This window comes from Rhopalosiphum padi, chromosome 3, assembly GCF_020882245.1.
Source record: "Rhopalosiphum padi isolate XX-2018 chromosome 3, ASM2088224v1, whole genome shotgun sequence".
Classification (NCBI taxonomy): Eukaryota; Metazoa; Arthropoda; class Insecta; order Hemiptera; family Aphididae; genus Rhopalosiphum; species Rhopalosiphum padi.
Window position 1 is genome coordinate 71,740,285 of NC_083599.1, and position 72,089 is coordinate 71,812,373.

General features: G+C 28.9%; 2 protein-coding genes and 11 pseudogenes across 2 annotated transcripts; all 13 read right to left on the minus strand.

Moving 5' to 3' along the window:
- Positions 1 to 4,069: 4,069 nt before the first annotated feature.
- LOC132927969 (uncharacterized) lies at positions 4,070 to 5,189 on the minus strand. The gene is made up of 3 exons (XM_060992526.1): positions 4,830 to 5,189; positions 4,590 to 4,758; positions 4,070 to 4,358 (listed from the first exon to the last, which is right to left on the minus strand). Exons 1-3 carry the CDS (start codon positions 4,919 to 4,921, stop codon positions 4,212 to 4,214), a joined length of 408 nt encoding a protein of 135 aa, XP_060848509.1. The 5' UTR covers positions 4,922 to 5,189; the 3' UTR covers positions 4,070 to 4,211.
- LOC132925589 (uncharacterized) lies at positions 5,105 to 6,433 on the minus strand. The gene is given in 5 exon segments (XM_060989975.1): positions 5,105 to 5,351; positions 5,599 to 5,717; positions 5,949 to 6,117; positions 6,190 to 6,235; positions 6,238 to 6,433. Coding segments are annotated over 5 exon segments (777 nt in total).
- Positions 6,434 to 6,464: 31 nt separating this feature from the next.
- LOC132925590 (uncharacterized) lies at positions 6,465 to 8,072 on the minus strand (annotated as a pseudogene).
- Positions 8,073 to 8,981: 909 nt separating this feature from the next.
- Positions 8,982 to 10,512, minus strand: LOC132927965 (uncharacterized; annotated as a pseudogene).
- Positions 10,513 to 10,540: 28 nt separating this feature from the next.
- Positions 10,541 to 12,456, minus strand: LOC132927967 (uncharacterized; annotated as a pseudogene).
- LOC132925591 (uncharacterized) lies at positions 11,905 to 13,285 on the minus strand (annotated as a pseudogene).
- A 2-nt stretch (positions 13,286 to 13,287) lies between these two features.
- Positions 13,288 to 14,600, minus strand: LOC132927968 (uncharacterized; annotated as a pseudogene).
- A 31-nt stretch (positions 14,601 to 14,631) lies between these two features.
- Positions 14,632 to 15,960, minus strand: LOC132927966 (uncharacterized; annotated as a pseudogene).
- A 31-nt stretch (positions 15,961 to 15,991) lies between these two features.
- Positions 15,992 to 17,319, minus strand: LOC132927964 (uncharacterized; annotated as a pseudogene).
- A 32-nt stretch (positions 17,320 to 17,351) lies between these two features.
- On the minus strand, positions 17,352 to 18,673 carry LOC132925592 (uncharacterized; annotated as a pseudogene).
- A 32-nt stretch (positions 18,674 to 18,705) lies between these two features.
- LOC132925593 (uncharacterized) lies at positions 18,706 to 20,026 on the minus strand (annotated as a pseudogene).
- Positions 20,027 to 20,049: 23 nt separating this feature from the next.
- LOC132925594 (luciferin 4-monooxygenase-like) lies at positions 20,050 to 21,737 on the minus strand (annotated as a pseudogene).
- A 1,668-nt stretch (positions 21,738 to 23,405) lies between these two features.
- Positions 23,406 to 25,681, minus strand: LOC132925595 (luciferin 4-monooxygenase-like; annotated as a pseudogene).
- Between the last annotated feature and the right edge of the window lie 46,408 nt (positions 25,682 to 72,089).

Consider the following 72,089-nt stretch of genomic DNA (forward strand, 5'->3'; position numbering starts at 1 on the left):
AGGCGCAAATTGGTTCAATTTGGCGGGGGGGGGACTTAAGCCTTGACTATTTATAAATTCGTGGGTACTAATGTTAAACCACGATTATTATTAGTATTTACAAAATGTAACACTAAAGTTTTAATGGTATTTATATGTACCAATATAAGTATATTATATCTATATTATTCCCTAAATATTTAAATAAAAATATCCAACATGTTAAACATTAATACATATATGTTTTATTGTTTTATTTAATATATATGATATCAAAATGTATATAAATACAATTTTTAGTCTAATACAGGGTTATAAAAATGATTTTCCCAGTATTTTTTTGAAGTTTCCAGCTTATCAACTTTGGAAGTTAATGTTATATTATCAGATTGTTCTTCACTTTCTTTACCAGTAATGCTCATAACATAAAATTCTTTTCAGTGGCTAGGTTCAGTTATTTTTCATTTGTTTGCTATAAATTAAAAATATAATTTTGTACCTATAGTAAACTATATACATTTTAAATGTACAATATAACAACGAAATAATAAATGGGTTAAGTAGTATATACCTGCAATAGTTGGAATTTCAGTGGAAATATTGTGTTCCGTAGCAAAGTTTAAAAATAAATTCCAAATTTTAGAAAATTCTGAAGAACTTCTCATTTTATCAAATGATTTGATCACGCCATTTATTGTACTTGTAGCGTTTCCTAATGTTATATTATTTCTTTGCAACTGTTTACTCAGAATATGTATTATTTGCAATATTTCGTTGAAACATATCAAATAAAAGCCAAATAATGGTTTCTTTAGCATACTTAAAAGACCTAAAGGACATAAAAATACATATATTTTATAGTTACTAGTTACTAGCCCCGCTGCGGCGAGTGAAAACTTTTTAGCCCCACTACTCAGGTTTGTTATCGCCCCGCTATCCATATTAACAATAAATATAAACGATATTTATTAATCTAATAATTCAACAATGTATATTGATATGATATTTATAATTTATAAACATTAAAATTAAAAAGTACAATGTTAAAAAACTAATAAAAATTAATTTTAAACACGAACCACGGACAAAGACGTAGGTACTACGTATACAGTAATATTTTTGAATATTTTAATTGTTGTTATTTTTTAATTTTAATTTTTATATAAATGCATGTAAAAAAAATGTACACTTATCAAATTTCAAAATTATTGATTTTTCAATAGTTTGCGGGACACTAATAAATTTGGGGGGGTTAATTATGACTCTGGGGGGGGGCTAAGGGAGCTTAGCCCCCCTGCGATTTGCGCCTATGAATGCAATATATTATATTATTATATATCACATGGGTATTATACATGTTTACTATTATTATACATTAAGTTTGAAAAACTTACTCTTGAACGTTTCGATTGTTCCGGACCGTCTTTTATATTTTCTTTTATTAAAAAAGATTTTGGAAAATGTGTTTGACATATTCGATCACCCACAAATAATGGAATCGGAACTATATAAAAATTATTAATAAGACCATTTGACATCATTTTAAAAACGAAATTTATAAAATATAGAAATTTACTTACTAGCTTAATAAATAAAGCAAAACAAATGTATTATCAAACCCTTTTTAAAAACTATAAATACAATCCCAAAAAAATATGGCAACTTACCAATGAGATTGCAGCTAAACCAATAAATAAAAATATAGCTATGCACGAAATTCAACATAATGATAATTTTATACTAAAAGATAGTATAGATATTGCTGACGAATTTAATAGATATTTTATAAATGTAGGAAACGGTATTGATAAAAATATACTAAAAACTAATTTTAAGAAAGAAAATTGGAATAAGCTAAATTCTAAATGTCATATAAAAGATTCTATTTTTCTAACACCAATTACTCGGGACGAAATAATAAAATATATATAAAAGATTAAAGACCATTCTACATTCGTTGAATATAGAATTACTAACTTTATACTTACAAATATTGCTAATAGTTTATCCCTTCCACTAATGATATTATTTAATTTATCTATGTCTTCTGGTATATATCCAACTTATTTAAAAAAATGTATGGTTACTCCTATATTTAAAAAAGGAGATAAACTATTGTGTAGTAACTATAGACCAATCTCCATATCCTTAACCTTGTCGAAAATCTTTGAAAAATGTATTAAAAATAGAATTTTATCATTTCTAGACAAAAACTCATTCTTCTCTAATAAACAATTTGGGTTGCTAAAGGGAAAATCTACAAGTGATGCTCACTTTTTTCTTAAAAAATATGTACATGAACATCTAGATTAAAATCATAAGGTAATAGGTATATTCCTTGATATTAAGAATTGGTAAGTATGATAATTAGTTAAATTAAAATGACTAAAAAATCTTACATATTAGTCAACGAATTGAGTAGAAGTGAACGATTCCGTAGGTTTCGCTCATATCTATATTGGAAACAATTCCAACATTAGTAGTAGTAGTAGTAACAGTAATAGTAACATAATCCATTGTAATTTGACCAATACTAGTCAGGTCACTAGTAGTTCCATTCCAATAACTCCAAATTCAATAAAATGTATAACTAAATTTGTAGGTACCTAAAAAAGTACCTATGCTATACCTATAGGCTATAATACCGGGCTAAGTGCTTTATTCTTTAATGTAATATAATATAGAACATGAATATTTTCATTTAATTTAATAAGTTAATTTATTAAGTATTAATAAAATCTATAACTATATATGTTAATTGTCATTATAGCCTTATAATTCCTTAAAATTACTTATAAATCATAATATATAACTAAATGTAGTATATTTAGGTATATTGCTTCATAATGTAAAGTGTATGTAGGTATTATTTAATCTTCTTATCTTATGTGACTATAATATATTCTACATAATATGCCTGAATTATATAGGTAAAAGGTACATATAAAATTTTACTATTATTTTTATATTCGTTTTTAAAAAAATAAACTGAATACTGAATTATCAGCTAGATACTTAATTTTACTTAAATATGGTTGAAATTTATAAACACAGTCTATAAGGCCACATAGTACTGAAATTTTTAATAATATATCTAGTTTATTGTACTCCAATATTTGATTATGATTATGTTCCTGTCTTCCGTTAATAGTCCGAAGTTTTATCTAAATATTTCTAATAATTATTAAATGTTATAGAGCTGTGATTAATTAACAAATGTCTGCATAAACATACAAGTTATGACCTAAATATAATGTTGATCCGTAAAATAATTTAAAAGCTTTTATTATTATGTCCTTAAACATAATAATATGATATTTACATCCTATATCCAATAATCACAAGTATATAATGTAATTTATGTATTATAATAGATTATTATATTACGCATAATAAAAGCTCTAATAAATCTTTAGTTGACCGCTGTCCGTCGCGGCGATGCCGGTATCCTAAGCCCGCCCACTATGAAAAGAAAACATAGTATTCCCTAATCCCTGAAATATTATCAATTATGTAAATATCTCCTTTTTTTAACTTGGTTAAATGATGCTTACATTTTTAATATTTGAGAACTACTTAGTAATAATTACTCCACTAACATAATTTTTACTTTTATTAAACATGGAAATATACAAGTATGGAATACTTATACTATATTATACAGTTATATCCACTTATTACCAGCAGTTCGTATAATCGTATAGGACTAACTACTTTCTTTTAATTATTGTGTATATACGTAAACCGTTAACCATCTGTGGATCGCAAAACAAATTCCATATTATACTGTTATGTTTTTTTTATTAATAATAATGAATTTTATACAAAAATTGTTACGCCGCAACAACTATACACGAATAGGTAGTGAAGCCGTCACGAACCATGGTAGAAATCTTCAATATCGCTTGATGCGTAATATTATTTAAAACAAATCCCGTTGGACACCGATTTAATACGAATATCGCCTTCAGTATTGGGGCCTAAACATTCGACAGTTTCCATCCAAGCTAACGATCTAAAAACGATGTTTAAAATATAACTATTAATTAATAAACACGACAAACAATTTTTTTATACGACCAACTTTGATTTTTATACCAGCTGTTGGTCAACCAACAGATCCGTCTCTGACGGTACCTATGCCCGAATCCATCGACCAAACCGCTATAATACCGTGCTTAGATGCACCGTACACTTGTTTGATCACGTATGCTTCCCCGCAGTTAAATTGTTTACAACTGTCTTTTGTAAATCTGCCACATCGGTGACCCACCAACTACGAATGTCGTTAAACTCTGGATATTATAATTGTGGTCATTTGCCATTTGACAGGACATCATTTCATTGATTGCAGCTACACCGGTCATTAAAAATGTTGCCTATATAACACATAAACATAGTTAAATCAAATAGGTATGATATGATATTCTATAACGCACTATTATATTATGCGTAAATATATATATATATATAATATGTATGGTATGTATTTGATTTAGCGTTATCCATAACCTAATTTTACATATAAAATATATTGTAACTTAATAAATATAAGCAGTTATATAATATTTTCAGTATAGTAAGAAAAAATAATAGTGTTTATTGCTTACTTGACATTTGTCTATTGAATCAAGTATTTGTTCAGTGGTTGGTTTTGTCGAGAATAATAGTCTTGGTTTGCCAGAATGAATACCGATCATCATTAATTCAATTCCCGTGTACCAAAATATAGGAGAAGCGGTCCTAAATTTGTTTTCAATAGGTTCTTCCGTTAATGACCTTAAAATTACAAATATTTTTTTTTTAAACTCGTGCATTGATCGACTGACTTGTTTTATTTCAATACTCACTGCTTGAACGAGATTAAAGCTGATTTCCTAGCGTCTTCAGACAAATTCCTTTCGGAGTTCCTGCTGTACCACTCGAATATATAATTGCACATGGGCCAATTGGATGTTTTGATTTAATCGGACGGACAAACAAATTTTGATCCGCCGCAACATCGGTACTCGAATAGGTAGTAAAGCCGTAACGAACCATGGTAGAAATCTTCAATATCGTTTGATGTGTAATATTATTTAAAACATTTGTCATGGTTTTCGATCGAAATGCCAAATCGAATGGCTCATCGTACACTCTGGACCTTGTAAATCATCAACAATTTAATCCGACCGACAATGAACAAACAGCAATCGTCTGTATAGTATACAACATCATCGCTGCTTAACCAACCGTCCTCAACGTACGAACAAATCGTTTTTTTTTTCATGTCGTTGTTGACATATCCCATCCCGTTGGACACCGATTTAATACGAATATCGCTTTTAGTATCGGGGCCTAAACATTCGCCAGTTTCCATCCGAGCTAACGATCTAAAAACGACGTTTAAAATATAATTTATTAATTAATAAACACGACAAACAATTTTTTTATACGACCAATTATGATTTTTATACCAGCTGTTGGTCAACCGACAGATCCGTCTCTGACGGTACCTATGCCCGAATCCATCGACCAAACCGCTATAATACCGTGCTCAGATGTACCGTACACTTGTTTGATCACGTATGCTTCCCCGCAGTAAAATTGTTTACAACATTCTTTTGTAAATCTGCTCACATCGGAGACCCACCAAGTACGAATGTCGTTAAACTCTGGATATTATACTTGTGGTCATTTGCCATTTGACAGGACATCATTTCATTGATTGCAGCTACACCAGTCATTAAAAATGTTGCCTATATAACACATAAACATAGTTAAATCAAATAGGTATGATATGATATTCTATAACGCACTATTATATTATGCGTAAATATATATATATATATAATATGTATGGTATGTATTTGATTTAGCGTTATCCATAACCTAATTTTACATATAAAATATATTGTAACTTAATAAATATAAGCAGTTATATAATATTTTCAGTATAGTAAGAAAAAATAATAGTGTTTACTGCTTACTTGACATTTGTCTATTGAATCAAGTATTTGTTCAGTGGTTGGTTTTGTCGAGAATAATAGTCTTGGTTTGCCAGAATGAATACCGATCATCATTAATTCAATTCCCGTGTACCAAAATATAGGAGAAGCGGTCCTAAATTTGTTTTCAATAGGTTCTTCCGTTAATGACCTTAAAATTACAAATATTTTTTTTTTTAAACTCGTGCATTGATCGACTGACTTGTTTTATTTCAATACTCACTGCTTGAACGAGATTAAAGCTGATTTCCTAGCGTCTTCAGACAAATTCCTTTCGGAGTTCCTGCTGTACCACTCGAATATATAATTGCACATGGGCCAATTGGATGTTTTGATTTAATCGGACGGACAAACAAATTTTGATCCGCCGCAACATCGGTACTCGAATAGGTAGTAAAGCCGTAACGAACCATGGTAGAAATCTTCAATATCGTTTGATAAGTAATATTATTTAAAACATTTGTCATGGTTTTCGATCGAAATGCCAAATCGAATGGCTCATCGTACACTCTGGACCTTGTAAATCATCAACAATTTAATCCGACCGACAATGAACAAACAGCAATCGTCTGTATAGTATACAACATCATCGCTGCTTAACCAACCGTCCTCAACGTACGAACAAATCGTTTTTTTTTTCATGTCGTTGTTGACATATCCCATCCCGTTGGACACCGATTTAATACGAATATCGCTTTTAGTATCGGGGCCTAAACATTCGCCAGTTTCCATCCGAGCTAACGATCTAAAAACGACGTTTAAAATATAATTTATTAATTAATAAACACGACAAACAATTTTTTTATACGACCAATTTTGATTTTTATACCAGCTGTTGGTCAACCGACAGATCCGTCTCTGACGGTACCTATGCCCGAATCCATCGACCAAACCGCTATAATACCGTGCTCAGATGTACCGTACACTTGTTTGATCACGTATGCTTCCCCGCAGTAAAATTGTTTACAACATTCTTTTGTAAATCTGCTCACATCGGAGACCCACCAAGTACGAATGTCGTTAAACTCTGGATATTATACTTGTGGTCATTTGCCATTTGACAGGACATCATTTCATTGATTGCAGCTACACCAGTCATTAAAAATGTTGCCTATATAATACATAAACATAGTTAAATCAAATAGGTATGATATGATATTCTATAACGCACTATTATATTATGCGTAAATATATATATATATATATAATATGTATGGTATGTATTTGATTTAGCGTTATCCATAACCTAATTTTACATATAAAATATATTGTAACTTAATAAATATAAGCAGTTATATAATATTTTCAGTATAGTAAGAAAAAATAATAGTGTTTACTGCTTACTTGACATTTGTCTATTGAATCAAGTATTTATTTTTGTTCAGTGGTTGGTTTTGTCGAGAATAATAGTCTTGGTTTGCCAGAATGAATACCGATCATCATTAATTCAATTCTCGTGTACCAAAATATAGGAGAAGCGGTCCTAAATTTGTTTTCAATAGGTTCTTCCGTTAATGACCTTAAAATTACAAATATTTTTTTTTTAAACTCGTGCATTGATCGACTGACTTGTTTTATTTCAATACTCACTGCTTGAACGAGATTAAAGCTGATTTCCTAGCGTCTTCAGACAAATTCCTTTCGGAGTTCCTGCTGTACCACTCGAATATATAATTGCACATGGGCCAATTGGATGTTTTGATTTAATCGGACGGACAAACAAATTTTGATCCGCCGCAACATCGGTACTCGAATAGGTAGTAAAGCCGTAACGAACCATGGTAGAAATCTTCAATATCGTTTGATAAGTAATATTATTTAAAACATTTGTCATGGTTTTCGATCGAAATGCCAAATCGAATGGCTCATCGTACACTCTGGACCTTGTAAATCATCAACAATTTAATCCGACCGACAATGAACAAACAGCAATCGTCTGTATAGTATACAACATCATCGCTCCTTAACCAACCGTCCTCAACGTACGAACAAATCGTTTTTTTTTTCATGTCGTTGTTGACATATCCCATCCCGTTGGACACCGATTTAATACGAATATCGCTTTTAGTATCGGGGCCTAAACATTCGCCAGTTTCCATCCGAGCTAACGATCTAAAAACGACGTTTAAAATATAATTTATTAATTAATAAACACGACAAACAATTTTTTTATACGACCAACTTTGATTTTTATACCAGCTGTTGGTCAACCGACAGATCCGTCTCTGACGGTACCTATGCCCGAATCCATCGACCAAACCGCTATAATACCGTGCTCAGATGTACCGTACACTTGTTTGATCACGTATGCTTCCCCGCAGTAAAATTGTTTACAACATTCTTTTGTAAATCTGCTCACATCGGAGACCCACCAACTACGAATGTCGTTAAACTCTGGATATTATACTTGTGGTCATTTGCCATTTGACAGGACATCATTTCATTGATTGCAGCTACACCAGTCATTAAAAATGTTGCCTATATAACACATAAGCATAGTTAAATCAAATAGGTATGATATGATATTCTATAACGCACTATTATATTATGCGTAAATATATATATATATATAATATGTATGGTATGTATTTGATTTAGCGTTATCCATAACCTAATTTTACATATAAAATATATTGTAACCTTATAAATATAAGCAGTTATATAATATATTCAGTATAGTAAGAAAAAATAATAGTGTTTACTGCTTACTTGACATTTGTCTATTGAATCAAGTATTTGTTCAGTGGTTGGTTTTGTCGAGAATAATAGTCTTGGTTTGCCAGAATGAATACCGAGCATCATTAATACAATTCCCGTGTACCAAAATATAGGAGAAGCGGTCCTAAATTTGTTTTCAATAGGTTCTTCCGTTAATGACCTTAAAATTACAAATATTTTTTTTTTAAACTCGTGCATTGATCGACTGACTTATTTAATTTCAATACTCATCGCTTGAACGAGATTAAAGCTGATTTCCTAGCGTCTTCAGACAAATTCCTTTCGGAGTTCCTGCTGTACCAGTCGAATATATAATTGCACATGGGCCAATTGGATGTTTAGATTTAATCGGACGGACAAACAAATTTTGTTCCGCCGCAACATCGGTACTCGAATAGGTAGTAAAGCCGTAACGAACCATGGTAGAAATCTTCAATATCGTTTGATGTGTAATATTATTTAAAACATTTGTCATGGTTTTCGATCGAAATGCCAAATCGAATGGCTCATCGTACACTCTGGACCTTGTAAATCATCAACAATTTAATCCGACCGACAATGAACAAACAGCAATCGTCTGTATAGTATACAACATCATCGCTCCTTAACCAACCGTCCTCAACGTACGAACAAATCGTTTTTTTTTCATGTCGTTGTTGACATATCCCATCCCGTTGGACACCGATTTAATACGAATATCGCCTTCAGTATTGGGGCCTAAACATTCGACAGTTTCCATCCAAGCTAACGATCTAAAAACGACGTTTAAAATATAATTTATTAATTAATAAACACGACAAACAATTTTTTTATACGACCAACTTTGATTTTTATACCAGCTGTTGGTCAACCGACAGATCCGTCTCTGACGGTACCTATGCCCGAATCCATCGACCAAACCGCTATAATACCGTGCTCAGATGTACCGTACACTTGTTTGATCACGTATGCTTCCCCGCAGTAAAATTGTTTACAACTGTCTTTTGTAAATCTGCTCACATCGGAGACCCACCAAGTACGAATGTCGTTAAACTCTGGATATTATACTTGTGGTCATTTTCCATTTGACAGGACATCATTTCATTGATTGAAGCTACACCAGTCATTAAAAATGTTGCCTATATAACACATCAACATAGTTAAATCAAATAGGTATGATATGATATTCTATAAAGCACTATTATATTATGCGTAAATATATATATATAATATGTATGGTATGATTTGATTTAGCGTTATCCATAACCTAATTTTACATATAAAATATATTGTAACTTAATAAATATAAGCAGTTATATAATATATTCAGTATAGTAAGAAAAAATAATAGTGTTTACTGCTTACTTGACATTTGTCTATTGAATCAAGTATTTGTTCAGTGGTTGGTTTTGTCGAGAATAATAGTCTTGGTTTGCCAGAATGAATACCGAGCATCATTAATACAATTCCCGTGTACCAAAATATAGGAGAAGCGGTCCTAAATTTGTTTTCAATAGGTTCTTCCGTTATTGACCTTAAAATTACAAATATTTTTTTTTTAAACTCGTGCATTGATCGACTGACTTATTTAATTTCAATACTCATCGCTTGAACGAGATTAAAGCTGATTTCCTAGCGTCTTCAGACAAATTCCTTTCGGAGTTCCTGCTGTACCAGTCGAATATATAATTGCACATGGGCCAATTGGATGTTTAGATTTAATCGGACGGACAAACAAATTTTGTTCCGCCGCAACATCGGTACTCGAATAGGTAGTAAAGCCGTAACGAACCATGGTAGAAATCTTCAATATCGTTTGATGTGTAATATTATTTAAAACATTTGTCATGGTTTTTCGATCGAAATGCCAAATCGAATAGCTCATCGTACACTCTGGTCCTTGTAAATCATCAACAATTTAATCCGACCGACAATGAACAAACAGCAATCGTCTGTATAGTATACAACATCATCGCTCCTTAACCAACCGTCCTCAACGTACGAACAAATCGTTTTTTTTTCATGTCGTTGTTGACATATCCCATCCCGTTGGACACCGATTTAATACGAATATCGCTTTTAGTATCGGGGCCTAAACATTCGCCAGTTTCCATCCGAGCTAACGATCTAAAAACGACGTTTAAAATATAATTTATTAATTAATAAACACGACAAACAATTTTTTTATACGACCAATTTTGATTTTTATACCAGCTGTTGGTCATCCGACAGATCCGTCTCTGACGGTACCTATGCCCGAATCCATCGACCAAACCGCTATAATACCGTGCTCAGATGTACCGTACACTTGTTTGATCACGTATGCTTCCCCGCAGTAAAATTGTTTACAACTGTCTTTTGTAAATCTGCTCACATCGGAGACCCACCAAGTACGAATGTCGTTAAACTCTGGATATTATACTTGTGGTCATTTTCCATTTGACAGGACATCATTTCATTGATTGAAGCTACACCAGTCATTAAAAATGTTGCCTATATAACACATCAACATAGTTAAATCAAATAGGTATGATATGATATTCTATAACGCACTATTATATTATGCGTAAATATATATATATATATATAATATGTATGGTATGTATTTGATTTAGCGTTATCCATAACCTAATTTTACATATAAAATATATTGTAACTTAATAAATATAAGCAGTTATATAATATTTTCAGTATAGTAAGAAAAAATAATAGTGTTTACTGCTTACTTGACATTTGTCTATTGAATCAAGTATTTGTTCAGTGGTTGGTTTTGTCGAGAATAATAGTCTTGGTTTGCCAGAATGAATACCGATCATCATTAATTCAATTCTCGTGTACCAAAATATAGGAGAAGCGGTCCTAAATTTGTTTTCAATAGGTTCTTCCGTTAATGACCTTAAAATTACAAATATTTTTTTTTTAAACTCGTGCATTGATCGACTGACTTGTTTTATTTCAATACTCACTGCTTGAACGAGATTAAAGCTGATTTCCTAGCGTCTTCAGACAAATTCCTTTCGGAGTTCCTGCTGTACCACTCGAATATATAATTGCACATGGGCCAATTGGATGTTTTGATTTAATCGGACGGACAAACAAATTTTGATCCGCCGCAACATCGGTACTCGAATAGGTAGTAAAGCCGTAACGAACCATGGTAGAAATCTTCAATATCGTTTGATGTGTAATATTATTTAAAACATTTGTCATGGTTTTCGATCGAAATGCCAAATCGAATGGCTCATCGTACACTCTGGACCTTGTAAATCATCAACAATTTAATCCGACCGACAATGAACAAACAGCAATCGTCTGTATAGTATACAACATCATCGCTCCTTAACCAACCGTCCTCAACGTACGAACAAATCGTTTTTTTTTTCATGTCGTTGTTGACATATCCCATCCCGTTGGACACCGATTTAATACGAATATCGCTTTTAGTATCGGGGCCTAAACATTCGCCAGTTTCCATCCGAGCTAACGATCTAAAAACGACGTTTAAAATATAATTTATTAATTAATAAACACGACAAACAATTTTTTTATACGACCAACTTTGATTTTTATACCAGCTGTTGGTCAACCGACAGATCCGTCTCTGACGGTACCTATGCCCGAATCCATCGACCAAACCGCTATAATACCGTGCTCAGATGTACCGTACACTTGTTTGATCACGTATGCTTCCCCGCAGTAAAATTGTTTACAACATTCTTTTGTAAATCTGCTCACATCGGAGACCCACCAAGTACGAATGTCGTTAAACTCTGGATATTATACTTGTGGTCATTTGCCATTTGACAGGACATCATTTCATTGATTGCAGCTACACCAGTCATTAAAAATGTTGCCTATATAACACATAAACATAGTTAAATCAAATAGGTATGATATGATATTCTATAACGCACTATTATATTATGCGTAAATATATATATATATATAATATGTATGGTATGTATTTGATTTAGCGTTATCCATAACCTAATTTTACATATAAAATATATTGTAACTTAATAAATATAAGCAGTTATATAATATTTTCAGTATAGTAAGAAAAAATAATAGTGTTTACTGCTTACTTGACATTTGTCTATTGAATCAAGTATTTGTTCAGTGGTTGGTTTTGTCGAGAATAATAGTCTTGGTTTGCCAGAATGAATACCGATCATCATTAATTCAATTCCCGTGTACCAAAATATAGGAGAAGCGGTCCTAAATTTGTTTTCAATAGGTTCTTCCGTTAATGACCTTAAAATTACAAATATTTTTTTTTTAAACTCGTGCATTGATCGACTGACTTGTTTTATTTCAATACTCACTGCTTGAACGAGATTAAAGCTGATTTCCTAGCGTCTTCAGACAAATTCCTTTCGGAGTTCCTGCTGTACCACTCGAATATATAATTGCACATGGGCCAATTGGATGTTTTGATTTAATCGGACGGACAAACAAATTTTGATCCGCCGCAACATCGGTACTCGAATAGGTAGTAAAGCCGTAACGAACCATGGTAGAAATCTTCAATATCGTTTGATAAGTAATATTATTTAAAACATTTGTCATGGTTTTCGATCGAAATGCCAAATCGAATGGCTCATCGTACACTCTGGACCTTGTAAATCATCAACAATTTAATCCGACCGACAATGAACAAACAGCAATCGTCTGTATAGTATACAACATCATCGCTCCTTAACCAACCGTCCTCAACGTACGAACAAATCGTTTTTTTTTTTCATGTCGTTGTTGACATATCCCATCCCGTTGGACACCGATTTAATACGAATATCGCTTTTAGTATCGGGGCCTAAACATTCGCCAGTTTCCATCCGAGCTAACGATCTAAAAACGACGTTTAAAATATAATTTATTAATTAATAAACACGACAAACAATTTTTTTATACGACCAATTTTGATTTTTATACCAGCTGTTGGTCAACCGACAGATCCGTCTCTGACGGTACCTATGCCCGAATCCATCGACCAAACCGCTATAATACCGTGCTCAGATGTACCGTACACTTGTTTGATCACGTATGCTTCCCCGCAGTAAAATTGTTTACAACATTCTTTTGTAAATCTGCTCACATCGGAGACCCACCAAGTACGAATGTCGTTAAACTCTGGATATTATACTTGTGGTCATTTGCCATTTGACAGGACATCATTTCATTGATTGCAGCTACACCAGTCATTAAAAATGTTGCCTATATAATACATAAACATAGTTAAATCAAATAGGTATGATATGATATTCTATAACGCACTATTATATTATGCGTAAATATATATATATATATATAATATGTATGGTATGTATTTGATTTAGCGTTATCCATAACCTAATTTTACATATAAAATATATTGTAACTTAATAAATATAAGCAGTTATATAATATTTTCAGTATAGTAAGAAAAAATAATAGTGTTTACTGCTTACTTGACATTTGTCTATTGAATCAAGTATTTATTTTTGTTCAGTGGTTGGTTTTGTCGAGAATAATAGTCTTGGTTTGCCAGAATGAATACCGATCATCATTAATTCAATTCTCGTGTACCAAAATATAGGAGAAGCGGTCCTAAATTTGTTTTCAATAGGTTCTTCCGTTAATGACCTTAAAATTACAAATATTTTTTTTTTAAACTCGTGCATTGATCGACTGACTTGTTTTATTTCAATACTCACTGCTTGAACGAGATTAAAGCTGATTTCCTAGCGTCTTCAGACAAATTCCTTTCGGAGTTCCTGCTGTACCACTCGAATATATAATTGCACATGGGCCAATTGGATGTTTTGATTTAATCGGACGGACAAACAAATTTTGATCCGCCGCAACATCGGTACTCGAATAGGTAGTAAAGCCGTAACGAACCATGGTAGAAATCTTCAATATCGTTTGATGTGTAATATTATTTAAAACATTTGTCATGGTTTTCGATCGAAATGCCAAATCGAATGGCTCATCGTACACTCTGGACCTTGTAAATCATCAACAATTTAATCCGACCGACAATGAACAAACAGCAATCGTCTGTATAGTATACAACATCATCGCTCCTTAACCAACCGTCCTCAACGTACGAACAAATCGTTTTTTTTTTCATGTCGTTGTTGACATATCCCATCCCGTTGGACACCGATTTAATACGAATATCGCTTTTAGTATCGGGGCCTAAACATTCGCCAGTTTCCATCCAAGCTAACGATCTAAAAACGATGTTTAAAATATAACTATTAATTAATAAACACGACAAACAATTTTTTTATACGACCAACTTTGATTTTTATACCAGCTGTTGGTCAACCGACAGATCCGTCTCTGACGGTACCTATGCCCGAATCCATCGACCAAACCGCTATAATACCGTGCTCAGATGTACCGTACACTTGTTTGATCACGTATGCTTCCCCGCAGTAAAATTGTTTACAACATTCTTTTGTAAATCTGCTCACATCGGAGACCCACCAACTACGAATGTCGTTAAACTCTGGATATTATACTTGTGGTCATTTGCCATTTGACAGGACATCATTTCATTGATTGCAGCTACACCAGTCATTAAAAATGTTGCCTATATAACACATAAGCATAGTTAAATCAAATAGGTATGATATGATATTCTATAACGCACTATTATATTATGCGTAAATATATATATATATATATAATATGTATGGTATGTATTTGATTTAGCGTTATCCATAACCTAATTTTACATATAAAATATATTGTAACTTAATATATATAAGCAGTTATATAATATTTTCAGTATAGTAAGAAAAAATAATAGTGTTTACTGCTTACTTGACATTTGTCTATTGAATCAAGTATTTGTTCAGTGGTTGGTTTTGTCGAGAATAATAGTCTTGGTTTGCCAGAATGAATACCGATCATCATTAATTCAATTCTCGTGTACCAAAATATAGGAGAAGCGGTCCTAAATTTGTTTTCAATAGGTTCTTCCGTTAATGACCTTAAAATTACAAATATTTTTTTTTTAAACTCGTGCATTGATCGACTGACTTGTTTTATTTCAATACTCACTGCTTGAACGAGATTAAAGCTGATTTCCTAGCGTCTTCAGACAAATTCCTTTCGGAGTTCCTGCTGTACCACTCGAATATATAATTGCACATGGGCCAATTGGATGTTTTGATTTAATCGGACGGACAAACAAATTTTGATCCGCCGCAACATCGGTACTCGAATAGGTAGTAAAGCCGTAACGAACCATGGTAGAAATCTTCAATATCGTTTGATGTGTAATATTATTTAAAACATTTGTCATGGTTTTCGATCGAAATGCCAAATCGAATGGCTCATCGTACACTCTGGACCTTGTAAATCATCAACAATTTAATCCGACCGACAATGAACAAACAGCAATCGTCTGTATAGTATACAACATCATCGCTCCTTAACCAACCGTCCTCAACGTACGAACAAATCGTTTTTTTTTTCATGTCGTTGTTGACATATCCCATCCCGTTGGACACCGATTTAATACGAATATCGCTTTTAGTATCGGGGCCTAAACATTCGCCAGTTTCCATCCGAGCTAACGATCTAAAAACGACGTTTAAAATATAATTTATTAATTAATAAACACGACAAACAATTTTTTTATACGACCAACTTTGATTTTTATACCAGCTGTTGGTCAACCGACAGATCCGTCTCTGACGGTACCTATGCCCGAATCCATCGACCAAACCGCTATAATACCGTGCTCAGATGTACCGTACACTTGTTTGATCACGTATGCTTCCCCGCAGTAAAATTGTTTACAACATTCTTTTGTAAATCTGCTCACATCGGAGACCCACCAACTACGAATGTCGTTAAACTCTGGATATTATACTTGTGGTCATTTGCCATTTGACAGGACATCATTTCATTGATTGCAGCTACACCAGTCATTAAAAATGTTGCCTATATAACACATAAGCATAGTTAAATCAAATAGGTATGATATGATATTCTATAACGCACTATTATATTATGCGTAAATATATATATATATATAATATGTATGGTATGTATTTGATTTAGCGTTATCCATAACCTAATTTTACATATAAAATATATTGTAACCTTATAAATATAAGCAGTTATATAATATATTCAGTATAGTAAGAAAAAATAATAGTGTTTACTGCTTACTTGACATTTGTCTATTGAATCAAGTATTTGTTCAGTGGTTGGTTTTGTCGAGAATAATAGTCTTGGTTTGCCAGAATGAATACCGAGCATCATTAATACAATTCCCGTGTACCAAAATATAGGAGAAGCGGTCCTAAATTTGTTTTCAATAGGTTCTTCCGTTATTGACCTTAAAATTACAAATATTTTTTTTTTAAACTCGTGCATTGATCGACTGACTTATTTAATTTCAATACTCATCGCTTGAACGAGATTAAAGCTGATTTCCTAGCGTCTTCAGACAAATTCCTTTCGGAGTTCCTGCTGTACCAGTCGAATATATAATTGCACATGGGCCAATTGGATGTTTAGATTTAATCGGACGGACAAACAAATTTTGTTCCGCCGCAACATCGGTACTCGAATAGGTAGTAAAGCCGTAACGAACCATGGTAGAAATCTTCAATATCGTTTGATGTGTAATATTATTTAAAACATTTGTCATGGTTTTTCGATCGAAATTCCAAATCGAATAGCTCATCGTACACTCTGGTCCTTGTAAATCATCAACAATTTAATCCGACTGACAATGAACAAACAGCAATCGTCTGTATAGTATACAACATCATCGCTCCTTAACCAACCGTCCTCAACGTACGAACAAATCGTTTTTTTTTCATGTCGTTGTTGACATATCCCATCCCGTTGGACACCGATTTAATACGAATATCGCCTTCAGTATTGGGGCCTAAACATTCGACAGTTTCCATCCAAGCTAACGATCTAAAAACGACGTTTAAAATATAATTTATTAATTAATAAACACGACAAACAATTTTTTTATACGACCAACTTTGATTTTTATACCAGCTGTTGGTCAACCGACAGATCCGTCTCTGACGGTACCTATGCCCGAATCCATCGACCAAACCGCTATAATACCGTGCTCAGATGTACCGTACACTTGTTTGATCACGTATGCTTCCCCGCAGTAAAATTGTTTACAACTGTCTTTTGTAAATCTGCTCACATCGGAGACCCACCAAGTACGAATGTCGTTAAACTCTGGATATTATACTTGTGGTCATTTTCCATTTGACAGGACATCATTTCATTGATTGAAGCTACACCAGTCATTAAAAATGTTGCCTATATAACACATCAACATAGTTAAATCAAATAGGTATGATATGATATTCTATAAAGCACTATTATATTATGCGTAAATATATATATATAATATGTATGGTATGATTTGATTTAGCGTTATCCATAACCTAATTTTACATATAAAATATATTGTAACTTAATAAATATAAGCAGTTATATAATATTTTCAGTATAGTAAGAAAAAATAATAGTGTTTACTGCTTACTTGACATTTGTCTATTGAATCAAGTATTTGTTCAGTGGTTGGTTTTGTCGAGAATAATAGTCCTGGTTTGCCAGAATGAATACCGAGCATCATTAATACAATTCCCGTGTACCAAAATATAGGAGAAGCGGTCCTAAATTTGTTTTCAATAGGTTCTTCCGTTAATGACCTTAAAATTACAAATATTTTTTTTTTAAACTCGTGCATTGATCGACTGACTTATTTAATTTCAATACTCATCGCTTGAACGAGATTAAAGCTGATTTCCTAGCGTCTTCAGACAAATTCCTTTCGGAGTTCCTGCTGTACCAGTCAAATATATAATTGCACATGGGCCAATTGGATGTTTAGATTTAATCGGACGGACAAACAAATTTTGTTCCGCCGCAACATCGGTACTCGAATAGGTAGTAAAGCCGTAACGAACAATGGTAGAAATCTTCAATATCGTTTGATGTGTAATATTATTTAAAACATTTGTCATGGTTTTTCGATCGAAATGCCAAATCGAATAGCTCATCGTACACTCTGGTCCTTGTAAATCATCAACAATTTAATCCGACCGACAATGAACAAACAGCAATCGTCTGTATAGTATACAACATCATCGCTCCTTAACCAACCGTCCTCAACGTACGAACAAATCGTTTTTTTTTCATGTCGTTGTTGACATATCCCATCCCGTTGGACACCGATTTAATACGAATATCGCTTTTAGTATCGGGGCCTAAACATTCGCCAGTTTCCATCCAAGCTAACGATCTAAAAACGATGTTTAAAATATAACTATTAATTAATAAACACGACAAACAATTTTTTTATACGACCAACTTTGATTTTTATACCAGCTGTTGGTCAACCGACAGATCCGTCTCTGACTGTACCTATGCCCGAATCCATCGACCAAACCGCTATAATACCGTGCTCAGATGTACCGTACACTTGTTTGATCACGTATGCTTCCCCGCAGTAAAATTGTTTACAACTGTCTTTTGTAAATCTGCTCACATCGGAGACCCACCAAGTACAAATGTCGTTAAACTCTGGATATTATACTTGTGGTCATTTTCCATTTGACAGGACATCATTTCATTGATTGAAGCTACACCAGTCATTAAAAATGTTGCCTATATAACACATCAACATAGTTAAATCAAATAGGTATGATATGATATTCTATAACGCACTATTATATTATGCGTAAATATATATATATAATATGTATGGTATGATTTGATTTAGCGTTATCCATAACCTAATTTTACATATAAAATATATTGTAACTTAATAAATATAAGCAGTTATATAATATTTTCAGTATAGTAAGAAAAAATAATAGTGTTTACTGCTTACTTGACATTTGTCTATTGAATCAAGTATTTGTTCAGTGGTTGGTTTTGTCGAGAATAATAGTCTTGGTTTGCCAGAATGAATACCGAGCATCATTAATACAATTCCCGTGTACCAAAATATAGGAGAAGCGGTCCTAAATTTGTTTTCAATAGGTTCTTCCGTTAATGACCTTAAAATTACAAATATTTTTTTTTTAAACTCGTGCATTGATCGACTGACTTATTTAATTTCAATACTCATCGCTTGAACGAGATTAAAGCTGATTTCCTAGCGTCTTCAGACAAATTCCTTTCGGAGTTCCTGCTGTACCAGTCGAATATATAATTGCACATGGGCCAATTGGATGTTTAGATTTAATCGGACGGACAAACAAATTTTGTTCCGCCGCAACATCGATACTCGAATAAGTAGTAAAGCCGTAACGAACCATGGTAGAAATCTTCAATATCGTTTGATGTGTAATATTATTTAAAACATTTGTCATGGTTTTTCGATCGAAATGCCAAATCGAATAGCTCATCGTACACTCTGGTCCTTGTAAATCATCAACAATTTAATCCGACCGACAATGAACAAACAGCAATCGTCTGTATAGTATACAACATCATCGCTCCTTAACCAACCGTCCTCAACGTACGAACAAATCGTTTTTTTTTCATGTCGTTGTTGACATATCCCATCCCGTTGGACACCGATTTAATACGAATATCGCCTTCAGTATTGGGGCCTAAACATTCGACAGTTTCCATCCAAGCTAACGATCTAAAAACGACGTTTAAAATATAATTTATTAATTAATAAACACGACAAACAATTTTTTTATACGACCAACTTTGATTTTTATACCAGCTGTTGGTCAACCGACAGATCCGTCTCTGACGGTACCTAAGCCCGAATCCATCGACCAAACCGCTATAATACCGTGCTCAGATGCACCGTACACTTGTTTGATCACGTATGTTTCCCCGCAGTAAAATTGTTTACAACTGTCTTTTGTAAATCTGCTCACATCGGAGACCCACCAAGTACGAATGTCGTTAAACTCTTGATATTATACTTGTGGTCATTTGCCATTTGACAGGACATCATTTCATTGATTGCAGCTACACCAGTCATTAAAAATGTTGCCTATATAACACATCAACATAGTTAAATCAAATAGGTATGATATGATATTCTATAACGCACTATTATATTATGCGTAAATATATATATATATAATATGTATGGTATGATTTGATTTAGCGTTATCCATAACCTAATTTTACATATAAAATATATTGTAACTTAATAAATATAAGCAGTTATATAATATTTTCAGTATAGTAAGAAAAAATAATAGTGTTTACTGCTTACTTGACATTTGTCTATTGAATCAAGTATTTGTTCAGTGGTTGGTTTTGTCGAGAATAATAGTCCTGGTTTGCCAGAATGAATACCGAGCATCATTAATACAATTCCCGTGTACCAAAATATAGGAGAAGCGGTCCTAAATTTGTTTTCAATAGGTTCTTCCGTTAATGACCTTAAAATTACAAATATTTTTTTTTTAAACTCGTGCATTGATCGACTGACTTATTTAATTTCAATACTCATCGCTTGAACGAGATTAAAGCTGATTTCCTAGCGTCTTCAGACAAATTCCTTTCGGAGTTCCTGCTGTACCAGTCGAATATATAATTGCACATGGGCCAATTGGATGTTTAGATTTAATCGGACGGACAAACAAATTTTGTTCCGCCGCAACATCGATACTCGAATAAGTAGTAAAGCCGTCACGAACCATGGTAGAAATCTTCAATATCGCTTGATGTGTAATATTATTTAAAACATCTGCTATTGTACTAATGTTATACTAAGCGTATTACAAAGTAATGCGGTTGGTTTGGACTGGTCGATGAGCGCTATCAAGACACCTATAAAACATCGTTAATGACAAATAAAACGAAACAAATCAAACTACACAATATCGTAGGAAATCAAATCATTACTATTACATTTTCTTAAACTGTGATCCAACGCAGCTATAGTTGCTCCGATCAAAATCCCAGCTAACATAACTGCTTGCGCTTCGTACGAGCCATAGTCTGTAATCATCACGACGTCTCCGTGTCCAAAATCATGTTTTTTAAATGCAATAGCCCATTGCTTAAACTTCTTTTTTTCTACTTCGGATAACTGTACACTTTACACATATTATTATCCACGACCGTAGAATCTTACCATTGACATACGATACGAGTACGTCGGGTTCGACATATTGACCAGATATGACTTTGACAACTACTATCAACAAATCTCCGTGAACACTGTATTTGTCTGTTACTCCGGCATCGGGTGCAGTAGAATGACTTAACAAAACCGTTTCCAATGTCGATCGGAGCGATCTATGTACGTTTATGGAATATATATTATTATGTAAGTATAATATGTAATAGCGCGATTTTAAGAATATCACACGGTTTTCGATCGAAATGCCAAATCGAATAGCTCATCGTACACTCTGGTCCTTGTAAATCATCAACAATTTAATCCGACCGACAATGAACAAACAGCAATCGTCTGTATAGTATACAACATCATCGCTCCTTAACCAACCGTCCTCAACGTACGAACAAATCGTTTTTTTTTCATGTCGTTGTTGACATATCCCATCCCGTTGGACACCGATTTAATACGAATATCGCTTTTAGTATCGGGGCCTAAACATTCGCCAGTTTCCATCCAAGCTAACGATCTAAAAACGATGTTTAAAATATAACTATTAATTAATAAACACGACAAACAATTTTTTTATCTGACTAACTTTGATTTCTATACCAGCTGTTGGTCAACCGACAGATCTGTCTCTGACGGTACCTAAGCCCGAATCCATCGACCAAACCGCTATAATACCGTGCTCAGATGCACCGTACACTTGTTTGATCACGTATGTTTCCCCGCAGTAAAATTGTTTACAACTGTCTTTTGTAAATCTGCTCACATCGGAGACCCACCAAGTACGAATGTCGTTAAACTCTTGATATTATACTTGTGGTCATTTGCCATTTGACAGGACATCATTTCATTGATTGCAGCTACACCAGTCATTAAAAATGTTGCCTATATAACACATCAACATAGTTAAATCAAATAGGTATGATATCATATTCTATAACGCACTATTATATTATGCGTAAATATATATATATAATATGTATGGTATGATTGGATTTAGCGTTATCCATAACCTAATTTTACATATAAAATATATTGTAACTTAAATAATATAAGCAGTTATATAATATTTTCAGTATAGTAAGAAAAAATAATAGTGTTTACTGCTTACTTGACATTTGTCTATTGAATCAAGTATTTGTTCAGTGGTTGGTTTTGTCGAGAATAATAGTCTTGGTTTGCCAGAATGAATACCGAGCATCATTAATACAATTCCCGTGTACCAAAATATAGGAGAAGCGGTCCTAAATTTGTTTTCAATAGGTTCTTCCGTTAATGACCTTAAAATTACAAATATTTTTTTTTTAAACTCGTGCATTGATCGACTGACTTATTTAATTTCAATACTCACTGCTTGAACGAGAGTAAAGCTGATTTCATAGCGTCGTCAGACAAATTCCTTTCGGAGTTCCTGCAGTACCACTCGAATATATAATTGCACATGGGCCAATTGGATGTTTTGATTTAATCGGACGGACAAACAAATTTTGTTCCGCCGCAACATCGATACTCGAATAAGTAGTAAAGCCGTCACGAACCATGGTAGAAATCTTCAATATCGCTTGATGTGTAATATTATTTAAAACATCTGCTATTGTACTAATGTTATACTAAGCGTATTACAAAGTAATGCGGTTGGTTTGGACTGGTCGATGAGCGCTATCAAGACACCTATAAAACATCGTTAATGACAAATAAAACGAAACAAATCAAACTACACAATATCGTAGGAAATCAAATCATTACTATTACTTTTTCTTAAACTGTGATCCAACGCAGCTATAGTTGCTCCGATCAAAATCCCAGCTAACATAACTGCTTGCGCTTCGTACGAGCCATAGTCTGTAATCATCACGACGTCTCCGTGTCCAAAATCATGTTTTTTAAATGCAATAGCCCATTGCTTAAACTTCTTTTTTTCTACTTCGGATAACTGTACACTTTACACATATTATTATCCACGACCGTAGAATCTTACCATTGACATACGATACGAGTACGTCGGGTTCGACATATTGACCAGATATGACTTTGACAACTACTATCAACAAATCTCCGTGAACACTGTATTTGTCTGTTACTCCGGCATCGGGTGCAGTAGAATGACTTAACAAAACCGTTTCCAATGTCGATCGGAGCGATCTATGTACGTTTATGGAATATATATTATTATGTAAGTATAATATGTAATAGCGCGATTTTAAGAATATCACACGGTTTTCGATCGAAATGCCAAATCGAATAGCTCATCGTACACTCTGGTCCTTGTAAATCATCAACAATTTAATCCGACCGACAATGAACAAACAGCAATCGTCTGTATAGTATACAACATCATCGCTCCTTAACCAACCGTCCTCAACGTACGAACAAATCGTTTTTTTTTCATGTCGTTGTTGACATATCCCATCCCGTTGGACACCGATTTAATACGAATATCGCTTTTAGTATCGGGGCCTAAACATTCGCCAGTTTCCATCCAAGCTAACGATCTAAAAACGATGTTTAAAATATAACTATTAATTAATAAACACGACAAACAATTTTTTTATCTGACTAACTTTGATTTCTATACCAGCTGTTGGTCAACCGACAGATCTGTCTCTGACGGTACCTAAGCCCGAATCCATCGACCAAACCGCTATAATACCGTGCTCAGATGCACCGTACACTTGTTTGATCACGTATGTTTCCCCGCAGTAAAATTGTTTACAACTGTCTTTTGTAAATCTGCTCACATCGGAGACCCACCAAGTACGAATGTCGTTAAACTCTTGATATTATACTTGTGGTCATTTGCCATTTGACAGGACATCATTTCATTGATTGCAGCTACACCAGTCATTAAAAATGTTGCCTATATAACACATCAACATAGTTAAATCAAATAGGTATGATATCATATTCTATAACGCACTATTATATTATGCGTAAATATATATATATAATATGTATGGTATGATTGGATTTAGCGTTATCCATAACCTAATTTTACATATAAAATATATTGTAACTTAAATAATATAAGCAGTTATATAATATTTTCAGTATAGTAAGAAAAAATAATAGTGTTTACTGCTTACTTGACATTTGTCTATTGAATCAAGTATTTGTTCAGTGGTTGGTTTTGTCGAGAATAATAGTCTTGGTTTGCCAGAATGAATACCGAGCATCATTAATACAATTCCCGTGTACCAAAATATAGGAGAAGCGGTCCTAAATTTGTTTTCAATAGGTTCTTCCGTTAATGACCTTAAAATTACAAATATTTTTTTTTTAAACTCGTGCATTGATCGACTGACTTATTTAATTTCAATACTCACTGCTTGAACGAGAGTAAAGCTGATTTCATAGCGTCGTCAGACAAATTCCTTTCGGAGTTCCTGCAGTACCACTCGAATATATAATTGCACATGGGCCAATTGGATGTTTTGATTTAATCGGACGGACAAACAAATTTTGTTCCGCCGCAACATCGATACTCGAATAAGTAGTAAAGCCGTCACGAACCATGGTAGAAATCTTCAATATCGCTTGATGTGTAATATTATTTAAAACATCTGCTATTGTACTAATGTTATACTAAGCGTATTACAAAGTAATGCGGTTGGTTTGGACTGGTCGATGAGCGCTATCAAGACACCTATAAAACATCGTTAATGACAAATAAAACGAAACAAATCAAACTACACAATATCGTAGGAAATCAAATCATTACTATTACTTTTTCTTAAACTGTGATCCAACGCAGCTATAGTTGCTCCGATCAAAATCCCAGCTAACATAACTGCTTGCGCTTCGTACGAGCCATAGTCTGTAATCATCACGACGTCTCCGTGTCCAAAATCATGTTTTTTAAATGCAATAGCCCATTGCTTAAACTTCTTTTTTTCTACTTCGGATAACTGTACACTTTACACATATTATTATCCACGACCGTAGAATCTTACCATTGACATACGATACGAGTACGTCGGGTTCGACATATTGACCAGATATGACTTTGACAACTACTATCAACAAATCTCCGTGAACACTGTATTTGTCTGTTACTCCGGCATCGGGTGCAGTAGAATGACTTAACAAAACCGTTTCCAATGTCGATCGGAGCGATCTATGTACGTTTATGGAATATATATTATTATGTAAGTATAATATGTAATAGCGCGATTTTAAGAATATCACACGGTTTTCGATCGAAATGCCAAATCGAATAGCTCATCGTACACTCTGGTCCTTGTAAATCATCAACAATTTAATCCGACCGACAATGAACAAACAGCAATCGTCTGTATAGTATACAACATCATCGCTCCTTAACCAACCGTCCTCAACGTACGAACAAATCGTTTTTTTTTCATGTCGTTGTTGACATATCCCATCCCGTTGGACACCGATTTAATACGAATATCGCTTTTAGTATCGGGGCCTAAACATTCGCCAGTTTCCATCCAAGCTAACGATCTAAAAACGATGTTTAAAATATAACTATTAATTAATAAACACGACAAACAATTTTTTTATCTGACTAACTTTGATTTTTATACCAGCTGTTGGTCAACCGACAGATCTGTCTCTGACGGTACCTAAGCCCGAATCCATCGACCAAACCGCTATAATACCGTGCTCAGATGCACCGTACACTTGTTTGATCACGTATGTTTCCCCGCAGTAAAATTGTTTACAACTGTCTTTTGTAAATCTGCTCACATCGGAGACCCACCAAGTACGAATGTCGTTAAACTCTTGATATTATACTTGTGGTCATTTGCCATTTGACAGGACATCATTTCATTGATTGCAGCTACACCAGTCATTAAAAATGTTGCCTATATAACACATCAACATAGTTAAATCAAATAGGTATGATATCATATTCTATAACGCACTATTATATTATGCGTAAATATATATATATAATATGTATGGTATGATTGGATTTAGCGTTATCCATAACCTAATTTTACATATAAAATATATTGTAACTTAAATAATATAAGCAGTTATATAATATTTTCAGTATAGTAAGAAAAAATAATAGTGTTTACTGCTTACTTGACATTTGTCTATTGAATCAAGTATTTGTTCAGTGGTTGGTTTTGTCGAGAATAATAGTCTTGGTTTGCCAGAATGAATACCGAGCATCATTAATACAATTCCCGTGTACCAAAATATAGGAGAAGCGGTCCTAAATTTGTTTTCAATAGGTTCTTCCGTTAATGACCTTAAAATTACAAATATTTTTTTTTTAAACTCGTGCATTGATCGACTGACTTATTTAATTTCAATACTCACTGCTTGAACGAGAGTAAAGCTGATTTCATAGCGTCGTCAGACAAATTCCTTTCGGAGTTCCTGCAGTACCACTCGAATATATAATTGCACATGGGCCAATTGGATGTTTTGATTTAATCGGACGGACAAACAAATTTTGTTCCGCCGCAACATCGATACTCGAATAAGTAGTAAAGCCGTCACGAACCATGGTAGAAATCTTCAATATCGCTTGATGTGTAATATTATTTAAAACATCTGCTATTGTACTAATGTTATACTAAGCGTATTACAAAGTAATGCGGTTGGTTTGGACTGGTCGATGAGCGCTATCAAGACACCTATAAAACATCGTTAATGACAAATAAAACGAAACAAATCAAACTACACAATATCGTAGGAAATCAAATCATTACTATTACTTTTTCTTAAACTGTGATCCAACGCAGCTATAGTTGCTCCGATCAAAATCCCAGCTAACATAACTGCTTGCGCTTCGTACGAGCCATAGTCTGTAATCATCACGACGTCTCCGTGTCCAAAATCATGTTTTTTAAATGCAATAGCCCATTGCTTAAACTTCTTTTTTTCTACTTCGGATAACTGTACACTTTACACATATTATTATCCACGACCGTAGAATCTTACCATTGACATACGATACGAGTACGTCGGGTTCGACATATTGACCAGATATGACTTTGACAACTACTATCAACAAATCTCCGTGAACACTGTATTTGTCTGTTACTCCGGCATCGGGTGCAGTAGAATGACTTAACAAAACCGTTTCCAATGTCGATCGGAGCGATCTATGTACGTTTATGGAATATATATTATTATGTAAGTATAATATGTAATAGCGCGATTTTAAGAATATCACACGGTTTTCGATCGAAATGCCAAATCGAATAGCTCATCGTACACTCTGGTCCTTGTAAATCATCAACAATTTAATCCGACCGACAATGAACAAACAGCAATCGTCTGTATAGTATACAACATCATCGCTCCTTAACCAACCGTCCTCAACGTACGAACAAATCGTTTTTTTTTCATGTCGTTGTTGACATATCCCATCCCGTTGGACACCGATTTAATACGAATATCGCTTTTAGTATCGGGGCCTAAACATTCGCCAGTTTCCATCCAAGCTAACGATCTAAAAACGATGTTTAAAATATAACTATTAATTAATAAACACGACAAACAATTTTTTTATCTGACTAACTTTGATTTCTATACCAGCTGTTGGTCAACCGACAGATCTGTCTCTGACGGTACCTAAGCCCGAATCCATCGACCAAACCGCTATAATACCGTGCTCAGATGCACCGTACACTTGTTTGATCACGTATGTTTCCCCGCAGTAAAATTGTTTACAACTGTCTTTTGTAAATCTGCTCACATCGGAGACCCACCAAGTACGAATGTCGTTAAACTCTTGATATTATACTTGTGGTCATTTGCCATTTGACAGGACATCATTTCATTGATTGCAGCTACACCAGTCATTAAAAATGTTGCCTATATAACACATCAACATAGTTAAATCAAATAGGTATGATATCATATTCTATAACGCACTATTATATTATGCGTAAATATATATATATCATATGTATGGTATGATTTGATTTAGCGTTATCCATAACCTAATTTTACATATAAAATATATTGTAACTTAAATAATATAAGCAGTTATATAATATTTTCAGTATAGTAAGAAAAAATAATAGTGTTTACTGCTTGCTTGAAGCTATAGTTGTTCCGATCAAAATCCCAGCTAACATAACTGCTTGCGCTTCGTACGAGCCATAGTCTGTTATCATCATGGCTTCTCCGTGTCCAAAATCATGATTTTTAAATGCGGTAGCCATTGTTTGAACGTCTTTTTCCAGTTTTGGATAACTATAATTTTTACCGGTAGAACAGTCGATCTGTATACATGGATTTAATAAATATTAATACATAAAAATACTAAAATACATAATAGGTATATATGTTATTATAAATGTATGTAATGAAGTTGTTTTGTGATGCGTAAGCATCGTAAAATATCATATCACTAACACCAAAAAGACCTCTGTTGTTATTCTATTGAGCTATAAACATTTCTTCTAATGTTTTATTATTCATAATCACTTTTGGTCTAGTTATGTGTATTTTGAACGTTATTTTTGCAAACGTCCAAAAGCTTACGAGTAACTGTACGAACATTTGAAACGACCTCCTATATATAGATAAACTGGTCGCGTGTTTACATAGTTTTTGACCTGTGGACCTGTAGTTTTATTATATTTAATGCTGTTGCAAATATTATAATATGTCTATTTGTTAAGTATTATACATTATACATTTGAAATGATATTTCTTGATAACTAAGTGGTATATTCCCGTCTAAAAACTTTTCGAAGGCCAGTGTTTCTATTAATTATTTTCCGTTCTTTAAATCTAGAAGTACAAATAATTGATAAGCATATATTATATATATATATTCATTATTTACATAAGTCACTAATACACAATTGTTATTTTTGTACAGTTCAGCAGTTGACACAACTGTACAAATAAAGTACAATATTTTTCAATTAATTAATCATACTTTGTCTAACAATATGAGTTGATTCTGTACTACTAACCATTCATTATTACAAAAAGTATTCATGTTTTTGAAAACATTTTTTTACATAGTTTCAAGTTGTTAACAAAAGAACGTTTTTATTAAAATTTTATATTTTTTAATATTTTTTATCCTTAATTTTTTAACAACTTGAAACAATGTAAAAAAGTGGTTTCAAAAACATAAATACTTTTTGAAATAATGAGTTGTTCATGATAAAAAAAATCACCCTGTTTAATAATATAACATTATATAAAAACTAGCCTTATTCGTTTTTGATTTTTTTTTTTAAACTACCTATTTATCTTTACTATATTTCAATTTAATATTTACATCGTGTTTACATTTTTAATGTTCATTGTGTATACAAATCGGAATGTGTCTAGTAGGGGGCAGTAGGCTACCTATCTATACATTATTTGAAATACCTTACCATCGAACTAATCGTTAGATTTTAAGTATTGATATAGTCACATGAGACGTGAATGTAAATTGTATATGAATAGTGTACACTTTACAGTCTAGACCAATGCACAGTTACAAAATCCAACGTTAAATATTTAGAAACTTGCAAACTGAAAAATATTATAATATATCAATATAAATATATAAATATATATATATCTATATGCCTCTATCACCAATATTATCATATATATTATATATATATATATATATATATATACATAATATACATAGTAATGATTAATAGTTAATACTGAAGTAAGCAGATCTCTGTTAATTATTCCTATTGTTTTAATTATATATTTATATATATTTATATATTTATTACCTAGTACAAGTCTATAACACTCTGAACTCGGTAGTCCATAAATCGCAATCACGCAATATACCTATACTAGCCGAATTAGACATTATTTTATTACATGTACCTATAGGTACTATGTTGTATATATATTGTTTATATATTAAATGGTTATTTTTTATACATAAAATAAATGTCAGCGAAGACTTTGAGTTCGTGGCATGAATATAATCTTTGAAGTACTTATTAACTATTAAACGTTTGTTCGAATTTAATCTTTTTTACAACATTTTCTAAATCCTAATGAAGTATAATATAGGTATGTTTACAGTCTTAATAAAACTATTTTTTATAGTATAGGGTACCTACCTAATTAGGTTACTTTTATCATTTAAATTTATTATAGATATAGGTAATTATATAAATAATTAATTTCTGATAATCTGGATAGATTATTGCAATAAATTTAGATTCGAATTATTTAATGGAGAACGAGAGCCAAATAAATGTTCTGCTAAAATTAAATGGGTTACACTTAACATTAAAATTTTATTTTCCGGTCATTTAGATAGGTAAAAAGTAAAATACTTATACGAAAATGTGCAAAGTCAAAATATAATAACTATACAAATATTATTATCATAAATTATACAGTATTTTATATATATAATACACAGAGTAATGAATACCTAGTAGTTATGTTTAAATATTATACATCTATACTAACTGCATAAAATGTTATATTATGTGTTAAAAATCATGACAAAATAGATAGTTATAATGACAATTTAATTTCTACGCACAACCTCGGGCGTTCCCTGACAACAGTGTAGTTCGCTATCTCTCATTGGTCCTCAATAATATCATTATTTTTCATATTAATAAACAAAATCACGTTATCCTAATAAATCGACATTTTGTATTTTTGTCATGTGCTTTATAAAAGTTATATACCTATTGTAATGAGTTAAAAATAAGAAGTTAAGTTATTGTATGGGAAAGTACTCTAAATATTAATTATTTATTATGTATTTCTAACTCATCACTTCATATAATAAGTTACGGGGGATAGGTACGAGGGTTTTTCCTTCCAAATAAATAAATGTATTGGAATGTTTGTTATGTAAAGTTTTTACTTACCTTTCGAAGAACCCACTGGCAGAAAACTGTATCTTGTATGACTTGAAGTACTGTTGAAGTTGACTGACCAAAATAATGAGAGGTATATTGGAATGTTGTAAATGAATAAATCGGTGAAGATAATTACGGAAAATTGAATTTATTTTTACTTATAAAAAATGAACACAAATAACATTTACAAATTGTTAAAAACATAACATTGTTTGAGCTACTGGATGACTGAGCGCCGTGTTGGTTGTCGTGTGGGCTTTTATAAATGTTGATAGCCGCCTTGTACTCGACTTTACGACTTCGGACCTTACTTATTTCCGTGATACCATGAATGAATTGTTATAATATGTACTAGATAATTAATGTTTATACAGCTGCAAAGATTATGATTATTTACTGTCCAAAATCTAAGAGTGAGTTAATTAATAGTAATTTATTTAATGTTTATACAGTTGTATAAATAATATTCTATTTATTTTCTTTAATCTAAAATTATTTAATAACTAAAGATATTTTATTTTCCGATTTTATTTGTGCAGCTGTATTGACATTTGATTATAATTTTAAGTAATGATATATCATTATGTATATATCATTACACTATATAATGTAAATGATAATATTATATAATATTTCATTAAATCAATAAATTACATACCTTTGATACAATTGCGCTTTAAGCTTCTTTTTAGTCGGTATAGGTACATCTATAGGAGATGGATAAACCCGATAAACAATAAATACTGTATATGATCTCGAATCTCGTGCACAACAAACATGAAGCATTGAGCAAACTAATAAACGAATGCTTATAATTTTTATAAAATAAAATAATAGGTTATTGACAATATTTTAATTTACAAACTATAACAATATTACTACGAAATGGACAATCGTCAAAATCTAGTTTTTCGGGAAATATTGACTTTTTAATAATTTACAAGTAACGACGTTTGACTAAATGTTACTAAAAATATAATTTATCAAGAGATATTATTTATATATAAGTATAAAATATAAATTTATAAATGTTACATTATAACGATAATGAATATATTATTATTATTATTTTTTATTAGTTTAAATATTTTGTAAGTACCTACTTAACTATTAAATTTTTACTGAAAATAAAGATATAACCGATTTTTGAATCCACCTTTCGGCATAACTAAATTACTAAGACGTCTTATCATACCGTTTATGATGTATATATTCTAATGAATGTATTGTAATACTAAATAAATAATTGAAATGAATAAATCTAACCTGAAAAGAACTAAAATTAATTTAAACTTTTCACGAGATGTTTGAGTTCTGTTACATATTTGGTTAAAATTATTATTTTATTATTATATCAACATATGTTTATAATTCAGAAATTGTATTACTTAAAAAAAATAAAAGTGATATATTTTATAATAGATTTTATTTACTTTGTTTACTTTTAGACTTTTGTACACTTTGACCTAAGGCACATAACCGGTAATGCTTAGATCAATATATTAATATTATAATATAAATATTAAAAAAAAAAAATATTTTATTATTAATAAAACATTTATTATTTACGACATTATATACAACAATATTTTTGAATTTTTGTTTTTTTTTTTATTTGATTTTGATTAAACATGATTAACTACTGTGCGATACCAAACGATATAATGTTCTTTTATACGTTATTATTTATTAATATATTATATCAATGGTTGTGGTATTGAACAGTTTGATTTGTGGAAAATATGCGTGATTAAGGCACTTACGTATATATAAGTGTGCGGTTTTGCACGACGAACACTTTTTGAACGTGTGTGGTTCTGAACGACGACAAAAAACTATAATTATTAATTGTTATTTTTAACGAAGGGATTAAACACTAATGCCTTTTTTTATATTTCTCTTGCCTTCTTTTCATAATATTGTGATCAAATTCAATAGGTACAATATTAATTTGATTTTAATTAAAATTTATCAATTTTATCATAAATTTGATAAATTACCAACATTTTTGCTTAAAATCCACGTCAATAATACTTTATAAATACAAAATAAAACAATATAAGATATCATGTATACATTTAATTTTTGAATTTTTAACATGTACGTTAACATGGATGGATCTTATAGACAGGCACGAATTCAGGATATATAATTGGTTCATTAAATAAACTAATGTAGTAATGTACTAATGTACAGAAAACTACTATAGAATTGGCTTAAATTACTTCGCAGGACCAATATTATAATACAGGTGAAGTGCGAAATCAGAGATACGTTTACACCGCAACTAGGAACTTTTGTCCACCTGCAAATGCCTCACGTCTGAAGAATTGCTTGCTACTGCAGTTATTACTGGACTCACCACTAAAATAGCTTTGGATTTCGCTTACGTTTCGGCTAACTGCAATACATATTATATAGAGGTAATTAAATAATTTTAATATATTTTTGTAATATCGCCGGTACAATTAAAGCGTTTTATAATTTTATTAATATGGGAATTTAATATAAATAAATACTTAAGACATAATTTTATTATAGACGTATATTGTGCGACAATTCGCAGTATAAATTCATAAATAAAGCACATAATAATGTACTAACTTAATAGTTAATATAATATAAAAATATAGAACATAAAATTCGTACCATTATGACAACAGACGCCAGTTGAAAAAAATAGGCTAGAGTTCGATCATATTATTATCGTATATTCGATGTGTCCATTATAATTCCACTGTTGTTACAATATGGATAGGTTATAGCCTATAGGTATAGTAGTACTCACCGAATCATACTTAATGTATAATACACGAAGGCATTTCTGCTCTATATAATATAATCGAATGTATATTTTATTTTTCACTATATAAGGACATGCAATTTACAGTACACATCACGAAAACGCGCGAATGTAAAAGATACCACATTCGTACGTATTGTATTATTAAATCCATTATTGATTATTTTTAACCGGAGAAATACATTAGAAGACGACCGCCTACTTATTATTGTCATAAAAATTGTAATAATATGTCCATTGACGTCTATACAAAATGTTAACAAAGACGTCGTCTCTGCGACGCCACTGCAGACGCAGACACTTGTGGGTGGTCGATTTTCAAACACACCAAAAAATTATTCGTACCATCCGCCCAGATATATAAATGCGTATACAATACCTACATGCGGCCGTTGGATTAACATATTTCTTAAAAATATATATTTTTTTTCACGTGTAGAAAAATACAGAATCAATACAGATATATCTTGGACGTATATTAAACACGCTATCGGTTTTTTGTTTTATTTAAAATCATATAAACTATTAATCAAGGAATAGAAACCAAAATCGTATTATATTTTTTAATTTCTGAAGGTCAGAAATGGTTATTACATATATGATATATGTATAACTGTATAAATTTTAATTTTTTAAGTTTATAATATATAGCCTAGTGGGATTGTGTAAAATATCAATATAATATTATGTATATAGTACATATTTAAATGTTTTTGTGAGTACGATAATCAGTATTCAGTTGCACCAGACTTGTTTATCAAACCACAAAAAATCGGTAAATATCATATAATTTTATTTTTTATATTAAATATTTGTAATGCATAATTTTTTTTATTTTGTTTTTTTATGAGTGTGTAATTTAAGATTCGATTCGACTTATTATCATTACCAGGTGGCCGGTGTCGTGTTCTGTGACTGACCATACAATTGTGCGTTCATCGGCAATTACATGTCAGGGGTTTCGTGCGCATGGTCTGTCACAGAACACGGCACCGGCCGCCTGGTAATAATAAGTTGAAGGTCGAGAGCAATATGTGAGATTCGAACATTTTCTCGGTTTTATAGATAATTAACCATTGTAAGTTGTAACGCACTGCAGGCAATTACAATTACAACAATTTTTTAACAATTATTTTTTTTAAATAATACATAATATTAAAAAAAGTTAAAATAGTATATATTTATTATATAGGTTACGTTTGCATTAAACTTGTTAAAATGTCAATATTTGAGATTTATAATCAGATTATATTTTACGAATATTATATATATCAATATTTACTAACAACTTTAAACCTCTTCATGTTCCTCAATTTAATTAGATTAAAAAATCTATTTATATTCAGTGAAATAGCAATTAGAAAAATTAAGACTGAATTTCTCATAAGTTTTTCTTTTTGATATAAATAATAATGTTAAGAATAAGCTACATAGATAAATTTATTTTTTACGAGTGTTTGAAGATTAAATTATGACGAAATTAGATATACAAACGAAAACAACGATTTATCATCGTACAATTTTTTTTTATTTTCAAATAATTTAAAAAATATTTCTGCAGAAACGTCTTATAATAATCTACTATTAGTTATTCTTATTTCTTATTATACGTACTAAAATTTTTATTTTGCTATATATTTTATATGCTTTCTTAATTATAAATATAATTTAATTTTATAACTGTTAATAAAAATGTGTACCTATGCTAAGTTAGAAATCTTGTAAATATAAATTTAAATTCCTTGATAGATAGGTAGATTTAAAATTGATGAATTCAGTGAATATACTTCTGATACCCCGCAAAATGTTGGTTAATTACCTAGAATTTTTATGTAACTATAGCCTATACTCCTATAGGTATAAAAGAGATTATATCTACTCGTTAGAAATTAGATTTTTATACGATATATTGAATATTCAGAATTTAAATCGTCAGAAAAAACACTCCTTCGGGATATGAAATATTAAAAATATTTGTTGTTATTTAAGCAAATAACAAATTTAAAAAACAATAGATAACAATAAAAATATTTTTTCAAAATTATGGTTTTGAAATAACTTCAAATTATATACAAAAAATATTTTTAACATTTAATTTATAATACTTTTTGGAGAAATAAGTATTTGGATTTTATATAAATTTATTAATGTACTTGTTAAGATATTTGTATATGATTTAAATAATTAAATAGTTTATACAATTATCAAACTATAAAAGACTAGTCTTTGAACATTTTTAGTGCAGTTGATTTTTTTCTTACAAATTATTCTAACGTAATATAAACTCAAAATATTTTTTCATGTAACAACTGTTTTGACTTGATTGTTGCATAAAATGGTTTTACATATTACCAAAAAATATATGTAGTACCTATATATACTTGTTTAGAGTCACATTCACAGACTAAACCCGCAACTGACTATAACTATATGGAAAATTAAGTTGGGTTTTCATATAGTAGGTATGTGCAATACGTAACTAAATCTGTAGGTACCTAAAAAACTATCTATGCTACACCTATATTCTATAATACCGGGCTTACTACTTTATTTTTTATTGTAATATAATAAAGAACATGAATATATTAATTTAATTTAATAAGTTAATTTGTTAAGTATTAATAAAATCTATAAATATATCTGTTAATTTTCATTATAGACTTATAATACATAAAATTACTCATAAATCATAATATATCACTACTACAAGTAGTATATTTAGGTAGGTAGGTATATTGGTTCACAATGTAAAGTGTATGTAGGTATTATATAATCTTCTTCCCTTATGTGACTATAATATATTCTACATAATATACATATACCTGAATTATATAGGTATTAGGTACAATTAACATTTTACTTTTATTTTTATATTTGTTTTTAAAAAAATAAACTGAATACTGAATTATCAGCTAGATACTTTTTTTACTGAAATATGGTTGAAATTTATAATCATAGTCCACAAGGCCACATATTACTGCAGTTTTTAATCTAATTTATTGTGCTCCAATATTTGATTATGATTATATTCCTGTCTTCCGTTGATAGTTCGAAGTTTTATCTAAATATTTCTAATAATTATTGAATATTTTACAGTTGTGATTAATTACCTATGTAAACAGGATGCGTACCTATATTATACAAAAAAAAGGAAGTCTATAAATAATCGTACATTGACCAGTAAACAGTAAAAATTAGACGACTTTAGTTTATACATTATTAACACCTTGTTTACAATTCGATAATTAAACATCCGTCAATTAATATAGACTATTAAGTTCCTTCCCATTATTATCGTTAACATAACTAATCAGATCCATTACATGACAATATTAACCATAAGAGCATCTAACTTATTTAAGTATAGAATTGCATTTAAGCTAAAATTGTTCTTAACTTTTAAATATTAGTAATAATAACATAACTTGCGGGTTATAATTTTAAAAAAAAATTATTAGGCAAGGGGGTGATAATAACACAATAATTATCATTGTTAAAAAATAACAAATTTGGACGAACTCAGTTTTATGTTTTTCTGTTTTGGCATTTCGAACATATTATAGTAATATCTGGTTTCAATAAATCTGTATTTTGCTATTAGATATATCGATATATTCTTATTATTACGTATATACAATTATTAATTAATAATTATACCTATTACAAAAGTATTGCTGACTAACATTCATTAATGTATTATAATAGATTTATTGTGTATTTGTGTATAATACTAGTATACTACAGATTATAATAAATTAAAACTATAATACCTATTTAGGTTGTACTTACCTATTTAACTTTTCTGTTTTCGTACGCTATATACGCCTTATATTTGATAAAATATTGATCGGACCAGCTATAATAGTGGTAGATATTATATAATATGCACGCAGTCAAATTATGACTCATTATAATCATTATAGGAACAATGAATAGGTATAATATTTATCGTTATAGTAAAAAAGTAAAGCAATGCTTTTAATTTTTATAAACCTATAACGCAATGGTACCTGACAAAAACGATATCTTTATATTATATCTAATATGCAGTTAAAGTTAAGATGAAATATTACTGTTAAACTCTAAACACGTAGGTTTATTGGTATAAATTATAAAATCAAATTATTAATATATATATATTTATACACAATCCATTTATCCATGATCTATATGTATTATTAGCTAAAATATAAAAGCCTCAAGTTATCAGGTATAAATAGGATTCACAACATTCAGCCCAAAATCTAAATCATACAAAATATGTGGATAAAAAAATCATGTAGTATATGTACCATATATTTGATGTGTTTACCTAACTAAGCAAAACAAAATCTATTGAAATTAAACTTAATTAAATTAATAAAATTTATGACATTTTCAACAAATAATATATCTTATAATTTTATATAGGTATACATTTAAAAAAAAATATTTTGACTCTTTTTGTTGAAAATGTACAAATTATTTTGTAGTTCAAAATATATTAAATGTTTAATTTCTATAGTTATAACCTTATAAGGCTTGAAAATTTAATACTAAGTTCTTCATAAGCAGTTTATGTTTATACTGGTTATCAAAAAAATTGAAAAATATATTAGGTAACATATTTTTTTATAGATCTTTTAAATTCAAATTGGAAGAAATTAGATAATTAAATAAATGATACACGTAAAAAATTCGTCTTCCTGAATATTTCAAATTTTCACAAAATAATTAAAATCGTAATTCTTTATTTAAACATCTAATTGCTCGTCCAAATTTGAACTTCAAATGTCTTAACAAATATGACGTATCGTTAATTGTTTTAAATAGCTTGTGCGTTCATCGGCGATTGCATGTCTGGGGTTTTGTGCGTATGATAAGTCACAGAACACCGCACCGGCCGCCTGGTAATAATAAGCCGAAGGTCGAAAGGATACGTGAGATTCGAACATTTTCTCGGCTTTATAGAAAAATAACCATTGTAACGCACTACAGACGACGAGTGACAATTACAATACTTTTTTAACAATTAGGTCCTTAAAATAATACATATTAAAAAATAAGTTAAAATAGTATATATTTATTGATTTGCCTAAAAAATAACTCCCGAAAAAATAACCCCGGAAATTTAGTCCCCGAAAAAAAAACCCCGAAAAAATACCCCCGCGAAAAAATAACCACAGAAAAAATAACCCCATATACGATTTTGTAAGATTTTAAATAATAATAATTGTCTATTATTCAAAACTAAAATGTATATTCTAATAAATACGTGTATATGAATATTTTATAAAATATTTTAATTATTAGGTGAATTATGAGCATTTTCAAATATTTAATATTTTTCATACTTATAACTCACCTAAAAATTAAAATATCGTAAAAATCAGATTATAACAGATTATGATCTTACCTAAAAGTTAAATAAAAGCACACTAGATATATTGCGGGCTCAACGTCCTCTTAAGATATGGTATATCTTAATATCTATAAGTCATCCTATATAGGTAGGTATCAATAAATTATCTTTATATTCTGATAATGTTATAGAATTGGCAATTTGTAAAATTTGTCAAATTCTGTGTGTGTTCAGTTCTCTGTAATCGGTACTACAGTGCCACCGTGGTGTACTACAGTGTGCTTTCGTATATATATTTCGCTATAATTTCGTATTCGTTTAATTTCTATAATAATTATAGATAGTTTGGATATTTTTGAGAGCCAAAAGGGCAAAGAAAAATTAGCGTTTAATAAATATATGTATGTTATTCACAAAGAGTGTTTGAATTTTATAAGATGGAAATGCTGCAAAATATTGACAATTTGTTTAAAATTATTTACGTTTTTTTATTATTATATTATTGAAATTGAAAATATTGACAATTTGTTTAAAATTATTTACGTTTTTTTTTATTTATATATTATTGGTTATTTTATTATTATTTTATTATATTATTAGTAACTAGGCGAGAAGTAACATTGGCAGATTAGGAATTCCATATTTTAACAATACAAATATAAATATAGGACGATTTATAGATATTAAGATATACCATATATTAACCCTTAAATGTTCACTAGGTGAAAAAAGCAACTGAAAATTTTTAAGTAAGGTTTTTCTAGCTTATTTAAGGTCACTGAATTTAAAAAACATCGTTTTCAAAAAATTTGAGTACTCAAATTTGAAATATGAGATGTATCTTATAGGACACAAAATCTCAAGGTCATTGTTTAACATATGTATCCCTGAAGATACATAATCCATATTTCTTATTACTTAGTTTTATAAATTATATGACGATCTATAATATATTGATGATATAAAAACCAATTTAGGGTATTTTTTTAAAAACATTTTATTATAATTATAAATTTATAACATTGATTCATTATACTTTTATATAATAACAGAAACCAAATTAACTTTTTTTTCATTCTTTAGTTGCAAAACATAAGTAATATAAATAAAATACATAACATAATACTTATAAGTAGGTAATAACAGAAAACAAATTAACTTTTTCCAGTCTTTAGTTGCAAACTAAAATTATCTTTTGTAATAAAACATAAGTAACATAAATAAAATACCTAATTAACAAAAAATTATGAAATGTGTTTACACAATTGTAAATATAAAAAATTTGATAACATAATACTTATAAGTAGGTAATAACAGAAAACAAATTAACATTTTCCAGTCTTTAGTTGCAAACTAAAATTATTTTTTGTAATAAAACATTAGGAACATATATGAAGAAATTAATAAAAAATTATAAAATATAATCACATATTGTAAACTTAAAAAAATTGATAACATAATACTTATATTATGTAACAACAGAAAACATATTAACATGTTTTACAGTCTTCAGTTAAAATTATTATTTATAGTGAAATATTTTAAAGCAGTTCCTTCCCTCTACATGGCACAGTCTTACATTACATTTTAGGCAAATTACACTTGTTTGCCCAGTTGAACAAAATCGACACCTTCCTTTTTTGGTATGAAAAGGACAATGGTCCACTTTATCATATCTAATTTCATCATATGGTCTTGGAGCAATTTCATTTTTAATTTTTTTGGCAGTAAAATCATAAGGTTTTTCTAATGGTCTATGTCCAAGTCTAGGCTTGTCTTTACTTGTCAACGCGATGCCTATCTCATGTCTAAACTCTTTCAGTCTTTTTTGTTTTTCACCTAGTGCCTTACAGTCTCTACGATATAGTATCCATGCATTATTAACACATATGTCTAACATTTGTGAAAATAATGACATGTACCATTTGTGTGATTTCAATCCAGTTCGATAAAGAGCCACAAACATGTCGGCTAAATCCACTCCACCCATATGGGAATTATATTCTTTTACAATATTAGGATATGGTACAGGGATCCTTTTTTTCTTTTCTTTGGAGTATCTTTGAATATAACTAGTATTTTGTGTGTTCTCAGAAGTATATGAACTGGCTAAGCAAACAATTTTATTATCTAACCATTTTACTATGGACACTTTTTTTGATTTATCACATAAAGAAGTAAATGAACCTCTTGACTGTTTTATCATTGTTTTGTCATCAATAATGGGGCAACCACGCAGATGCTGTTTCCTCAAAGTTCCGAGACTTAAAATACCAAATTCTGATCTCAAATAGCTAATAAGTTCAGGTGTGGTAAAAAAATTATCAAAATACACAACAATTACTGGTTTGTCAGGAATTGAGAAGCACAATGCAATTACTACTTTGGGCCCTAGTCCAAAATAGCTAATTTCATAAGGTGAAAAATGTATGCTACGGAATGTACTTTCTCCAGAATATGTTAAAAAGTCATATACCATTCCATCAATACCTGCTCTGACAAATAACTTGAAGCCCCATTTTTTGGGTTTATTTTTCATGTATTGTTTTCTTGATCCTGCTTTTTTCCCTTTGTAGGGTACCATCATCTCATCAATGGAAAACCGTTTTCCTTGAGGAACTGAAAGGCAATTTATACGAATAATATCTATAAGTTTCCTAACTTTAAAAAACCTATCAGTGTCATCAGTCTCTTCATTATTACAAAAATGCAGACAACGCATTAGCTGCTTATACCTTTTTAGTGACATGACATTATATCTAGTATATCTAGTGTGCTTTTATTTAACTTTTAGGTAAGATCATAATCTGTTATAATCTGATTTTTACGATATTTTAATTTTTAGGTGAGTTATAAGTATGAAAAATATTAAATATTTGAAAATGCTCATAATTCACCTAATAATTAAAATATTTTATAAAATATTCATATACACGTATTTATTATAATATACATTTTAGTTTTGAATATTAGACAATTATTATTATTTAAAATCTTACAAAATCGCATATGGGGTTATTTTTTCTGTGGTTATTTTTTCGCGGTACCATATTTATTATATAGGTTACGTTTGCACTAAACATGTTAAAATGTCAATATTTTAGATTTATAATCGAGGTATTTTTTTATTTATTTTAATCAACTAATTTTGAAATCAGTATCGACTTGAATTTCCATTAATACTTGAATAACTTTGGTGAATATGTGGGTGGTGGCCAGGGGGTATACAATTGACTACCTATTGAAATCTCTTAAGAACAGCCATGTGAGCAGCTTTTTCATAGTCTGCATGAAATTTTTTTACACTTAAGTTTTTTTATGGGTGTGTGATTAAAGATTCAGGGTCCGTGTTCTGTGACTGACCATACAATTGAGCGTTCATCGGCGATTGCATGTCAGGAGTTTCGTGCGTATGGTCAGTCACAGAATACGGCACCGGCCGCCTGATAATAATAAGTTGAAGGTCGAAAGTATTACGAGAGATTCGAACATTTTCTCGGCTTAAATTAATTTATTTATTTAACGATCTGCAGGCAATTACAATTACAATAATTTTTTAACCATTAATTTTTTTAAATAATACATATTAAAAAATAAATTAAAATAGTATATATTTATAATATAGGTTACGTTTGCATTAAACATGTTTAAATGTAAATATTTTAGATTTATAATCAGTCAATCAGAGTATACTTTACGAATATTATCGTATTAATATAATATGTCAATATTCACTAACAACTTTAAACCTCTTCATGTTCTTCAATTGAATTAGATTAAAGTGAATAGATAAGTAGATTTCAAATTGATAAATGAAGCGAATATACTTCTGATACCCCGCAAAATGTTGGTCCATAACCTAGAATTTTTATGTAACTATAAGTATAAAAGAAATTATATCTACTCGTAAGAAATTAGATTTTTATACGATATATTGAATATTTAAAATATAAATCGTCAGAAAAAACACTCCTTCGGGATATGAATTATTAATAATATTTGTTGTTATTTAAGCAAATAACAAATTTAAATAACATTAGATAACAATAAAAATATTTTTTCAAAATTGTGGTTTTGAAATAACTTCAAATTATATACAAAAAATATTTTTGACATTATAATTTATAATACTTTTTGGAGAAATAAGTATTTGTATTTTAAAGAGGAAAGTTATTCTATAAACTAAAATTTATAAATGTACTTGTTAAGATATTTGTATATGATTTAAATAAATATTTAAATAATTAAATAGTTTATAAAATTATCAAACTAAAAGACTAGTCTTTGAAAATTTTTAATGCAGTTGATTTTTTTCTTACAAATTATTCTAATATAATATAAACACAAAATATTTTTTCATGTAACAACTGTTTTGCCTTGATTGTTGCATAAAATGGTTTTACATATTACCGAATAATCATACGTATAATGTTGTATTACGAAGATTTTACGTTATGTCTGTATACGTATATTGAAGTATTTATAGAATATAGTGTATATTTTAGATTTAAAAAAAAAAATTTTTTTTTCATTATTATTTATCACATCTATATAATTTCTGAGACTGATATCTATCCTGTCAGCATTAGATCAGGCCATGGTCCTAACTGGACTGATTTATAGTTTCATCAACATTTATGGATTTATAGTAGTGCTTTTTTTTCTGAAAATGTCGGTGGTCAAATCATTAATTTTGATTCATCACCTAATTAAGTACTTTTTAACACGACTATTCGTGTATTTCATATTTAGTAAATTTATTAATGTAACTTAAATTTAAATCAGTTTAATTTATAATAAAGCCAAATATATGCTGCTTCTTCACACGAGGTGACTATTCTAAGTAATATAAAATGATTTTTATTGAACAAAAAAATTGGTTAAAACGAACAGGTCCAAGAGCCAAGGCTATTCATATTCATATTAAATATTTACTATTCACTACAGTTTCTCACCCTATTAATATAGTAGGTACTCAGAAGTCAAAGTATACTGAACAGATAAATAATTGTGTGATTATTCTTTAGACTTTTATTCTCTCTTGATAAAATATGTTTGTATTAGAATACATAGTTGAATACTGTTTATCAGCTATTGTCTCGGTATAATAAAAATAAAAAAACATTAAACTTTGATATTTAGAATATCTTTAATTACTATGTATAGGTAATGGCTTATATTCTTGATTCGTTCAACATATTTCATACAAATCCTGTTATACTTAAAACATCATTAAAATAAACTGTTTCATATTTTTTGGATATGTTAATAATGTGCTTATAATATAAACATATATTGCAGGACAACATGCAAACTGTATAATTATTCATAATTATTAGATAACAGTAATTAACCGGATGTCCGGATGTACCAATAATAATTATTCTGATCATTGATTCTATTCTATATTTATCTTGGAATGTCATTGCAATTGGTCATTTCAGAATCTTTTTAACATTTTTATCAGTTCATTAATTATCATAAATCATAATTAATTCGTATGACTACAGTCATGTATTTGTGAACAAATGGGGGGGAGGGTTTACGCCTCTCATTTACAATGTATAAACAATACCTAACATCTTTATTGCTTCTGTACAAAATCCATTGTATACTTGTATGCATAATTCTATCTAAAAAATGTTAATCAGCTTCCTTGAGATGCCATCATCTCAAGATTTTTGATTTTATGTAATTTAATCAATTGCTGCAAATACCGAAAGTTACATGTGATTTTATTCACAAACAAATAATTAATGTTATTTTTAGTGGGAAGTTCTTTTTATATTTTTTAATATAATAACTAGTTTTTAAAATAGGTATTATGATTTAATTAATTAAAATAACCTTGTACCTATATGGTTAAATATAAAAAATATAAGGTACCTATATTTTTTTAATAAATCATCATGAATTCAATTAACTACTAAAATTACTAATGATGTTGTTTATTTTAAATTTATAAAATTATAAATAAGCAGCATATATAAATATTATAATTTTTCATAATTTAATTATAGGTAGGTACATATAATACCTAATTTGAAATAGTTTTTGACAAAATTGATTTTCTTGTTTTGTTACAAAATTGTAATTTAAACAAATAACATAATAAAGTTGCTCGTGAGCTGTTATTATAGCTATTTAAAAAAATTAAAGATACGTCATATTTGTTAAGACATTTGAAGTTTTAATTTGGACGAGCAATTAGATTATTAAACAAAGAATAACGATTTTAGTTATTTTGTGAAAATTTGAAATATTATTCACGAAGACGAATTTTTTATGTGTATCATTTATTTAATTATCTAATTTCTTCCAATTTGAATTTAAAAGGTCAATAATAAAATATGTTACCTAATATATTTTTCAATTTTTTTGATACCAGTATAGATATAAACTGCTTATGTAGAACTTTGTGTTAAATGTTCAAGCCTTATAACTATAAAAATTAAACATTTAATATATTTTAAACTACAAAATAATTTGTAAATTTTCAACAAAAAGAGTCAAAATATATTTTTTTTAATGTATAAATTTTAATGTATATTTAACCTATATAAAATTATAAAATATATTATTTGTTGAAAATGTCATGTATTTTATTAATGTATAATTAAGTTTAAATTCAATAGATTTTGTTTTGCTTAGTAGTTAGTAAGGTAAACACATCAAATATATAGTACATACTACATGATTTTTTTATCCACATATTTTGTATGATTTAGATTATTAATTCACGTGTGGGCTGAATATTCTGAATCCTGTTTATACCTACCTGATAACTCGAGGCTTTTAAGTTTTAGGTAACAATACATATAGATTATGGATAAATGGATAGTATATATACATATTTATAAATTATTTTATTTTATAATTTATACCAATATACCTACGTGTATAGAGTTTAACAGTAATATTTTATCTTAACTTTAACTCCATATTATATATAATATACAGATATCGTTTTTGTCAGGTATCATTGCGTTTAAGCTTATAAAAACATCGCTTTACTTTTTTACTATAACAATAAATATTATACCTATTCATTGTTCCTATAATGATTATAATGAGTCATAATTTGACTGCGTGCATATTATATAATATCTACCACTATTATAGCTGGTCCGATCAATATTTATCAAATATAAGGCGTATATCGCGTACGAAAACAGAAAAGTTAAATAGGTAAGTACAACCTAAATAGGTATTAAAGTTTTTATTTATTATAATCTGTGGTATACTAGTGTCTAGTATTATACACAAATACACAATAAATCTATTATAATACATTATAGAATGTTAGACAGAAATACTTTTATAATATAAATATATAATTATTCGGGTTCGGTGAATTGCGTCCCAAAAAAAAAATGTTAATGCACAGATAGGTGAATTGCGTCCCCGATACTTTTGAAATGTTACACACAAAATATTTCATTCTAAGTGATATAACTACAGTACCTATATTTTATTTTATTTGTATTTATATCATTTATCGGAATATCCAAGAATTAAATAATATTTTATCTTACATGACCGTTTCAATATCATGTCTTTTCTTTTATTGTAATAAATATATACAGCGATTGTCCGACAATACGCGCGTTTAATATCGGACTGAGTATATTTTTACATTTATATTCGACCGTTCGCGACAATAATTGTGGTAACATATAATTACTATAAAATATTTGTGATTTCAAATTTCCCAACATATACAGTTGACAAGCAGTCGTCCGTCAGTTCGCAGTCGTCAATCGTCAGTGTAATTTATTTATTTATTATTAATTTTAAAAGGAGTTTTCAATAATTGAAAAAAATAAAAAAAATAGTTATAATTGAAGGTTTTAAATTTTGATTCCAAGAACTATTAAAAAATGACATACAACGTTGGTGCTGCTGTATAAAATCGTGTAAATGTTTTTTTAAATGTGAAAATAATTTTAATATAATAGAACAATCTAAAGAGCATAATCACCCAAAACCAGAACAAAAATTATTAAATTGACAAAATATTATAATTAATAAAAGTTATATAGATGATATTTCGTCAAAACCATCGAAACTTTTACAAGTAGAATTAAAAAATAATGGCGTAGAAACAATAACAACTAGCGATGCGATGTGGCACTAATCAAAAGAAATATTCGTTATGCACGTACATCTGTTCACCCAAAACTACCAAATAGCCTTTCCGAACTACACGATTCTTTATGTATATACGAAATAAAAACCAATAAACTGGAAAAAATTTTATTGGTGAATGACAAACCAAATGGCATAGTTGGTTTTTCAACGATATCAAATTTAGAGGTACCTATTATGCAAAGTACAACATATTTATATTGATGGTACATTTAAATCGTGTCCAAAATTTTTTATGCAAGTTTTTACAATTCATGGACTCTATAATGATAATTACGTGCCTCTTATATATTTTTTACTACAAAACAAACACACTGAAACGTATGGGCAATTATTTAAAATGTATTACATCATTGTGATACAAATGGTTTCCTGTTTTCTCCTACATATGTCCACATAGATTTTGAATCCGCAATATATTCTGCTGTAAGACATGTATTACCTACAGCTCAAATTAAGGGATGCCGTTTTTATCTAGGGCAAAGTTGGTGGAGAAAAATACAGTCTCTTGGTTTTGCAAAAGTTTTTAAAGATTATAATTCTGAAAAAAGTCAATTTTTAAAGTATTTATTTGGGTTGCCTTTCTTACATTCAAACGAGGTAAAAGAATGCTTTAAAAATGATTTGTAATCCATTAAACTTATTGAAGACAAACGAATTAATAAATTCATAGATTACATATTTAAAACTTAAATTACAAAAGATGCAAGTTTTCCACCAAGTCTCTGGGCTGAATTTGCACCAACAACAAATCGGACAACCAACAGTTATGAGGCATTCCACTCTAAATTAAATTATTTATTTATCTCTAGTCATCCAAATATTTACAATTTTATTGATGTTATAAAAGATATTCAATCCGAAACATACATAAAAATACGTAGTAATGGACAAAGAAAATCGCGTGAAATTATTGAAAAAGAAAATTATATTCGAGAAAAAATGATTGAATATAATAATAAACTATTGACCAGATTTGAATACGTCAAAGCCGTTTCATTTAAATATTTACCAGTTTAATATACTTTTACAATAATTTTACTATTTTTTACATAAATAATTGACCTACAAATTTAACTAAAAATTAAAAATAAAACCAAATTTTTAAAATACTATACGGCCAACCTACGAGGAGGATAAGTTAAATCTTCTGGGCGATGAAAAATGGGACGCAATTCACCTGGTATTAAAATATAACAGGGACGCAATTCACCAAGTATTAAATTACAACAGGTACGCAATTCACCTAACGCCTAATTATTAATTAATAATTGTATATACGTTATAATAAGAATATATCGATATATCTTATAGCAAAATACAGATTTATTGAAACCAGATATTACTATAATATGTTCGAAATGCCGAAACAGAAAAACATAAAACTGAGTTCGTCCAAATTTGTTATTTTTTAACAATGATAATTATTGTGTTATTATCACCCCATTGCCTAATAATTTTTTTTTTTAAATTATAACCCGCAAGTTATGTTATTATTACTAATATTTAAAAGTTAAGAACAATTTTAGCTTAAATGCAATTCTATACTTAAATAAGTTAGATGCTCTTATGGTTTATTTTGTCATGCCATGGATCTGATTAGTTATGTTAACGATAATAATGGGAAGGAACTTAATAGTCTATATTAATTGACGGATGTTTAATTATCGAATTGTAAACAAGGTGTTAATAATGTATAAACTAAAGTCGTCTAATTTTTACTGTTTACTGGTCAATGTACGATTATTTATAGACTTCCTTTTTTTTGTATAATATAGGTACGCGTCCTGTTTACATAGGTAATTAATCACAGCTGTAAAATATTCAATAATTATTAGAAATATTTAAATAAAACTTCGAACTATCAACGGAAGACAGGAATATAATATAATCATAACCAAATATTGGAGCACAATAAACTAGATATATTATAAAAACTTCAGTAACATGTGGCCTTGTGGACTATGTTTAATGTGTATAAATTTCAACCATATTTAAGTAAAAAAAATATCTAGCTGATAATTCAGTATTCAGTTTACTTTTTAAAAACATATATAAAAATAAAAGTAAAATGTTAAATGTACCCAATACCTATTCTGTATAATTCAGGTATATTATATAGAATAAATCATAGTCACATAGAAAATATCATTGACAAATTTGCAAAAAAATCTAGAAAATTAGATCCTTTATACTAAAGGAATGTATTCTGTGTCGGTTATAATATATTGGACAGAAAAAACATTGTTTTTTGAAAATTAGGTTCACTATTTTGTTTTTTTTTTTAAATTTAATAATTTATAATTTTATTTGAAAATAATAATGTATGTTTGGTATATATAATCGTACAGGGGGGTGTGGGGGGCCCCCACAGGTCACTTTAAGGTAAAACATTTAGCACTCCCTAGTTTAAGACTGAATGTGCACCTATGGAATTCAGTAGATTCAGATAGTATTGTGTTGGGTGGACAATACACCAGGAGGGTTATAGATGAATATAACTGCGACGAATTTAATGTCTCGCCGAAAATAATAAAACCTTACAATATAAAGTTAAAAACCGAGTAACTGAATTTTATATATTTCTACCTAACTAGAAACACTACTTGTTTCAACATTTTTATCTTGCAAGTATGCATTATTTTATGTTGAATTCGAAAATCTATGAAATCTTTTTATAAAGATAATGGACAGATAAAACGAACATAATATTATTTTCGAAATCGTATACAATTCAATATTTAAAGAAATAGTAATATAAAGTATCAAACTAAATACATCTAATATATAATTTTGTATATTTGATGTCCATGGACCATGAATGCTTTCACCATTGAACCGCTGGCAGCAGGATTATAAATAAAACCAAACAAACGTCTTGTTCAATTAAAACGATGACTTTATTTTTATATACTATTTTAAACAGGTTTTAAATGTTTTATACGGAGATTTAAACAATATAAAATAACTTAAGAGACGCCCAAATGTACATATATTACGGTTTTTAGTCACAAGTAATGCTTTTTACGACTATGTGTATAACAGTTATTTGTATTAGATTCCTAAATATTTTTTTAAATAGATAAAAAAAATATAAACATTTTAAAATAATACAATTATCTGACCCCTATCAATATATTTTTTTACTCTCATTTTTATTTTATTTACTTTTGTCCTACAGTATTTTAGTAATACCTACTATAACTACTACCTACTATAACCTAACTACTGTTACATTAAATTATTAACTATATAGCTTAAACAAAAATTAAATGTTTCATATTATGCTTTCTTATTAACTATAAATTATTATTTATTGAAAAACCAAATACAAAACTAGTATAAATTAATAACATATTTTTGAAAATTAATTTTAATTTTAATCATGTTATTGTTATGATAATACAAATTAATTATAATTTAGCATTTTAATTCTGATTATAAATACATGTATACATTTCATATTTATTTTGCAACATTCAATTTATGATTTTCTATAATTCATATAGGTAACTCAATATAACTTATATTATTGATCAATATTGAATAAAATAATATAATATTAATTTATGGATGCCAAATTATTTGCATAATAATAAATATGAGTTTTAAATTATAATATTTCATCTAGTTAGCCTTATGGTTTTTAACAGTTTATAAATGTAAGTATATTTAAGTTAGATATTACTTAGTAAATAAGAAGTATGAACAAAGGTACATCAGTTAAATGTTTTATTATTTAGTAAAATACTGATTTTAATAAAAATTGCAAATTTAATTTTAATAAATAGATACATATTTTATACATAGTTAGGCAACAGATTTTTTAATAGGTACAATTAAGAGTTTTGATAATTTCATATACAACTATACCAATAAACTAAATTAAATATACTTGGATAAGTAGATAGTTTTCAGTATAATATAAATATAAATAACAATTATTTTACAAAATTAGAAGACAATATAAGAGTTAACAAGAGTTATTCGACAGATAAGAAAAAATAGATAAACATTGGTTTTCCAATGTCTGAATAAGACTTATTCGATGAATATAGTAGTTATTAGTTACTTTTTTAACCAAATATCAAATTATTTGGCAAATTAATTTCTTATCATATATTAATGTTATAATATTACCAAAAGTTATTAGGTAATAACAAAAAAAAAATATATTCATTGTAATAGGTATAATGAATATATTTTAAATATACGAAGATGATCAAGAAATCGTCAAATTTTTAATTCATCAACGTTGTACATACACCATTCATTCATGTGAGAGTTGATCATAGGACCCTTTGGGATGATCATGAATTTTGGATGAGATGCCAAATATTAAATGAACTTGTTTTTCTTGTTTTAACACACTACAACCAAATATGTTCAGTAATTGCTAGGTATTTTCAACTCAAAATATTCAATTTTACAACTAGCTTATCTTCAGATTCTTCTAGACTATCCAACTTTTGTTAATTATTAGCAATATCTAATCCTAATGGTTTCAATACCTACTAAAGCATGTTTGGCTTTTAGGAAATTCACATTTTCTTCATTTGCACATTGCACAATTGGAGCACAGAATAAATAATAATAAATAAATAATTATTCTGTGGTTGGATTATCACCTAGACAATTCAGAAACTTGTTATTTTTATTATTAAAAATAATATGTAATAAACAAAAAATACAAAATTGTAGAAATTAATAAAACAATTAAATACCATTATTGACTGTAAGACAATTATTTTAATTGTTTAAAACAATATCATAAGCAGATAAACTATACTTTGATTCACCTAACTTTTCAAAATTAATGTGTTATATTATTTTTTTTACCATTAAACGTAAGAATGACTTTTTATATACCAAACTGGATTATTGAAAATTCAAAATATATCAAGTTATATCTTTCACAGCCTTTGATTCTTTATTTTATAAGAATATTATGATTTTCTACAGCATATTTTAATAGTCATTATTTTTCATTGAATAAAAAATAATTGGCCATCCTTTTTAATTCATAGTTTTTAGATGTCACTTTGTATCATAGCCCAACAAAAACTCAATCTCAAATTAGAAAAACTACAAATTAATTTTAATGAAAATAGAATATTTTAATAATGATAATAATAATAATAATACATTGATAAAATGAATAGCGTTGATAAAGATTGTTGAAGTTGACTAGTCATAATTAAAAAATGTATATAACTTGTTCTACGATCCACTATTATCACCTCTACTATCAGTACTACTATATTAGTAAGTTTATCCACCGAATAATTTTATTTGTCAGATAATAACTTTAAAAATAAATTTATATTGAAAAATACTTGTGTTTTTCTCAGAAGTTTATTAATTTAATAAATTACATTTGTCCAAAAGTTAATACATTATTTATTTTGATTACATCAGCAGCATAATAGGATTTCAAATGTTTAATCATTGCACCTATTTCTTCTAGGAATTACTAGACAGATGATAGAAGGGATGTGTTATATTAAAAAAAGACTTGTTTGGAAATAGGAATGTTACCTAACAATTACCACAGTCTAAATAAGAAAATGCTTGAACCCTTGAACACTAACCAAATTCTTTTTTTTCCTATAGTATCTATCAAATCAAAATCATTACCATCAGTTAAGTGTTTTCAGGTTTTATAAAATTCATTATAACTATATTCATCATCATATACATTTTCAGTCCATCAGACTCGCACAACAAAATTTATCTTTATTGGCTAAATTTTTTTTAACCGCAAAAAACATAGAATTCTATCTTGTTAAAATGGGTACTGGGAACTTGCAACAATTGCAGATATCATACATTTTATCAATTGCAACAGAACTTCCACTTATAATATTCCAAAATTACTAGTTTTTCAAGTACAGATTTTGACATATTTTTTTTTGTATGATAAATCTGAAATTAAACTTACACCAGTGGTGGAAATCAAACTTACCATATGTGCAGCAAAAGTTAAATGTCTGGTAAAATAAAATTATCATCATACTCATTTACTGATTAAATACAATTTAAAAATATATTTAATAATTCAACCACATTTTGTATTTGCGTCATCGACCTAGGATTCTGTCAGAACTATTTTCATTAAAACATTACAAAGAGATTGTTGGTGCTACACTTTGCATTTGTGATTGCATAGAAAATATTCAAAAAGCTAAGCTTTTCCAAAATTAGAAGTATTTTCTGTTACATAATGTATGATATTAGAATTTTTAATATTAAATTTTTTTATGATTTCAATTTTAAATTGCAAAAAAAAAAAATAGAATATATCTCCATCATTTACAGAAAATATCACAATGGTCAATGGGTAAATCCTCACTGGACACCCCGTTTACTATGTATATACTATCATGTTAGATTAAGTCTCATAAACATAAAAATAAAAGTATTGAATTCAAAAAAATATTATTTAAAATACTTTATTTTATATTAAATAATATAATAATTAAGGTGGGTAATATTTCATTATGAATATATATGTTTTTTTACTTTTCTAAAATAGTTATATAATTTATTATATTTGTAACAAAATTAAACTTTGTTGAAAAAAATTACCAAGCATACTAAATTTATAAGAATTGTAATAATAATTATAAAGAGTATTTTTAATTATATAAAAAACCAAAATAAAATTGTGTACATTGCAGTGGAAGGGATACTGGGTACGCAAGAGACACCAAGCATTTAAGAGCACTCATTTTAGGCTCATTATTGGTTTGCGTTGTGTCTGCCGACTCTGTAGTATTCTTATCCGATGCCAAGCGTCGAATTCTGTTTACCACGGTGGAGTTTATGTCACTGCTATTCATATTTAACGGTGCTTTGACACTGGTGTTTGGAACGACTGAATTGAATCCACCATCTTCACTTCTCATTTTAACTTGTCTTCGTTTTCTTTTCATGTAAACAATAACAATATATATTCATTCAAATAGTTACCAGAAACATAAACAACTCAATATTTTTTAAATATAACTTTTTATCAATTACCATGTATATGATAACTGTAACTTATAAGATTTATTACATTCTGTAATTATTTACTAAATGTTTACCTACATAATTTTTTTCAACTTACTTAATCCTTTAATCCGCTTCAATATTATTTATTTCAAAGAGATGGCTGTTATCTTTTACTCATATTTTTTATTAGTGTTTAATTAATAAATTAAAATATTAATTATTAATTATTTTATATAGTGTTTAACAATTTCATGAAATATTTGAAATATTACAATATTTTAATAAAATTTGTTTTTGTTTTTTAAATAAGTTTTATTTCTACAAACATTTATCGTTCCATTTATAAATTAATAATTTACCAAAACCTTATAAGTAATTGTATATGATTAAAGGTACAACTTATGGATTATATAAAATCTAAACAAATTTTTAGTTTTCCTATTAAAAATATTGAAAACTTCCTAAATTAAATTTTCGAATTGAACAATGTTTGTCATGTTTATACTTATGCGATGACAATAAGCATCTTGTAATAAACAAATTTTTTTGCACCGATTGACAAAAATATAATATGGAGGTTTTATAAAGGAAAACCCTTTCCTTAGTGACTATGGTAAAAATGTTAGGTACCTTTACCATGAAAAAAAGTATTTACTAACCTCCAGCCTGCATGCTGGCTGGCAATGGACTCGGTCTCGGCGGTGGTAGTTTCGATCGGCGAAGATGTTTGCAGCGAGTTAAGTCTTGTCCGTAACAGCACACTCAACATGCCAAAGTTGGTGTAATCAGAATCGGCCAGCTTCAGAAGGGATTGCGTTTCTGACAATTCGTTAATGGGAACTAAAATTATGATTGTATGAATTATTCTCAACAAAAAATTTGATAACAGGACATGTTAAAATTATAAAAAATATTTAATTAACTACTTTGTTGAATTTGCATTGAATAAAAAGGAACAAATAACGTACCTACTTAATAGTATAGATTTAAAACTATTAAATACCTATAATATATTTTAATTCAATATTTTACTAATATTTTGCAAAAACAATTAGATATATAAAGCCCAGAATAATAATAATTGAAAATAAGTTTAATATGTATTCAATAATTTAATGTTTTTTCGTGATGTTTAAAATATAAAATGTATCTATATATTTTTCGAATTTGCGTTATTATTATAAATCGTAATATACTTATATATTATATGGAATTATTTATGCATATATATAATATCAATAATACAAGCAATACAATTATGATACATAACAAAATAAAATTACCTACTAAAAAATGAAAATTAATATAGAGGTTAAACAATTCGAAAAAAAATATTAAATAAGCTATTATTTAAATGAAAAAAAAATATTTCAGTTGTAAAAATGTTTTTATTATAGATAATAATATTAGCAAAAATAATTTAGGAACTCACCATCAGGACGACCTATATCGGGGTGCATGTCGACTACTTCCCCAATGAAAACGATTGCGACGAACAAAATCAAGATTTTTGTTATAGACATCATGGTGTTGCAGTATGATGATCAGAACTGGGAATGCACTAATGCAGAAACTAGTCTTTTACAAACCACTTCTGTGACGGTGGAGCACTGTCGGACAATGGTTACATAAAATAAATGAGAAGGAGGGACAGGGACTACAGGTGCGCACCTACCAGTCGACCGATGCAACTGTTTGAACAACTGAACTCACCCGTCTGAAAACTGCGTACAAGGTTTTGATCTTAACATTCGCCTTACGACGATTTTTGTAACTCACTAACTATTGAAATACCTACCTATCAATAATATCTGAAAATATTCAAAACGTAAATTATTCCAACATTATTTTTCCATTTACAGTTTGTGTTTAACTAAAATAAATTTGATCGATATAAACTATAAGGTAATTTTAGAATGATGTATGTTAAGATTCAAAATGATATGATTTCTTAATATTATAATATATAAAGTATGTATAAGGTATTGTGTTTAGAAGGTATTTATACTAATATGTATTAATATATATTTGAGTATTAGTATTTAAACATGTATAGAATAAAGTAACTTCAAATACCTACTATTACTCTAATCAAATATATTTTACCCAAATTTTTGTATAGGTATCTCTTGCGCGGTAAACATTTTGTTATTTTAATATTCGACTATTTATTTATTGACGCATTAATAGTGTTTCATACATAATTTCAAATACAAATACTTCCAAATGTACTTGAAAATTTTAAATATTTATTTTATTTTATTAATTATAAGCTATTTTTGGAACCGATGTGTGCTTGGACGCAATCGGGATACTTATATTTGGGATAAAATACGACTTCCTGTATTCGGGCCGCAATCGGGCTACTCTGATAATTTTGGAACGCGTGTACAATGCACGATGTACACAATGTACGTGTACTCAATAAATATAGGTACTTTGTTGTAATTATTAACATTTGATTAAAAATAATATGAGTACGCATGTTATTATAGGATTAGTTGTATTCGTAACATTTTAAAATCAGAGTAATATGTACAGCATTATATTAATAACTGGCTATGATTTAAATATTTAACCCTAGAGGTATTATTTTTTTAAATAATCGTTTCTTATAGAATAAAACATGCCTACAAACAGATTCGTGAATAAATACAAAACAAAAGTGTCTGTATAATTGTGTTTATTTGTCCATTATCGTTGTAAAAACTGCAGGATACTTACAAAACATGCTTAGGTACTTATACTATCGTTAATCAAATGTTGATAATGACGACGGAGTATTTTGATTGAAAAGAAATTGAACCACTTAGTCACTGCATAAAATAATAATAAAAATAGTAATAATTGTGTGCATAATATAATCATGATAATATAATATTATTATTAATTAATAACTTTTAAAATAGAAAATATTTTAATATAACACTGTTTGAAGAATTTTTGTTAATAAATAATAGTAAACATTGTATTTAATTAACAATTCATATGAAAAATACGAAAAACCACCACGATTCAAATTTTCATAATATCAAGGTTTCGAATTCAGCATGTTGTATGCATATTTGCAGGATAAACATTTTGAAACAAAAAGTACTTCTAGTTAAGTAGAAATCTTTTTTTTTTATTTATGATGTTAATTGGGAATTTATAATCTGTACATTATATACAATAAGTAAATATGATGTGGCATAAAAACGGTTTTGAATAACTTTGAGGAATATTCATAGTAGAGTCATCTTTTACAATGATTTAAGGTTATATTTATAAATAATATGGATATATTTTAAAAGTTAAGAAAATATCTCAGTTAAGTAGAAATATATAAAATTCAGTCACTTGGATTTTCGGCGAGACATTAAAATCGTCTCAGTTATATTCATCGATAACCCCACTGGTGTATTGTCCACCCAACAACATTACTATCTGAATTTATTGAATTCGTAAAACCTGCCGTCTGGCGCCAACTCGCAGGAAGTACACTTTCTAAAATACCTGTAACACAATATAACATGGAATTCATTGCCAACAGGAATATATCAATGTTTTTGTTATATTATTGAAATAATGGTCTATACATGACCCAACCCTCGTGGTTAATGGATTTGGAATTCAGCTGAAAAACTGGGAATCTTTTATAGACATCTAATGTGTTCCCCATACAAATATATAGGTAGTATAATCATTGACGTCATTGTGTGACTGGATTACTAAGTGTATTACAATTTACAATATTTATTCCATATTATTATATCGTTTATAATGTATATATATATATATATAAATAGATACAATCTTAAAAGTTTTTAAAAGGTGATAGTACTTTGTTATTTCTTTAATAATACGATGAGACGCAGTAGATGTTTACAACTATACAGTTTTCTTTTCCACTCATAAGCGATTAACCAAACAAACATTTGTAGACATTGATATTTAAAATATTATGTCCAAATCATTTACAAATTCAGATGTTCTTAATAGTAAATAGTATATTCATGTTAGAAAATTGCAATAATTAAAAACAAATAATGTAATATTAATACTATTGAGTTATATTTAGAATATCTTAGGTTTAATACCTATTATATGAAAACTTATATTTTGTAAAGGATATATCTGCCCTGCCCTCTATTAATAAAGTAATATAACGCATACCGATATCAATTTTTTGTACCCGATTTGTACTCATTTGTAACCTCCTTAAAAAAAATTTGTATCCTTCTCCCTTTTGCGCAAAACCAAATCTACATATTACACCATAATAAACATTTATATTGTACATTTGGTACCTATTATAAGATGTTATTTATTAATTTTCGTGATTTGTAATCGTCGCATGTAAACAAATGTATACCTATTGTACATTTTTATTTTGTGTCCAAACGCTTTATAATTAAACTGGTATATTTATACAGACATATACTATTATATTATTTATAACTATTATAAGTTATACCTACATAGACATTAAAATGGGGAGGCATTCAAATGTTCCTACTTCCTTAATTAATAATGCCATTATGAAGTACCATAAGGAAATAGTGTGCGAAAATGATTCAAGTAATTATACATCTTTTAATAATAGTATATTATATTATATTGTATCATTTATACACATTTTAAAATGAGTTTTTATTATTCTAAATTCTAATACATAGATATAATTTGTAATAGATTAACATTATATAGCCTGCTTAGTGTATACACTATACACCGTACAAGCATTCTGGTAAGTGATAGTTTTCAAGTACGAGTACCTATTGATACAAAAATATTAATTTTTATTCCTCAGATTAGGAAGTTGTTTCTGGCATACCTACCTATTTACTTGCATAGTTGTATATTTTAATTGTGTATTGATTATTGTGTTATTTTTATTACTAATCAGTCATTCATTATCTCCATCGCTTTATAAACCGTTGGAAGAATGTCTTAAAAATATTATGGTATGATTTAAAAAAAAGATTTTATTCATAAACAGCTGGTTGATAAGGATAAATATAAAATAGGGTAGCAATTTTTCTTGCTGTAAAAAAAAAGAATTGATTCCATAAACCATAACTTAGTTTTAAAAAAAACTAAAATATTCAGGAATTTGTGGCATTGCTCTTGAATTAATTCGCTGTTCTCCAGGCACTTAGCTATGTGGAGGCCAAGGTGTGTCTGACCCACCCAATAATGTGTCCGGCCTTAGCCCGACCCACCCAAGGTATTCACTGAGGTCCATTATCATAAGGCGGCTTTTAATTTATAGCACATTACACCTAAAAATTACCTTACTTTTTTCCACAAATCAAGATAAACTTATAAATTAACCATTCTATCATTAACTATTCCAGTATCAGGCGCAGCATGTGAAATGTTTAGCAGTATAATCAAGTCGTTGAATGTAAGTTAAAGTACTGTTGGAGAGATATTGAAATGATTCTTGAACACGTTTAAGTTCGTCTGCTATGCTACGTATTTGTTTGTGTTCTATAACAAAAGATTGGTGAAAATTGTTAAGAACGATACCCTGGATATCAATCAATTTATTTAAACCCATTAAGACAGGTTTTTATATTGTCATTATTGCTATTAAATTCGCACTCGTCACCAGCTAGTTTTAAATCTGAATAAGCTAAGGGCCAACCACAAGTATAACTAGCATCCCATCGTTTATTGCGTTTATAATGAGATTTTATGGGATATAGATTTTGAATAGATTGAAAATTAATGTTTTTGGGAATGTTATCAATATCAGAGTAGTAGCCAAGTTCCATGCTAACAAATAAATTGTCGAATTGTTTATGTGTAAAACTATTACATAGATTTGACTCGGTTTATAATTCATTATAAATTCAAATTTTATACTACGACTAAAACAGTCGTATATCCCTGGCTTCGTTAGCTTCATTTAATTTTTCCCAACGGCATGGGCGCATGGCTAGATCAGGTGTCATTGCATCAGCGTCGAGACAATTTACACTTTTCTCAAACAAACTACACTCATTGTTAATTTACCACACCATTTAATTGAATGTCGGCATCGCTCAATACCAAATTGGAATAATTTATTAATACATTTTTTGGAAGATATAAAAAAAGTTTATTATGTTTTAATGTTGTAACAATTATCATATTTTAAACATAATTTAGATTTAAGCTCACAAGAAGTATAGTTTAGAAAACAAAGTAAGTAGTAAGTTGTCGAGAGATCATCTACTCAATCTTATAGGAAATCAGAGATATGTTACATACAACAGAATTTAATATCCTGAAACCAGGTGACAGCTCGACGTTTTTGAAAGTATTCTAACAAGTTTTGAAATATGTCTTTTTCACAGTCGACTACATTGAAAGGCGAAGGTTTTGTTCGACTGTTTAACAAAACCTCTAGCCAGTTTTCTGGGGTTCCGGTAAAGGATTTACAGTTTATTAAACTCATATTTCTGTCATATTCTAAGAGTGGCCTCGAATGGTCCAATATTGCGTCAAAAGGCAACATATTTGCTTTCGTAAAACAGTCTAATATTTAAATGTATATGTATGTGTATACAATCAAAGATTAAATACATTATCACTATAGTAGTATAGTACTACTGGAAATTTTTTACTTTTGACCCCCCAAAGTACCAATTAGATGAATTTTCCTTTTCAAAGAGGGGCTGAAGTCAAAAATCAAAGCATTATTACTCATTCCGTTCAGAATCTAAAATCTTGATTTGTATTAAAATCCTGTATTAAATATATTGTTAAAAAAATATAAAAACATACAGATATAGTGGAGACTCAACTTTTTAAACGGTAAAAAAATGTAAATCCAATATTTTTTTTTGTAAATTTACCTTTCGATGCACCGAATTTACCGGTAAAATTTTACAACGTAAACTTACAAGACTCAAATCACTAATAAAATATATGAACTTATGAGTAAATGAAGTAATATTTTATTGTTTACTGCCTACTTTCAAATTTACAGTTAAGATGAGGATGCCGCGTAGTATTAATTATCTCTCTCTAACCAACATAGCAAATTTTACGTTCAAAAAAATGACTATAACTATATTAATTTCTCAAATTAGAGTAAAATAACCTATTATAGAATTTAAAGTTAATAACATTATCTAAGACATCTCATGAGCGTTTTATTATATTTTTATTTTAAAGCGAGTTATGAGTATTTTAAAATTGTAAATTGTTTATATATCTTAAAAAACTCATAACTCACTTAAAAATAAAAATATATTAAAACGCTTATGAGATGCCCTAGATACTATGTTCTTTACTTTAAATTCTATAATAGATCATTTCACTCTACTTTGAGAAATCAATATGGTTATAATCATATTTGTGAATGTAAAATTTGCTATGTTGCGCATATTTTATAGTAAATATTATATAATACTATTAATTATATTATATTATAATATATTATGTATAATTAATAATCGTCGTAGTATTAATAGTAAATGAGTTTTATTAATAATATAATATTTTTTTTTCTAATATTTATATTATACTTATTATAGTCTATTAATCTAAGCATTACCGGTTATGGGCCTTAAGTCAAAGTGTACTAAAATCTAACAGTAAACAAAGTAAATAAGACGTATAATATTATATTATATGACTTTTATTTTGTTAATATAACTACTGAATTATAAACATACTTTTGTATAATAATAAAATAATAATTTGTACCAAATATGTAATAGAACTCAAAAATCTCGTGAAAAGTTTATTTTAATTTTAGTTATTTTCAGGTTAGATTTATTCATTTAAATTATTTATTTAGTATACATTACAAAGTTGTTGGATACAAGTTTTATTTTAAATTTCGCACGGTCATGTCGCAATGATAATGTGCCGTAATGTTGTCAGCCGGCGCGGAGCGTCCAACCTTAGGGCCCCCCCCCATATCGCCGCGACCAAGCTGTCAGTCACCGGTGCGGCGGTGCCCCGTCACCGGTCTTTTGTCGTCCTCCTACCGTCTACGGAACGGGTTCACCATCCGGTGCCCTGTCGCCGTCAATCCGCCATTATTCGCGTTTGGTTTTTGTGTTTTTTGCTCATCCGAGCTAATCTCCGTGCCGCGTTCGCGAACGTTGTGTTTTTGGCTTGCTAGCCACCCGACGTAGTGTTATTTCGTCGGTAACCAGCCGTCTTGACTATTCCCCCGAGCCCCTGTGCTCACCGACTCATCGCGCACGTGCTTGTGCCCGCGATTCGAGTCACGGCCGTCTGTGCCGATACCACGAGCTGTATTTCGTGTCCGTCGCCCGTCCGATTTTGAGCCCCGCTCGCTCACGCGCCCACGTGTTCCGTCCGCCCGTTTATTACGCAGTGCGTACCGTCGCGTACTTTGGTTGTCGTTTGAGCCGCGACAACGGACGTCCGCGCGTTCCGTTATTCTTGTGTATAAATCTTGCACCCGTAAGTATCACGTCCGATCACCTCGATCAACGACCGCGTCGTCCAATTTGGAACACCTCCATACCACCGTCGACCACCGCACGTACGTACGCGGTGTCGTCGACCTTTTCGTCATATTCGACGATAGTGCGAGTGTCGCAATCAACGCCCGCAGCAACCATCGTCGTGTTATCATTGAACCACCCGGTAATCAGGTCGTACACACGATATCATTTGTTGTTATTATTTTTACTCGTCACCATATTCGACGTACCTACTATTTTGTATTATTTTGTCGTCTCCGATGTACATTACTATTCGATTTATCGCATGTGATCGTGCTTATTTACTAATCCTAGTTTTAAGCTATTTTATTGCAAAACACTCAAATGGTTTTGTGCATTGTTATGTATATATAAACCATGTGTTGTCACTGGTCACCTAATACTCGTCGTTTAAGTTAATTAGTCAGATTTGAACCACCTAAAATATACAGTCCACTCTCCCTCCTTACAGGGTTATCGACGTATTCGTTGTAGTAACGATAAAAGTAATCGCACACGACGGGTTACGCGTAGGTCCGCCGTCGGTGCGCGCACACACATATACGCGTACACTCGTCCGCCGGCTTCTTGTGCAGCCTTCTCGCACAAATGTAGTGATTGGAATGTACCAAAAAATGGAGTGATATTACGCCTTAGTAATATAGTTATGAAGAAAGGTGAAATCAAAAATCAGATATACAGTTATCTTTATCCATATCTTATAATAATAGATTAATAGAATAATCTTATATATAAAATTGTCGTGTCAAAATGTAAGTTACCATACTCCTCCGAAACGGTATGAGCGATTTTTATGAAATTTTATATGCATAATCAGTAGGTCTGAGAATCGGCTACTATCTAAGTTTGTATGCTGTGCGATAAGTGGTTGTATTTAATAAACTGGTATTTAAGTTTTTTAAGAATAAATAACTATATATATACACACACACACACACACATATTTATATATATATATTTAAATATTGGTTTGTATTTTAAAATTTAATATTTTACAAAAATTGTTAATATGCAAATGTACGAAAAGCACAATATATTTGTTGATCACAAAAGTGCAAACTGAGTGCTTTTTTAGTTTTTACCGCACAATGTGACAGCAATCAACCGCGCCGCAAATTCAAGGCGGCGTTTGCCACGCGGCAGAACCGCGATAGTGTGACGTGACCCTTAAGTGTTATCAGTTGAGGTACCTACGCGGCAGCGGTATACTCAACAGGCGCGGTACGGGTTCATGATATTTATTTATTTCTGTTGGAATTATCGACTTTCATTAAAATTAAATTATATTGTTATTATTGTCAGATTTGTTATTGTGTATGCATGCACGATAATAATTCCATTAAAAGTCGTATTTTACGTGGGGCACACGACCAGTGACGAGTGATGACGAAGTGTTGCCACTGAGTAGTTTTTCCCGTTTATTTTTACATTTACGAGTTTTTTTCTTTATTTAACTCCGGTAAACTTTTCGTTATTGTTCGTGTTCACGTCTCCACGTTGACGACGTAAAATGAAATAGATACGGGTCTATGGAATTAAAAGTTACGTTTTACGACAAATGTTTTTCTATTTTCACTTATAAGAGCTTTAACTTCCACAGATTTTTTATACACATCTCTAACAATATATTTAAGAAAAATAAAATTTTTTGCTTTCGTAACACAGTCTAATATTTAAATGTATGTGTATACAATCAAAGATTAAATACATTGGTACTGGTTTGTTATAGCCCCGCAACTCAGGTTTGTTATCGCCCCGCCATTCATATAACAATAAATACATCGTATATAAATATATTAAAAAATTGAATAATAATAAATATAGAACAGTGATATAATTAAAAATGTTTATGCTTTATGTCAGCGGTTCCAAAACTTGTATGACCACGGCACCATTGAAAAATAATTTGTGTTTTGCGGGACCCCCTTCTTTAAATAATTTAAAAGAATAACTATTAATAATAAAAATAATCCAAATATAATATAAAATAATTTTCTCAATAATCACATATGGCGGAACCCTCGAGATTGTCCTACCGAACACTAAGGTTTGGAGGAACACACTTTGGGAAACGCTGCTTTATGTGATTCCCAATATTCTGCAATATCTTTTAAAATAGTTTCAAACGGTTCACTATTATTCAGTTTTGATCAATACATAAATTCTGCCAAGTACGAATCTAAAAAATTTCTATCCGTCCCTCTACTTTTTTTTTTTTGCACCATTTGGCCGAACCCCACATTCTTTCAACATTTTGTGTGTGGGTTCCTGAGTTAGGGTCTACGAAATTATATTTATGATTGACTTGATTATGTTGAAATCCATGTTTTTGAAATTTAGCATAAGCTTTCCAACTGTCAAAAAATATTATAGAACCATGTCTAATATATATATTAATAATAAGTATCAATGTAATTTCTGATCTATTTGGCACACTAACTATTCCTTTATATTAATGATTATTTGTGATGTACACCTATGATAGGCACCTAATAGTTATGGTACGTATTTAGCGTCTCATTATTTTATATTTATATACTATGTATTTATTGTTATATATGAATGGCAGGGCAATATCAAACCAGTATCAAAAGTGGTAAACACCTTTAGCTTGTAATCTTTATTATTATAATTTGCCTTAGCTATAAAAATTTTTTATTTTCAAGTTAGTGTCTTGAAACCATGACTACTAGATTAGGAAAATTATTCTTATTTTTCATTATTATCTTTCATATGTTTCATTAAACCTGATACTTCATAAACAATTAAAAGAAAATCATTTATATAATTATTTTGACGAATGTTACTAATTCATATTTTTAACTACTTATAAAACACTAAATTCACAAGTTATTATCCAACCAATATATATATTTAACTTACTACATTTTTTTAGATAGCAGTAAAGCAGATTATTGGCGTTCATACCACTTGGGGAAAATAACAAGGTTCTATGTTGAAAACAAAAAAGAAGATACAGATAATAATAAAGGATTTATGCAATTAAATGTAATGCTGAATGAATGTAATTCATACTGATTTTAATAGTTGTCAAAAAATTAGGATTTTTTAATATTCTGAATAATTAATTATGTAAACACATTTAGCTAGTAATCTTTAATCTTAAAATTTGCCTTAGCAAAAAAATCTTTTTATTATTGCTACGTTTATATGATAATTTTGACGAAGGCTACTACTTTATATTTTTAACTTTTTATAAAACAAATATTTCTTAAGTTAGTGTCATGAACCCTCGACTACTAGATAAGGAAAATAATTCTTATTTTTCGTTATCAAATTTTCTATATTTCATTTATGCTGATATAAAGAATATACTATAAAACATATTTTAATATAATAGTTTTGACGAATATTACCAATTCATATTTTTAACTGTTTATAAAACATCAATTCTCAAGTTAGAGTTTTCAAACCTTGACTACTAGATTAAGAAAATTATTCTTATTATTCATTATTTACTTTCTTATGTTTCTTTAAACCTGATACTTTTTAAACATTATAAAACGATTGTTTATATGATTATTTTGACAAATTTTACTAATTCATATTTTTAACTACTTATAAAACACTAAATTCACAAGTAATTATCCAACCAATATACATATTTAACTGACTACATTTTTTTAGATAGCAGTAAAGCAGATTATTGGCGTTCATACCACTTGGGGAAAATAACAAGGTTCTATGTTGAAAACAAAAAAGAAGATACAGATAATAATAAAGGATTTATGCAATTAAATGTAATGCTGAATGAATGTAATTCATACTGATTTTAATAGTTGTCAAAAAATTAGGATTTTTTAATATTCTGAATAATTAATTATGTAAACACATTTAGCTAGTAATCTTCAATCTTAAAATTTGCCTTAGCAATAAAAATCGTTTTATTATTGCTACGTTTATATGATAATTTTGACGAAGGCTACTACTTTATATTTTTAACTTTTTATAAAACAAATATTTCTTAAGTTAGTGTCATGAACCCTCGACTACTAGATAAGGAAAATAATTCTTATTTTTCGTTATCAAATTTTCTATATTTCATTTATGCTGATATAAAGAATACACTATAAAACATATTTTAATATAATAGTTTTGCCGAATATTACCAATTCATATTTTTAACTGTTTATAAAACAATCAATTATCAAGTTAGAGTCTTCAAACCTTGACTACTAGATTAAGAAAATTATTCTTATTATTCATTATTTACTTTCTTATGTTTCTTTAAACCTGATACTTTTTAAACATTATAAAACGATTGTTTATATGATTATTTTGACAAATGTTACTAATTCATATTTTTAACTACTTATAAAACACTAAATTCACAAGTTATTATCCAACCAATATATATATTTAACTGACTACATTTTTTTAGATAGCAGTATAGCAGATTATTGGCGTTCATACCACTTGGGTAAAATAACAAGGTTCTATGTTGAAAACGAAAAAGACGATACAGATAATAAAAAAGGATTTATGCAATTAAATGTAATGCTGAATGAATGTAATTCATACTGATTTTAATAGTTGTCAAAAAATTAGAATTTTTTAATATTCTGAATAATTAATTATGTGAACACATTTAGCTAGTAATCTTCAATCTTAAAATTTGCCTTAGCAATAAAAATCTTTTTATTATTGCTACGTTTATATGATAATTTTGACGAAGGCTACTACTTTATATTTTTAACTTTTTATAAAACAAATATTTCTTAAGTTAGTGTCATGAACCCTCGACTACTAGATAAGGAAAATAATTCTTATTTTTCGTTATCAACTTTTCTATATTTTCTTTATGCTGATATAAAGAATACACTATAAAACATATGTTTATATAATAGTTTTGACGAATATTACCAATTCATATTTTTAACTGTTTATAAAACAATCAATTCTCAAGTTAGAGTCTTCAAACCTTGACTACTAGATTAAGAAAATTATTCTTATTATTCATTATTTACTTTCTTATGTTTCTTTAAACCTGATACTTTTTAAACATTATAAAACGATTGTTTATAGGATTATTTTGACAAATGTTACTAATTCATATTTTTAACTACTTATAAAACACTAAATTCACAAGTTATTATCCAACCAATATACATATTTAACTGACTACATTTTTTTAGATAGCAGTAAAGCAGATTATTGGCGTTCATACCACTTGGGGAAAATAACAAGGTTCTATGTTGAAAACAAAAAAGAAGATACAGATAATAAAAAAGGATTTATGCAATTAAATGTAATGCTGAATGAATGTAATTCATACTGATTTTAATAGTTGTCAAAAAATTAGAATTTTTTAATATTCTGAATAATTAATTATGTGAACACATTTAGCTAGTAATCTTCAATCTTAAAATTTGCCTTAGCAATAAAAATCTTTTTATTATTGCTACGTTTATATGATAATTTTGACGAAGGCTACTACTTTATATTTTTAACTTTTTATAAAACAAATATTTCTTAAGTTAGTGTCATGAACCCTCGACTACTAGATAAGGAAAATAATTCTTATTTTTCGTTATCAACTTTTCTATATTTTATTTATGCTGATATAAAGAATACACTATAAAACATATGTTTATATAATAGTTTTGACGAATATTACCAATTCATATTTTTAACTGTTTATAAAACAATCAATTCTCAAGTTAGAGTCTTCAAACCTTGACTACTAGATTAAGAAAATTATTCTTATTATTCATTATTTACTTTCTTATGTTTCTTTAAACCTGATACTTTTTAAACATTATAAACCGATTGTTTATAGGATTATTTTGACAAATGTTACTAATTCATATTTTTAACTACTTATAAAACACTAAATTCACAAGTTATTATCCAACCAATATACATATTTAACTGACTACATTTTTTTAGATAGCAGTAAAGCAGATTATTGGCGTTCATACCACTTGGGGAAAATAACAAGGTTCTATGTTGAAAACAAAAAAGAAGATACAGATAATAATAAAGGATTTATGCAATTAAATGTAATGCTGAATGAATGTAATTCATACTGATTTTAATAGTTGTCAAAAAATTAGGATTTTTTAATATTCTGAATAATTAATTATGTAAACGCATTTAGCTAGTAATCTTTAATCTTAAAATTTGCCTTAGCAATAAAAATCTTTTTATTATTGCTACGTTTATATGATAATTTTGACGAAGGCTACTACTTTATATTTTTAACTTTTTATAAAACAAATATTTCTTAAGTTAGTGTCATGAACCCTCGACTACTAGATAAAGAAAATAATTCTTATTTTTCGTTATCAAATTTTCTATATTTAATTTATGCTGATATAAAGAATACACTATAAAACATATGTTTATATAATAGTTTTGACGAATATTACCAATTCATATTTTTAACTGTTTATAAAACAATCAATTCTCAAGTTAGAGTCTTCAAACCTTGACTACTAGATTAAGAAAATTATTCTTATTATTCATTATTTACTTTCTTATGTTTCTTTAAACCTGATACTTTTTAAACATTATAAAACGATTGTTTATAGGATTATTTTGACAAATGTTACTAATTCATATTTTTAACTACTTATAAAACACTAAATTCACAAGTTATTATCCAACCAATATACATATTTAACTGACTACATTTTTTTAGATAGCAGTAAAGCAGATTATTGGCGTTCATACCACTTGGGGAAAATAACAAGGTTCTATGTTGAAAACAAAAAAGAAGATACAGATAATAATAAAGGATTTATGCAATTAAATGTAATGCTGAATGAATGTAATTCATACTGATTTTAATAGTTGTCAAAAAATTAGAATTTTTTAATATTCTGAATAATTAATTATGTAAACACATTTAGCTAGTAATCTTCAATCTTAAAATTTGCCTTAGCAATAAAAATCTTTTTATTATTGCTACGTTTATATGATAATTTTGACGAAGGCTACTACTTTATATTTTTAACTTTTTATAAAACAAATATTTCTTAAGTTAGTGTCATGAACCCTCGACTACTAGATAAGGAAAATAATTCTTATTTTTCGTTATCAACTTTTCTATATTTTATTTATGCTGATATAAAGAATACACTATAAAACATATGTTTATATAATAGTTTTGACGAATATTACCAATTCATATTTTTAACTGTTTATAAAACAATCAATTCTCAAGTTAGAGTCTTCAAACCTTGACTACTAGATTAAGAAAATTATTCTTATTATTCATTATTTACTTTCTTATGTTTCTTTAAACCTGATACTTTTTAAACATTATAAAACGATTGTTTATAGGATTATTTTGACAAATGTTACTAATTCATATTTTTAACTACTTATAAAACACTAAATTCACAAGTTATTATCCAACCAATATACATATTTAACTGACTACATTTTTTTAGATAGCAGTAAAGCAGATTATTGGCGTTCATACCACTTGGGGAAAATAACAAGGTTCTATGTTGAAAACAAAAAAGAAGATACAGATAATAATAAAGGATTTATGCAATTAAATGTAATGCTGAATGAATGTAATTCATACTGATTTTAATAGTTGTCAAAAAATTAGGATTTTTTAATATTCTAAATAATTAATTATGTAAACGCATTTAGCTAGTAATCTTTAATCTTAAAATTTGCCTTAGCAATAAAAATCTTTTTATTATTGCTACGTTTATATGATAATTTTGACGAAGGCTACTACTTTATATTTTTAACTTTTTATAAAACAAATATTTCTTAAGTTAGTGTCATGAACCCTCGACTACTAGATAAAGAAAATAATTCTTATTTTTCGTTATCAACTTTTCTATATTTAATTTATGCTGATATAAAGAATACACTATAAAACATATGTTTATATAATAGTTTTGACGAATATTACCAATTCATATTTTTAACTGTTTATAAAACAATCAATTCTCAAGTTAGAGTCTTCAAACCTTGACTACTAGATTAAGAAAATTATTCTTATTATTCATTATTTACTTTCTTATGTTTCTTTAAACCTGATACTTTTTAAACATTATAAAACGATTGTTTATAGGATTATTTTGACAAATGTTACTAATTCATATTTTTAACTACTTATAAAACACTAAATTCACAAGTTATTATCCAACCAATATACATATTTAACTGACTACATTTTTTTAGATAGCAGTATAGCAGATTATTGGCGTTCATACCACTTGGGGAAAATAACAAGGTTCTATGTTGAAAACAAAAAAGAAGATACAGATAATAAAAAAGGATTTATGCAATTAAATGTAATGCTGAATGAATGTAATTCATACTGATTTTAATAGTTGTCAAAAAATTAGAATTTTTTAATATTCTGAATAATTAATTATGTGAACACATTTAGCTAGTAATCTTCAATCTTAAAATTTGCCTTAGCAATAAAAATCTTTTTATTATTGCTACGTTTATATGATAATTTTGACGAAGGCTACTACTTTATATTTTTAACTTTTTATAAAACAAATATTTCTTAAGTTAGTGTCATGAACCCTCGACTACTAGATAAGGAAAATAATTCTTATTTTTCGTTATCAACTTTTCTATATTTTATTTATGCTGATATAAAGAATACACTATAAAACATATGTTTATATAATAGTTTTGACGAATATTACCAATTCATATTTTTAACTGTTTATAAAACAATCAATTCTCAAGTTAGAGTCTTCAAACCTTGACTACTAGATTAAGAAAATTATTCTTATTATTCATTATTTACTTTCTTATGTTTCTTTAAACCTGATACTTTT

Coding starts and splice junctions, on each gene's coding strand:
- LOC132927969 (XM_060992526.1), bottom strand. CDS start 4,921: ATGTGCAATTATATATTCGAGTGGTACAGCAGGAACTCCGAAAGGAAT. Junction 4,759..4,829: donor GCTTTAATCTCGTTCAAGCA/GTGAGTATTGAA, acceptor TGTAATTTTAAG/GTCATTAACGGAAGAACCTA. Junction 4,359..4,589: donor ATTCAATAGACAAATGTCAA/GTAAGCAATAAA, acceptor TGTGTTATATAG/GCAACATTTTTAATGACCGG.